The sequence below is a fragment of the Anolis carolinensis genome, chromosome 2 (genome assembly GCF_035594765.1).
Source record: "Anolis carolinensis isolate JA03-04 chromosome 2, rAnoCar3.1.pri, whole genome shotgun sequence".
In the NCBI taxonomy this organism is placed as follows: Eukaryota; Metazoa; Chordata; class Lepidosauria; order Squamata; family Dactyloidae; genus Anolis; species Anolis carolinensis.
Genome location: NC_085842.1, coordinates 68,533,044 through 68,605,132, shown reverse-complemented (window position 1 = coordinate 68,605,132; position 72,089 = coordinate 68,533,044). Strand labels below are relative to the sequence as shown.

Below are 72,089 nucleotides of genomic sequence, written 5' to 3'. Positions count from 1 at the left end.
AATAAGATGGGGGAGAGGACACGGAGAGAATACATAACAAAGCCAAAAAAGGCATTAAGAAATAATGTGATCTCATACTTCAGAAATACAGAGATGTCTCCAAACTGACAGTATTTTAAAGAGCAGCAGAGATGGACAAATGCTGTTTTGGATGCTCTGTATTTTTCATGATCTTCTCCATACTTTCTTGACAAATAATGGCATGGAAAGTAAACATCCTACACAAGGCTGGTGCAATAAATCTTCATCCAGAATTCAAAGTCTACCTGATTTAGATAAACTAACCGTTATATATATGTTGTTGTTGTTTTTGTTGTTGTTAGTGTTGTTGCGTGCCTTTGAGTCATTTCTAATTTGTGGCAATCCGAAAGTAAATCTATTAATGGGTTTTCTTTTATTTAGAACAAGATTGAATTTGCCTTCCTCTGAGGCTGAGAATAAGACTTACCCAAGGTTTCCATGGCCAAGCAGGGATTCAGATGTGGGTCTTCATAGTCCGATATTCAAGCCACTACACTATGTTGGTCACACCATCATCATCCTCTGTATGCATTCATACTAAATATAGATACAAATAAATATGCAATTATTACCAATTCAAAAATAAAGCTGTATATCTCCTTGTAAAATTATCATCTATGGATGCTGCTTATCAATATATCCCATTAGTCTCTCTTTCTTACCTATTTATAGATGTAGACACTAAGCAGTGAAGAAAACTGACCAAGAAAATAGGAGCAAGAAACACCATGCTGGAGAAGAGTTCTACACAGACTGCTAAAATACACATTAATAGAAGTGAGAGCAAATTAGGTCTGAACTATTGTACTTTCACCATAACAATGTGTCTCACTGAAAAAGACAATAATGCTCAGCAACGTGGAAGGAAGTGGGAAAAGACAAAACCCTTCATGACTTGAGCAGGGCAATTGAAGACTGGGGAGTTTGGAGGTCCCTCTTTCATAGGGACAAAATCAGCTTGATGGCAAAGTAGTGTTGCACTAAGAATAAATCCACCCACTCTCTTTCCTATATCTCTCATCATTCATTTGCTTTAACTGAATGTATCAGTAAAGCATGGGAAGAAAACATGAACTAATGGTAGCATGCATCTTGGCCTTCGTTTTTGGACATTTGAAGCTATCTTCTGGTAACCTAAAATAACCCAGTAGGGTGAGCACATGAGCCTGTAGACCAAATTGGGCTTCCCTGTGGGTTTTCCCCATTGCAGTGTGGTAACTATCGAGCTGCAATAGGGTGACTCCAAAAACCCCTTTAAAGCCTTAAAAATAAAGAAAACCTTACTGGGGCACCATTAGGCCTCTCTGGAGGTTCCTGGAATTTATTACTGATGCGCAAGGAGGCGGGTGTGTCCAGGAGTGATCGCCCCTGTTTCCTGGCATGTCATTGGTACATTCCAGAAAGCTCCAGAGAGGCCTAATGGCTGCCCAGTAAGGTGTTTTATTTTTAAGGCTTTGGGGGGATGGGCACCATCTCACATCTTTGGGCTCCAGGAGGTCAAAAGGTGTGAGATGGGTGTGGGGATTGACCCCTGGGAAGTCGCAAGAGTAACCAGGGGTCAGTGCCCACAGGACTCATACCCCATTAGAACCAGGCCTTTCAGGAAGGCTCGGATCTAATGGGCTATCTAATTAATTTGGGATAAAGTGGGGTTTTCCTGATTTGTCTTGAATTAATTCACTTTTGCAGGAGGTGTCATTTGGATGACTCCAGTGAAAGCACGGCAGCGCACACATTTTGGGCCCTGTCTGGATGAGCCCTCAGTTTTCATGTGGTTTCAGTCCAGCTTCTTGTGCAGTGTATCCTTAGTTCTCCCAACTGACACAATAGATATAAATGTCTATATAATGTAGAGAAATACAATAATACAGCTGCCTTTGCTCTGCTCACCTAACTTTCTCTGTCTTTTGTTAAAGATTTCAAGCAAAGTGGCAATTACATAAAAGGACTATAGGAAGCATTTAAATTGTGCACTTTCCTTTGAAAATGGAGAAATTGAGAGATGTTAGATTCCTCTGCTAATAATTGTTCCCAAGATTAGTATTTGTTAATCCCAGTTGGGCATTTTAGAATGTTGCATTAACAACAAAAGGACATGAAGAACATGCTTTTGGTGGCAAAAACAGATGGGATTTCCCTCCAGTGTTAATCTGCATTTCCACAACATTATGAAAATTTCACAAACCATTAGTTTGAAACAGGCAAGAAACAGACAAACAGGACCACTGCTTCTAGTTTTTAACCAAGGAGGCATATGAGAGTTGATCTAAACTGTGCTGAATTCTAGCTTCATCTGAAGGGCTTTTATTCATTACTACAAACTTGCAGGTATCTAACATACAAGCAAGAATGTTTTCTCTGTTAAACTGCTATTGCCATTTATGCTTCAAGTCACCTCATGCATATGTTCAACCTGAAGGCTGGGTCTCTTAAAATAGTATATTAACAACTGCATGCAAACTTCTGCACTAGCCCTGTATATGCAATCTGAGTATCATCTGATGGGAAACATATTGTTAAGATGTACATCAGGGGTTCTCCGTGCTTTCTGTACACCTCTGGCCTGGAAATAAAACACCCCCGCCATCCATCACAATGCAATAAAAATTATTGAGAGCACATTTGGATGATCAACCCTGTTCCTTTGGGAACTAGCCCATGACTACATGGTCCTTCTACACCTCATAACAGAGGATGTCAATGCAGATCTTAAAATCATTTTACAACATCCCAAACTATCTTTTAACATCTTTTGGAATCTTTTCTACACTGCTTCTATAGATGATGATCTTGAGTCTTAAAATTCCCTGGATACCAGGACCAGCAGTGGGAAGTTGCAGATGGTGCACACATTTCTAACTGAGGTTAAGCTGACACACATGAGAAAAAGTCAGAGACCCAGAGAATTAAAATGCAACAACTATCATAGACAGATGTCAAGAACTTTATCTTTTAAAGAGTGCAAGAATCTTTCAGCCTGCAATAACACATACACATATACATACACACACACACACATGCAAGACTCTCAGTTACCTGACACTCATGGGGATTGGTAGATGCTGGATAAATCTAGTTTCTGGTTGTTTGAGAGTTACAATTAAAAATAAGCCTGACTAATAGTATACCCCATACTATACCATACCATAAACTCTGTATTGACTTGATATTAATAGTGAAATATGGGAATTAAAAGGAAATTAAGACAAATAATGACAAACCTAACTCTTAAATTCATCACACACAAGTAAATAAGCATTTCTACACACTTAAGAAATTGCAACCAATGGCGCTCTTCACACGATGCAAGCTTCAAATGTGGGGTAGAAGTATATTGCCGTTTGTAAAGTGTGGGTTTTTTCCATGATTCCTAAGTTGATTGGCAAGCAACGTATTCCTCAATTTCTTGCGTAGAGGCATGTAAAACACCCAATTTAACATGTGATGGGAATCCCCACTTGCCCGTTAGTAAATAAAATGATGATGTCATCATGGAGGGAGGCATCAAGATGGGCATTCTTGTTTCCTTTCTGCTTCCATTACCATTTTGGGACTGAGGAGGTATAGCAAATATATGCAAAACATTCAGGAGAAAAATATATCTCCAAGATGGCACTGAGGTAGGATGAACCTCTATAGGGCTCCAGTGAAAAATTATCAATAGGAGTGAACGCATATTCTCTAGTATCACCCCCAAACATGGTTGCCCTATTCTGGCATCCCAGGGTCTCAAAAGATGCCTTGGGGGGTCAGTTGAGTACAGCTTGAATTGGGAATAGAGAGAAAGAGAGAGAAGTAGACTGAGGGCCACCACCACCATTGCTACTGGGGCCTGAGAGCACTCCCAGCTCAGAATTAATAAGACTTTCTAAAGACCTTGAAATTTTAAATCTTAAATACCCTACCTAGAGCCTACTTGGAGCCTGCTTTTCCACCACCTAGCCACCCTGCCACTAATGCTGCTGAGAACCTCTCCATGGATTCCAAGCTGTAGACGCCGAGCCAGCAGGCCTTGGGAGGCCCATTCTTGGCAGCCACTGCACCAGCTGCGGCTGGGGGCCTATCCAACAATCCACCACTCCGCCATGCGGACACCATGGTTCCAACTGCTGCAAATTAGATTACTGTAACATGCTCTACATGAGCTGCCCCAGAAGAGTATTTTGAAACTTCAGCTGGTTCAAAGGTCAGTAGCTAGACTCCTTATGGGAGCAGGATATATGGAAAGAACGACTCTGATCCTGAAACAGCTATACTGGCTTCCAGTTTGTTTCCGGGTGGAATTCAATGTTTTGACTTTAGCCTACAAAGCCCTAAATGGTTCAGGTCCAGCCTACTTGAGGGACTGCATCTCCTCCTACCAGCCCACACAAGCCCTGAGATCATCAAGAGAAGCGGTTCTCTTGGTCCCACCACTGTCACAAGTGAGATTGGTGGGAACAGGAGAGGGCCTTGTTGGTGGGGCCCCCATGGCTCTGGAACTCCCTCCTCAAAGAGAACTGATCGGCCCCCTCTATATTGGCTTTTCATGCATGGATCAAAACCTTTCTGTGGAAGCAGGCCTTTCCTTATAACCCATAATTGGAAATGACCAGGTTACTATGGGGAAGGCATATCAATGAAGACTATTTCGGACTGACAACATTTATACAGCCTAAATAAGTGGTGTTTTAGTATTTTTAATATAATTTTTTATGAGCCACCTTTGTGGCCTGAGGCCCACGGAATTTTTTATGGATCATGTTGTATTTATTAATTTATTTTATATCATTTATGTAATTGTGTTATTTGTTTTATTCATTTATTTTGTTTTTGTATCATGTAATTTCTGTCATTTTAACCATTGTTCACTGCTTTGAGTCCCACCCATGGGAAAAAGCAGAATAAAAATAAATAAATAATAATAAAAACCCTGCACTTGTCTCTGACCTCCCTCTTTCATGATTTCCCTCTCTTCATGATCTCCCTTCACATAAAAGTGCTTTTGAACTCTTACCTTATATATGTTGTTGTGAGTTTTTCAGGCTGTAAATTAAACTCCAGAGAAAGACAAACTTTTTTTTAAAGAAAATGGGGAGGGACAATGGGAGGAAACCATGTGATGGGAAATCAAACAGATAAATCCTAAAAAAAGCAGAGAAGAAGAAGGATGTGATGGGGGTAAGGAAATCATCCATTTAATTTCCAAACGGGGCTTAAGGGAAATCCAAATATCCCAAACACTTCACATATTCCATGTAATGAAGTCCTCAATGTAATACAGTTTTACTGCATTACAAAAACAGCTTTTATTGTTTCTTTGAATTTTTTGCCAGTTGCTTAAGAGTTCTGGTTTCTTGAATTCCTGTTAACTTAGGGCCCTTCCATCCTCTCTGTATCCCAGGTTTTCTGTTTATCCCAATTATCTAGCAATGCAGAGTCATATAATCCAGTTTAAAGCAGATAACCTGGGATCAGATCTTGGAATATAGGGTCTGTCTGGAGGGGTCCTGAGAGTCTACTGTGGTTTTTAAAAATGTCTACCACACATGCCCATATACCTTCTGAGAAGTGATATTGCAGATGGTCCACCAAAAAGACAAATAAATGAGTCCTATAGTAAATTAGGCCTGAACTTCTCACAAATCACTAGAAAGCAATATGACTAAACTGAGGCTATAATAGTTTGATCATATCATAATAAATTTTGGCTCACTGGAAAATATTATTATTGCCCCACCTTGTCTTCTTTCTGGGACCCATGGAGATTTGCAAAATTACAATAGATGCCATTTATAATGTTGTACTTCATGTTGCATTAGTAGTTGTAGCATCAAGAGCTGTGACTGGTCATTTTTATGCCTCCGCCCCCAAGAAATATGTTGTCTAGATATTTGACTATCAGGGATCCGGCTCACCAGATGGCCCTTAACCCCATTTAAAGTTTGCCCATCCCTGTTCTAAGAAATAATAATGTGCAACATCAATCTCATGGAATCATACACTTAGAAGAGACCGCAAAGGCAAACCAGTACAATCAAACCCTGTCAGGCAGGAAAACAAAATCAAAGCATTCCTGATCGATGGTCACCTGGCCTCTGATTAGAAACCACCAGACAAGGAGAGTCCACTGCATATTGCACTGTCAAATAGCACGAACCATCAGGAAGTTCTTCTGAATGTTTAGGTAGAATCCCTTTTCCTGTACTCTGAATCTATTGCTCCATGTCCTAGTCTTTGGAGCAACAGAAAACAAGCCAGCCACCACCCTCAATGTGACATCCTTTCAAATAGTTAAACATGACTGTCATGTACCCTTTCAACCTTCTCTTCTCCAAGCTAAACATACTAAACTCCCTAAGCTAATCTTCATAGGGCTTGGCTTTCAGACTTTTGACTATTTTGGTTGCCCTTCTCTGGACATTTTCTAACTTGTCAATATCCTTCCTGAACTGTGGTGCCTAAAACTGGACGAGGTATTCCAGGTGAGGTAAAAATGGTACATATGGAAGGTAGATGCTGGGAATGTCTCCATCCCATCATGATGTTAAATGCTTTCATCATTCTTCACTTTCCGATGTTTAGGGGGTGGGAAAACTGCCACCTCTTCAGCTTGCTAACAAGAGAAAGTTTTAGTGAAAATCCAGCCTACCTTTGCTGGTAAAATATGAAGGAGGGTTAGAGTAATTGCAAAACTTCTGACTGACGAAATTAACTAAACAAAATATCTTCTAAATTGATAAAATATTTGCCAACAATGTGTTCCCTTCTTTTCATGCTAGAAATTGTAGCAAAAAAGGTATCATTAATATCTTATCCAAAGTATTATTCCAACCTCCCAGAGAAATATGGGCTGCTAATTCAATTTTCTGAAATTACAAATTGCTCACATGTAGTAAGGAAAATAAAATTCAAAGCTGATTTAATTGTTTCACGTGGTCCTGAGAGTCTCAAAGATATCAAGATATGAGAAACACAGCAGGAACTAAGGTGGATTGCAAAGTCTGACAGACGTTCACTGAAAATGATTAATGGTAAAAATAATATGTATGTGTGGGTAAATTACCGCCTGGAATGACACTAAGACATGAAACTATTCAAAATATTTCTTTTGCTAATTAAATATTTTTATCCTGCAATATAAAACTCAACATAAAGATTTAAAAAAAAATCAACATTGGTTGGAATGCAAAGGGCTTTATTACTAAGAATTTCTTCACCCACAAAGAACTTGGAGGTTTCTTTTAGGGGATATAGTTCCTTCCTAGCATTAAAAATCCATCCCAAATTCACAAGGAATTTTCCAGTCACCCAAAATATGGCAGAAAATGCTCACACATAACTATGGTCATGCTTGGAAAGTAAATTTAGATTCTACAAGTGGACCGACCAAACCAAGAGCATACATACAAACTCATCAGATGAGTTTGTATGTATCCATGAGTTTGTATGTATGTAATGAGTTCATGCTGGCCTTGTATCTGAGATCATTGTAAATCAAGGATAAATCATGTGGTGCTGCATAACTGACTGTATGGTTATGGATTAAAACAGTCCATCGGTTTTTAAAGGGGAGGTCTATGTGCTTTCTCGCCCTAATTAATGATGTTTTATAATATCAGCTCCAATGACAGGATATGAAAGGTGGCAAGACTTTAAAATTTTAAAAACACTTAGTTTCATCCCTTTTCATTAGGGTCCTGTCCTGGGAAAAAGTCAAGATAAATAAATAAATGCCCGCTGACAGCTGACACATTTGGTGTGAATTGATTGTTTTCTATGCCAAAAATAGGTCTTCTTCACAGACAGTATTTCCACACTTATGTAAGATACTGTTTGGGTATTTATTAGATTTTTTTTATATCCCATCTATTTTGCCTAGGGCTCAAGGAAACATTTTAACCCTTCCCACTTTAATATCACAACAGCCCTGTGATGTAGTTTGGTCAGGAAATAATAACTAGCCCAAAGGAGCTTGATGACTCAAAGGAATGTCAACCAAGACTTCCAGTTCTAAACCAATACATCAAACATATCCAACTGTAACTTCAAGCAATCATTTTGCCATGTAAATGTGCTTGCATATTTGTGAGACCAGCTTCATTCAGAAGTTAAGAGACCTGTGAGCATTTTTTATGCCAGACCTTCAAAGAAAGTAATTTTTCATATTTCTAACATGAGAAAATACTCAATGAATCCATTCTAACCATGGGTGTCCCACAGGAAATCCCATCTGTTCACAGATGACACCCATGTATCCCAGTGATTTTTTCCATGACGCTTTTTCCTTGAAAGAACTTTTAAAGAGAAGCTGAAACATTTGCAAACTGTTTTCTGTTTAGCTTGAGAATGTTTTAGAATTGCCTTGGGCTCAGCAAAACACATTTTTGGACTGCTTTTAAAGAACAGTTGAAGCTTTGAACTTTTTGTTCTACAGGCAAATTTTAAATTAATATACACCAGTAATGATAGTTTGCAGGAAGCTGATGTACTTGGTTTGATAAATATACTACTTCCTAGCTAGGTCATAGTATAGGTATATTAGTATTAATAAAATGTAGACGTTTCAGATTACCCATTTAGCTGAAAGCAAGTCCCATGCATTACAGTACACCTTATTTTAAATATTGGGTTATATTGGCAAGACCACCTTGTGTTTCATAACAATTCCCCATTTGGATTGGGTGTCAATTTCATTTTTTTTCATGAATAAAGCTACTTAACTGTTAAACCATGAAGTTGCCAGTTCAAATCCTGCCTCTACTTGGAGCCTACTAATAATCTGTGAACTTTGATTCCCTGCATTATCTACAAAATATTAACCTTGAATTGGACTGAAAGATGAACCCTCAGTGTTATGCCAACACAGTAAGGTTTTCACAACTGCTTCAGCTTCTTTCACCCCTGGAAAATGGCTCTTGAATATTATCTGTACATATAAGATGCTGTGATCCAAGTCACATGCTTTGCATGGTTGTTAAGTGATTTCTGCTACCACAAAAACTACAAGTTCAGAGGCCCATCATGTCCAACATTCTAGAAGGCCAAATCAGATACAGAAAGGTAGAAGGCAAACCAGAGGTTAACTGACATTAAGAGAATGTCAGCAAAGAAAGCAATCAAAAGTACTGGCATAAGAAAATTGGTAACGCAGAGCATTTCTATTTCATTTAACCAGCTATTCAAGATAGCACCAGCTCCTGATTGGTCAGAAGACTGTCTAGCTAGGATCCGTATTCTGAATGACTCAGGACTGCATCAGTCATCGTTGCTGGTTGGTTCTTTGTGGTGGTGGGAAATTCATTAAACTGTCATTGGAGCATTTGAAGTGTCAGTCTTCTGAGAGGGGCATGATCCAAAAGGAATGTGGTATGACATTAGGTAATAAATCCATGATCAATGTAATGGGTTGACTCCGGTGAAAACAATAGGGTTAGTCCAAAGTACAGAATGGGAGATTGAAGAAGATTATTGTGTCAATGGGTGAGGCTGGCTCGGAGCATGGAAAGCGGATTGCCCTCACCGATTGTCGAGATCATATCAGGAGGAAAACAGGAAACCGACCCCAGAACTGTGACACAAATACACCATGTTCTCACCTCAAGTCTTCCAATTCATTGTGAGGGGATCATGGAAAAAATTTTCCTGGAGTATGGGCATGTTGAGCAACATTACAAAGATAATTCACACAAAAGGTACTTACATAAGGCAGAAGCATGTCCTCAGGGAGCCATGTCTTACAATTCGTATATTTTATATACTTTAATATATTTTATAAATTGGAGATCTGATTTCCTTATATCATCTTGGTTGTTGTTAGGATTATCATTGACCATAAAAGTACCATATAAATAAATATTCGCAGCATTATTATGAGATTGTACCTGGCTTCATGTTTTCTACACAATGAGCTACAAACATTTCCCTTCTTATTATTTAGGATACGAGAAACATTTTCTGGATAGAACCATACTCCTATTTCCTCAAGAGCTGCAATATAGAATGTAGATTTTCTGCTGTGGTACAACAACCTTTCAAGTACTGTCTTCATGGACATACTTCTGTTTCTCAAAAACATAAAAACAAAATGATAAAAGGCCCAAATTTAAGCAAGCAAAAAAATGAGCTTCGAACAAAGGGCTTAGCTAATAGAGGTGAAAGTGGACAACACTATAATAGGTCTGTATTTTGTAATTTTCTGGGATCTAGTAACTATTAGCTGGGGATTGTGATTCACTGAGAGATGCTCATCCAAGTGAAAAACAAGAGATTCCAGATGTTAGAGTATTGAAGGAACTAGCGGAAGTTATTTCAGAACCACTGGCAATCATCTTCGAGAGTTCTTGGAGAACAGGAGAAGTCCCAGCAGATTGGAGGAGGGCGAATGTGGTCCCTATCTTCAAGAAGGGAAAAAAGAACGACCCAAACAATTACCGTCCGGTCAGCCTCACATCAATACCAGGCAAGATTCTGGAAAAGATCATTAAGGAAGTGGTCTGCAAACACTTAGAAACAAATGCGGTCATTGCTAATAGTCAACACGGATTTACCAAAAACAAGTCATGCCAGACTAATCTGATCTCTTTTTTCGATAGAGTTACGAGTTGGGTCGATACAGGGAATGCCGTGGATGTAGCATATCTAGATTTCAGTAAGGCCTTCGACAAAGTCCCCCACGACCTTCTGGCAAACAAACTAGTAAAATGTGGGCTAGACAAAACTACGGTTAGGTGGATCTGTAATTGGCTAAGCGAACGAACCCAAAGGGTGCTCACCAATGCGTCGTCTTCATCATGGAAAGAAGTGACAAGTGGAGTGCCGCAGGGCTCCGTCCTGGGCCCGGTTCTGTTCAACATCTTTATTAACGACTTAGACGAAGGGTTAGAAGGCACGATCATCAAGTTTGCAGATGACACCAAACTCGGAGGGATAGCTAACACTCCAGAAGACAGGAGCAGAATTCAAAACGATCTTGACAGACTAGAGAGATGGGCCGAAACTAACAAAATGAAGTTCAACAGGGACAAATGCAAGATACTTCACTTCGGCAGAAAAAATGGAAATCAAAGATACAGAATGGGGGACGCCTGGCTTGACAGCAGTGTGTGCGAAAAAGATCTTGGAGTCCTCGTGGACAACAAGTTAAACATGAGCCTACAATGTGATGCGGCAGCTAAAAAAGCCAATGGGATTTTGGCCTGCATCAATAGGGGAATAACGTCTAGATCCAGGGAAGTCATGCTCCCCCTCTATTCTGCCTTGGTCAGACCACACCTGGAATACTGTGTCCAGTTTTGGGCACCGCAGATGAAGGGAGATGCTGACAAGCTGGAAAGCGTCCAGAGGAGGGCAACTAAAATGATTAAGGGTCTGGAGAACAAGCCCTATGAGGAGAGGCTTAAAGAGCTGGGCATGTTTAGCCTGCAGAAGAGAAGGCTGAGAGGAGACATGATAGCCATGTACAAATATGTGAGGGGAAGTCATAGGGAGGAGGGAGCAAGCTTATTTTCTGCTGCCCTGCAGACTAGGACACGGAACAATGGCTTCAAACTACAGGAAAGGAGATTCCACCTGAACATCAGGAAGAACTTCCTCACTGTGAGGGCTGTTCGGCAGTGGAACTCTCTCCCCCGGGCCGTGGTGGAGGCTCCTTCTTTGGAGGCTTTTAAGCAGAGGCTGGATGGCCATCTGTCGGGGGTGCTTTGAATGCGATTTCCTGCTTCTTAGCGGGGGGTTGGACTAGATGGCCCTTGAGGTCTCTTCCAACTCTACTATTCTATGATTCTATGATTCTATGTTGTTAGCCAATGAAACTAAATGAATGTCACAATAGCCACCAAGAGTCTGAGGAACATTATTTATTTTATTTATTTAAGAATCTTTTGATATATTTTTTCATTAAGAATAAATAAATCCCAGAGCAGTTTCATGTCCTAGAAAGTCCAGATGCCAAGATAAATGGAACACTGCTTTTTGCCAGTCTCTACAAAATGATCAAGAACTGCCCTGATTTTTTTTCTTCTCCTGACCATTCTTTGAGGTTAATTTACTACTCTCAATGACAAACTTTGCCTAAAGATGCATACACCTTTTGGAAAGTGAGGCAGATTATAATATATGGTTTCTATAAAGAAAGGGAAGCCAGAAATCAACCTCGCCCTGCTTCCAGGTGCTGATACAAACAGATTTTCCTGAATTCCTAACTAGCAAATAATTATGTTCTGTCAAGTGGATAACTACTAATAAACCACTCCCTCCCATTCATATTTGCTTTTTATTTATATCTGAAAACAGGCAAACTGTTTTTCTTGAATATACTGCTTTTGAAAACATTAACTGGAACATACCTGTGGATAAAAAGGATATTTGTCTACTACAGGTAACTTATATTACCTTCACCAAGATTCCATGCTGCCCTCGTCCCTTTTTCCTTTTCTTCTCTTTCGGTTTCTACACGTGAGGTCATATTTAAGCCAGGACCATGGATGAGGAAGGTCCTTGCCCAGTGAGCATTTATGCTAAAACCTGAATTTCTAGATCAGAAAACATACTCACAAGGTAAAGACAAGCCACAGAGGTTTATTTTCAATCTGGCCAGAAAGGATGTATGTATGACTGATGCGAAAATGTACAAGCAGAACATGCAATACAGAGAGATGAAGTTTTATACACATGGCAGTTATTCAAACTTCCCACTCCACCTGCTCCCCTTCCTGATTGGCCAGAAGAGATACCGGTCTGAATCCATGCCCTGATTGGCTGCTGCTCCAGTGATGTTGCCGCTTCCAGGCAGAGATTCCCTTGCGGAGGGGAGGAGATGATGAGGAATTGACCGGTGAAGGGCCAATCAGCCCTAAAGGGACAGCTCTCCTGCGAAAAGGTAAGCCCTGGAAAACCCATGTCCATATTGAGTCCTTGATTAGTTTAATTCTTTCAGTTTCTGGTGATGAGGAAATGTTTTGGGAAAATAAAAACGAGTGATCTTGGAACAAAAGGTGATGAATTTCTTAAATCAAGCATTGGATGTTAAATAAAGGATGTGAATGAGTATACATATTTTGAGTCTCTGTTTCCACAGCCAGCAATCTCTCAGTCTGATTGGACAAATATCGGCTGGTGCTATCGGATCAGGAGCAGAAACCACCTGCTGATCCATGTGTGTACAGAATGAGTCCTAAGTGTCACCTTTGTCCAGGCAGCCAGGGGAATGGGCCCAGGCCCATATGTCCAAGAAATTCCTCAGTGGGTTCAGCAAGGAGGCAAAGACCCCTGTGGCTTGCTTGGGCAAATATGATATATTTGATACATATAAGAGTAGGATAGAGAGTAAAGGATACAAGGTAGTTCAAAAGTTATAGGAAATATTTTATTTAAGGATTGGGGAATGATAGAGTCTTTGTATGGGATTCACTGCTGCAGATCCAGTCTGCACATGAGCTGATACATATCAGTGCATATCTGCAGGCTTTAAATAAAAAATAGTCTTTGGGGGAGAGTAGTGGTTGCTGGTCTGCCTGCTGTTATTGTTCTCCACCAGAATTGCAGAGGCTCAGTCAAATTAAAATCGTATCTTTATCCTGGTGTCCTTGGAAACAATAAATCATCGGGGTGGGGGGTTCTGTGTTCAACAACACTTGCATATGTTCTCATATTCTGAATTTTCTTACCTACCACTGTACTATTAGAATTTAGAAAAGAGCAAGTCAACAACACAAGAATAATTCCTGTTTTCATAAGTTTCAGGTAGTCAAATTAATTTGGATTAGAACAGGTTTAGGATTGCATTGGGAAGCAAAGTTACCAATGAAAACTTGGTACTAGTGGGAAAAGATGACAAAACATGCCACCTAATTCTGACATTTTCTCCTGACTTCTTCAGTTCTCCTTGTGTTATTGCATAGTATTTTCCAGCTTTCAAGGCTGACTTGAAGTAAGGAGAGGACTGTGATATGTAGGATGAGTTGCTGTGCAAGCCCAACCTTGCACAGGTGCACCATTGGGTGGGGTTTGAATAATACTGATTTATACAATTGGATTGAGTCCAAAGGCACAGTTAGTCTTACCGCAAATACAGTTCACTCAAGGTATTTCCACAAACACTGCTCACACACCCAAGACAGAAATTAATCTGTGCCACACGTTTCAGTTTATCATGGAGGATAGGTACAAACCATTAGGAAATTCCATATTGATTCCATATAAATGCCATAGAGACCAGGGATAATCAAGATACAGGGGGTCCCTGAGTTACAATCATCCGACTTACAAATGACTCATTGTTATAAATGGGGATGAGACAGGAGGAAGTGAGAAAAGTCTACCCCTAAGAAGGGAAATTCTTAGGCTGGGCTGTGGCGCAGGCTGGAAAGCAAGGCAGCTGCAACAAATCACTCTGACCAAGAGGTCATGAGTTCGAGGTCAGCCCGTGCCTGCGTCTTGTCTCTGTCTCTGTTCTATGTTATGGCACTGAATGTTTGCCTTTATGTGTGCAATGTGATCTGCCCTGAGTCCCCTTCGGGGTGAGAAGGGCGGAATATAAATGCTGTAAATAAATAAATAAATAAATAAATAAATAAATAAATAAATAAATAAATTCATGGAAGGGTTATCATGTGGAAAAGTTGTCTCAACTGAAGCACCAATCCTTGTTTACACAATAAGCCAAATTTCTCTTATCACAGGAACAGAAAGTGAAGTGAAAGCTTCTGAACAGGGGCACAGACAGCAAGCCAAATATCATGGGGGTGTTAACTCTTCTCTATGCTACTCAAAGCTAAAAGATATATATGGAGTTAAATTTTAAAATGTATCTGTTCTGACTTACAGACCTATCTCGTTCATAACTGGGGGACTGCCTGCATGTTATCTAAATAAATGAGAAACTTTTTTGGCTTTTGTTTATCATCTAATTTTGTATTATTTTCTGACTACAAACAGGTCATGGCTGTGGTAAGAAGCAAAGACACAAACCATCAGCACTCATCACCATTGACTACAATTAAATGATAATGAATAATGATGATGATGGTTTGTTCTTTTTCGTCCCATGCTTCTGGGTCTTTCCTAAATGAGAGATAGCTTCATGTTCCTCACTTTCAACAAAAGGGAAGGGGGAGTAAAACCAAAAAGGATTTGCTCAAGCGTCTTTCTTTCACCACATTTGAATTAGTCTTCAGACTAGATACAAACTACAGAAGGATAGAAGAAAACCTAGCCAATTGTAGCACTATGATAGGGCTTTAACTGCCATTCCAATATGTTACGAAATCCTTAGATTTATAGTTGAGTGAACCTCTCTGAGAATTATAAATACCCCTCCCTAAACTGCAGCTCCCAGGAGTCCATAGGATTCATTCATGAAAGCTAATGTGAAACCGTAGTGCTATAACAGTAATGTGAAGGGATATCAAATGCCAGGTAAATGCAACAAGGACACCCCATGCACAGTTTCATGCTAGTTAACTTCATATCAAAAGGTCCCAGGTTCAAACCCCAGGAGCAGCGGGAGTGGCCACTGTTAGCTCCAGCTTCTGCCAACCTAGCAGTTCGAAAACATGCCAATGTGAGTAGATCAAGAGATACCGCTCTGGCAGGAAGGTAACAACTCTCCATGTGCAGTCATGCCGGCCACATGACCTTGGAGGTGTCTACGGACAATGCCAGCTCTTCGACTTAGAAATGGAGATGAGCACCAACCCCCAGAGTCAGACATGACTGGACTTAATGTCAGGGGAAACCTTTACCTTTACCTTAACTTCATATCTAGTTAGGGCACTTAGACTGCAACCATCTACTCACAGTATGCCCCACTGAACATAATAAGAATTACTACTGAGTTTATGTATATATTATTCATGCTGTTGGTTTTCTATGTCAGTGGAGTGGAATATCTACACTAGATTTTAGTCCAGATTTTAAAGGGTATATCCAATGTGCTCAGTCTTTTCTTTAAAAAGTTTCAATACCCCATAGGCATTGAAGCACCAGATGCCACTAATAGCGCTGTACTCTTAATTATTCAAATAAATGTATGTCTGTATTTAAGAAATAAGATCAAAGATAAGTAGATACCTAGAGCCTATTGAGCCTTTCCTATGAGTTCAGAAAGAATATCACAAGATGTCCTTTATATAAGGCAGCCGTTTCAGCCAGGCAGTCCATTGCTATTTTAAAACGTCATGCCACATTGTCAACTAATGCAGGTGCTGTTTGCTGTGTGCCTTCAATAATCTCTGATTTATGACTGCCCAAAGATGAGCCTGTCACAAAGTTTTCTTGGCAATATTTATTTGAAGCCTCTGTTTAAAGTCACCAGGTGGCTTTATGTACTTGAGCATTTGAATCCTAGAGTGCATCTACATTCTTGAATTAAATGCAGTCTGACACCACCTTTACTACCATGACTACCATGACTGTGGAATCTTGAGATTTGTGGTTTGGTTTTATTAATAAAACCTTCATTTTCCAACATTTTACAGCATGTAACTTAAATCCCCTTTCCCTATTTTCCCAATGAATTTAGTTTCTTAATTTCCCACCGTTTTCTGGGGATGTCTTCAGTTGCTCTCAATCGTTGTGAAGTAAGAAACCTCCCTTGAACTTTCATGTTTTTATAACTTGTGGAATAAATATATTACAGGGAGAAAATCTTCTTGGACAGTAAGCAATTAAGCCTTTGAACTTCTGCCTTGTTAGTGGTCTGCTCTCATTTGCTCGAGGATTTATTCTATCCTACCAGTACACCTTATGCAAAGTTTGGATGGGGAAATCCCCAAGTATTATTTGTTTTTGTGGCAGTATGTTTGCAGAGGACATTTTGTTCTTTAAGTAAAACCTTCAAACAGAAAAATAGACTATTTTCAGTAAAGACAAAAGGACTCCCCCCAAAGCATTAAGGACCATTGCAAAAGATGGGATAGCTCCAAAACAGCCCAATATCTTTTTAGTGCTTCTGGAGATAAAAAGTTATATCCAATTAACATGCCATGGTCTTTAGTCAGATGCAGTCTTTAGTTTGGATTGAGGTGGAAATCTCAGTGTGAACAGCAACTAGATATGCAAGCATTGAAATCTGCTCATGTATCTCTTTAACTGAACTGGGACAATTATGTGAACCATAGCACTACGATTCCACTTCAGTCAACTTGGTTCCATCCTATGGAGTCCTGCAGTTTGTAGTTATGGGGCAGAGGACATTAAGAATTCTCAGCCTAAGAATCCTCTAGTGCCTCTGAGCAGACAATAAACCCATGGATGTTATCATGGCAGTTAAAGTGGAATCAGACATGGTATACTCAACATAGTAGGTTTAGGTAAAAGGTACCAAAAAGAACATTTTCCAAAACCTAATTTCAATGAGTTGCTCCCATTAAGCAATTCCCATCACTGGCCACATTTCTTTTCTTTTTTTTACAGTCAGGTTATGTAATTCTCCTTCACCAGCACTTCCCACCAATCAGTCATAATCATCATCATCATGCTGCTAATAATCCTCAGATATTTTGGGAAGAGGAAGGTGACTGATGAAAGTGATGAAGATTAAAATGATAACAACAACAACAACAACAACCATAAAAATAGATCGATAGAACAATATAGAGCAACAGGGCAGCCCTGAGCCATCATCCAATACTCCAGGATCTAAGTCCAAAACTTCAAAGCTCCAGTGTCCAAATCCAAAACTCAAAGCACACTGGCTCTTTCAACTCTTTAGGATAGGGTGAAAAAGTTGGGAATAAACTTGGGGATGTTTTCTAAAAGAGTTTCAACAGCTAGCTGCATCATGTGCTTTGAGAACATAGCCACTTCACCTACAGGGAGATATCTGCCAAGCATTTAATTTAAGTTAGGTTAGTTTCTATCCCATCATTTTTTTTCCATTATATGATTTCACTGAGTCCCAATATTGGGAAAAAGACAGAATATGAAAGAGTAGGAAGAGGAAGAGAAAATGTTATGAAATATGTTATTCAGTGGGTATACCCTACTTGAAACAAATAATTGGATTTAGGCATATGTGTGCAGGTCTTGCTATAACCAGTTATTACTTGCTTCTTGTTTTAATTTAAAAGGTTCTCCCCTGCTTTAGCTGAATGAATTTTCCCCCTTATCTAAGGAAAACATTTCTACCTAAGGCCAAAGTCCTGCAATTAATTTTACATGGAGCTGCTTCAAAAACAGTCCAGAAACTATAGCAGCTTCTGTTAAGACATTGGGGTTTTTTTTGGTTTTTTTTTAAACAGACTTTTGATAGGTGGGAGGTCTGCAACATTCATAAAAGAACAACTCCCTGCAGGACTCCAGGAGAAGCAGTTCTCCTTACTTTCATTAGACAAAATGTTGGTATAAGACTGATTCTCAGTTTCTAGCTGGCCCTGGTTGTTTCCTATCTGGAATTCCTCTGTTTTCTTAGTGGTGTTCTTTATTTAGTGTCCTGATTTTAGAGTTTTTAAAATACTGACGTTTCACCCACATCCACTCCTTCGGAAGCAGGGGGCATGGTCTCCTGGGAGGTGCATGGCCTCCGTGCCCTTAGGCCCTGGCCCCGCCCCCTCCGCAGCCTCAAAGCCTGGCTGCAAGGCAGAAAGGGAGAGCAGGTCAAAGCGGAAGGAGGGAGGGAAAAGAGGGAGAAGAGGGAGGGCACTTTTGGACGATGGTGCTGTGCGTGCACGTTGGTGCGGGGTTTCTATCGCCCGCGTGGTGCAGTGCACTATAATTAGCCCTCAACAGCGCCCCCTTCCACGTGCGCCCAAAGCAACGGCTTCAGCCGCTTCAACGTTGGACCGGCCCTGGGTGTAGCAAATCCCAGGCAGAAGTGATGGTAACAATTTGTAAAGCAGAGCTTTCCAAATATTTCATATTGATGACAAACCTTTTATCCATGCATCATTTTGTGACACAGTAATTCAGTTTTACTAGCAACTCCTTATAAGATATATGGATACAAGTTGTGAATAATTTTAGTGGTTAAAGTTTAGCTTACACATTGTAACTATTTTCTATTGATATGTATTGCATACCATGTTTTAGCTCATATATTTTAATTATGTTTTATTTGTATGTACCACATGCCACATACCATGATTTATGTGTGGTTTTTAATTATGTTTATTTGTTTATATCATGTTTTAGAGGAGCTGCGAGTATGTTGTAACTATTTTTATTGTTCATTTGTATATGCCTGGTATTTACGGTCTGTGGCTAACATAAATTATTTAATATATGCATGTATTACAAAATCTGAAATCCAAAACATTTCTGGTCCCAAGTATTTTGGAGAAGAAATATTCAACCTGCATATATTTTAGGTTGCATGCCTTTGTCAGGGCTGGCTGGTTCATTTTTTTCTTGTTGCTGTTCATTTACTTGTAAAATCACCATGTGCACTGGCGGTGCTACATAAATAAATGATAATAACAAGTGTTCCAAGTACTTGCCTATTATTATGGATATAGCACCAATGCTTAGAAAGGCATTACCAGTAAACTGACAAAGTAGCTTTCAACTGTGGAAATAAGCAATTTAATAGCCTCTTCCACTGTTGGAAGCAGTGAAACAGTACCTTTTACTGAACCAACTATCCTTTTAAAGATAGGCATTCTAGCTACTGCTAGTCATTCGTCATATATATTTTGTGCTGTAGTGGAATCAAAGGTGTTGCTTTTAAGACATTTTAGAGACAACTGCCTTTTTGTAACATGGCACTTTCAGAGTATGTTGAGTTTCTCCAGGGAATTTCCTATTGGCTTATGGCATTCTTATGCATTTCATAGGATTTTCTAAGGCAACAAATAGTCAGAGGTGATTTTGTCAGTTTCTTCCAGTGTATTATTGCCAACAAATGATGTAGGAACTGGCAAAACCACTTATGGTTATTCCTTACTTTAAAAAAAATCCTGTGCAATTCATGGGGTTGCCATAACTCCAATCCACTCCTGGAAAACAAAACGAAATAAGGTAACAGCACAAGCTATAACACTAAATGTCCATTCTTTTTTCAAAGACAATGATTTGAATCAAATCTTGTCCAATGAACAGTAATGGACTAGAAGAAACCCATTATATGTAATTTAGCAAATGGGATAAGTGCATGAAAGCAATCTTGTATGTGCCACAAGCAAAAGGGAACAGTGCACAATAGTCCTGGTATCAGATAACTACAGCTAGTCTCTATACCAGGGGTCCCCAAACATTTTAAACAGGAGGCCAGTTCATGGTCCCTCAGACCGTTGGAGGGCCGGACTATAGTTTTAAAAAACTATGAACAAATTCCTATGCACACTGCACATAACTTATTTTGAAGTAAAAAAAACAAAGCGGGAACTAATACAGCCTCAATGTTAATCATAATCATAATCATAATAAAAATAATATAGAGGGTTGGAAGAGACCCCTTGGGCCATTTAGTCCAACCCCCTTCTGCCTTTGTGCACCAAAAGCACTAGCAAAGCACTGAATAATAATTAATTATTAATCAAATAATAATTAAAATACAATTACAAACACAACCAAAGCTTTGGAAGGTGCGCACTGGGTGAGGGAGGAGGTGGGAAAGGTGCATACCTTCCCCTCTTCCCTTGTCCCATGTGTGCCTTACTTGGCGGCCATGGCAGGAAAGGTGCACATGGGGCAAGGGAGGAGGGAAAAGGCACATGTCTTTCCCTCCTTCTCCTTCACGCCACACGCGCCTTCCTCAACGGAGGAGGAAGCAGCTGCTGCCGCGGGGGGCGGATAAATGGCTTCAATGGGCTGCATGTGGCCCACGGGCCTAGTTTGGGGACCCCTGCTCTATACCCTAAAAAGTGCACCATCATCAAAAACAAATTAAAGGGCACTTCAAATAAAGTGCCCACTGGAGGATCTGAAAATCTACATTTGTCTGTTATTGCAGGATCTACATGAATCAAAGAAAAATCACTGGTAATTTTTTTCCAAAGGCTGGGAACCTTTAATTGGCTTTTTACAAAAAAAATGGAATAGCACTGCCCATAATCTTTGATCGTTAATAAACTTGCTAAAGTAGTCAAAATATATGAATGGCAATTGTAATCAGAAGACTTACTTGGTATAGTTTGTATGATAATTGTTATGAAAGTTAGAAATCAAACTAAATTTTTTACTATCTTTGTTCGGTCTTCAATGTTTTTTCTTGTTTATACTTGTCTGTATATCTTTTGATTTTTTTTATTGTGTTGGGTAATACTTAATAATTTCTTTATTTATGTAAAGATATATTACAGGTGTCTGATCTAGGTCAAGAGCATTACAGAACACATGCAAATCAAGGAGTTTTTAAAAAAATTCTCTAAATGTTCCACTCCTAATTCACACATACGCTGCAAAAAGTCCAAAGATAAGTGCAGTAATTGAATAAGAAACCTCCAGAAGATATATCAGATGCACAGTATAGTCCTTCTCATGCAATTAGCTTTTGATAGGTAATCACTCTTTGGCAAACCAAACATTCACCATACCTTCCACACACCTATCTTAGAGCTTAGCCATTTGCCATGTGATTTCAGGTAGAAATGTTTCCTACTCATTTTTCAAGTTTTCATGAAAGTATGAAATAATGTGCAAAAACTATTTAAAAACCCTTTAACACCATCAAAAAAAACTGCACTTGTAGAGAAATGCTTCAATAATTCTAAAAATACTGTTAGAATAAAAAGTTATCAAGAATTCTAAATAAAATGACGACCTGGACTACATTATACAATCATTTCCCTTCTGTAGGTAGCAATACTTCTAGTATATAAATGTGTTGATTTTACTATTATTTGAAAGAAGAACTTGAATACACTTCAGTGCTCCAGAAATGCTGACCTGCACAACCGAAGGTCAGTATTTTTAAAAACTAAAGAACACTGGTCAATAAACTAGTGAAGAAAAATGGAACCAGATGTCAGTAATCACACCACAGAAATTGCATTTACCCAGAAGTGCTATTTTAAAGCACACTACATGTTGATCTTCTGTTTCTGTGGCAGAATACATTCTTGGCACCCAAGAAGGATTTCAATACATTAGGCCAGCCTATTTTAAAAAGCAACTAATCTGCAAGTTTTGCTGACATGGCATAGATTGAGAAATCAAATATGGAGTTAAACAAGTTGCTCTTGGCGGATTTTATTATCTCTCCTCCCAACTACTTTTTGTGGTCCAGTCAAGTCCTCTTTGCTTCTAGGTATTCATTATGCTTTTCCCAAGAAAAATCTGTTAACCTTGTCATATACACTAGAAAACAAATCTGATTGGATGTTCCTTTGTGTGCAAGTCATTCTTGGGTGTATAGTTACAGGAGTGTAGTTACAGGAGGGTGAAGTGGGCATTGAAGTTTTCCTGTATTGCCAACATTTCTACCATTAAAATATAGGGTAGGCATCCACAGAACGAACACATGCACTGAAGTAAGAAAAGGAATGTAATGCAGCAAATACTAAAATTCTAGATGTGAACAGTTTTCACAGTCTCACTCTCTGCAAGGCTGGACATTTTGTGTGTGGCCGGGGGGGGGGGGGGGGGGATGAAGGAAAATTTCATGTGTGACAAATTCTATACAAGAAAATGCTTTATTTCTGCCTAGCCACCCCATGACACCCCCAAAATGGAGTTGGAAAACAAATTTAAGCAAACAAAATGCAAAGAATGAACCCAAAGAGGCAAAGGGCCTGTAGTATTTCATACAGCTAGGCAGGGATATCAGTAGAGAAAATCTCTATTGCTGACCTACTCAGTACATGACACACATGAACACTAACATGCGCACATGCATAGAACTGAAGAAAGAGTCAGGAACAATGAGTACCTTCTACTGCTGTTCCTGCTTTTGGGCAGGTGGCATCTTATCCATCTTTGGTAATGTTATTGATTGAACTATCAGTATCAATTCATTTGCAGCCACACAATAATAATTAATGTAACATACCAACAAATTTAATCCCACACATTGGGGCATCTTATGCATGTCTGACTTGTGAAAATCATGACAGTCAAATATTGTTTCATCTATATACTGTGTTCCTTCAATTCCCCAAGTTATGAACAAAATAGGTTCTGTAGGCTTCTTCTTAAGTTGAATATTTTTGTAAGTCGAAACAGGCATATTTTTAAAGTGTAACTCCAGCCAAAAACGTATATATATAAGCTTTTGATAGCATGGGGAAGGGTTAACATGCCTGTGGTGTTCGTTTTTCTGACTGTGCCCATTTCACTTCACTTTCTGTCCCTGTGATCATTGAATTTTGAGAAATTTGGCTTGTTATGGAAACAAGGATTGGTGAGAAAACTTCAGTGGAGACACCTTTTCCCCATAACTCTTTCAGGAGTGAATTTCCCTTCTGAGGGGCAGATTTTTCTCACTTCCAGTTGTTCTTAACTGTGAGTCATTTGAAAGTCAGATGTTTGTAACTCAGGGACTGCTTGTAAACATCTCTAAAAACAATCGTGGGTGCTTTTTATATATATAAATAAAGCATTTTTCTGATAATGGTACTGAAATTAGTGTGCATCTTACAATCAATGGTGTCTTAGAATCAAAGAAATACCATAATAAAGCTAAATGTATAGCCACATTCCAACCACATTATTCTCCCACTAGAAGGACAACTGTCAGTGAAACTGGGGGGGCCCATCTACACAGTACCTTTATCCAGGAGCCCCTGGTTCAAAATGGTGGGTGGCCAAATTACATCCCCTGAAAACACAGGAGAAATCACTACAAAGTGCTAAAAATTTGAGATTTTCAGTTGCGGGAATGGCCGGGTTCTGGCTGTAAAATGCAGATATTCGAATCTCTTTATGTCCTTACACTCAGGGAAATAAGGGATTTTTATGTTGATTTGTTCCCGGGTTATACATGTTGGTTCTTGATTATTTATTTATTTATTTATTTACAGCATTTATATTCCACCCTCCTCACCCCGAAGGGGACTCAGGGCGGATCACATTACACATATTAGGCAAACATTCAATGCCTTTTAACATAGGACAAAGACAAACAACATAGCTCCGAGCGGGCCTCGAACTTATGACCTCCTGGTCAGTGATTCATTGCAGTTAATTGCACTGGCTTGCTCTCCCATCTGTGCCACAGCCCCGGGCCGGATTAGTTGTATCCTAAAAACATGGTAACAGTTGACTAGAGAGTGAAAACTTTATCCTGGCAAGATAAACTTTGTCCTCCACATGTTTAATGAAGTTTGTGACGCAGAAAGGTTTTGCCATGTAATCAACTTTCCCCATGTTATTATGATAAAAGCAAATGAGGAACAGACATGTATAACTCAGGAACATCATCCTGTTGTTCCCAGGCACAAATACATGACCAACCCTGTCTGGACAGATGGCCATAATAATAATAATAATAATAATAATAATAATAATAATAATAATAATAATAATAATAATAATCTTCAAAGACCCTGGCAGAAACCAGTGAAGGTGGTCCCGATGGTGATGGGCACATTGGGTGCCGTGCCAAAAGACCTCAGCAGGCATTTGGAAACAATAGACATTGACAAAATCATGATCTGCCAACTGCAAAAGGCCACCCTACTGGGATCTTCACACATCATCTGAAAATACATCACACAGTCCTAGACACTTGGGAAGTGTTCGACTTGTGATTTTGTGATACGAAGTCCAGCATATCTATCTTGTTTGCTGTGTCATAATAAAATAATAATAATAATAATAATAGTAATAATAATAATAATAATAATAATAATAATAATAATAATAATATCATCATCATCATTATCACCACCATCATCCTTATTTATAACCTGCCTTATCTCCTCGAGGAATCTCAGGGCAGTTTCCAAGCAAAAGGTGGCAAACATTCAATGCCATAATGAAAACAAAAACCAAATCAAACCAATGAATGAAACATCAATATAAACTTATAATAGCTAACTAAAAGTAAGTAAATTAAAACAAAATAATTAATTCAAAACATAATAAAATCTCATCAAACACATTTACATCATAATAAAATCTGATCACTAAAGTGCATTAACAATTTAAAATGGTTTACCATCACCAACAGAGCCAGGGTGGATTTCCTGTGTCCAAACAAGGTCGTATATTAAGATAATTTAGTTCTCCTCCTCTCCATAGGCTAAAGCACAAAGATTGGTTTTGAAAAGTTATTTAAAGGAGAAGAGAGAGGAGGCTATTTTTATTTCTTGGGGAAGGAGTTCCAGAGGCAAGGGACGATCACAGAGAAGGCCCCCTCTCTCATTCCCACCAATTGCACTTGAGATAATAGTGGAACCGAGAGCAGGGCCTCCTCCACAGACTGCAGCATCCATGGTGGTTTATATGTGGAGATACAGTTAGTCAAATACTCTGGGCCTGAACCATTTAGGGCTTTATGGGTAATAACCAGCATTTTGTATTTAGCCCAGAAATGGACCAGCAGTCAGTGGAGCTGCCATAGAAGGGGAGTGGTTCTCTCCCTATACTGTGCTCCATTTAGTAACCTGGCTGCTGATCTCTCAACTAATTGAAGCTTCCAAACTATTTTCAAAGGCAGCCCCACGTAGAGACCATTAGTCCAGATGGGACCACCATGGCCAAGTCTGGCATCTCAAGGTACAGGCGCAGCTAGAGCACAAGTTTTAATTGTGCAAAGGCACTCCTGGCCACCACTGACACCTGAGGTTCTAGAGTCAACTATGAGTCCAGGATCACCCCCAAGCTGTGAGCCTGCATCTTCAGGGGGAGTGTAACCCCATACAGCACATGATGTAACCCTATACCCTTATGTGCCTTCTGACTGACCAGGAGTACCTCTGTCTTGTCTGAATTTAGTTTCAGTTTGTTAGCCCTCATCTAGTCCATTACTGATATCAGGCACCAATTTGGGACCAGGAAGGAATCCTTGGATTTGGGTGGAAAGGAGTAATAGAGTTGGATGTCATCGACATAAATTTGACACTGAACTCAATAACTCTGGATGATCTCTCCCTGCGGTTTCATGTTAAACATGTTAAACAACATGGGAGACAGAATTGAACCCTGAAGGACCCCACAAGCCACTGGCCAGGGAGTTGAACAAGAGTCCCCCAACACCAACATCTGGATATGATCCTCCAGGAAGGATACCATGGTCAATGGTATTGAAAACCACTGAGAGGTCCAGGAGAACTAACAGGGACATGCTCCCCCTGCCTAGCTCTCTTTGTAAATCATCCACCAAGGCAACCAATGCCATGTCAGTTCTGTAGCCAGGCCTGAAACTCGATTGAAATGGATCCAGATGACAGGTATCATCCAAGAAACTTTTGGAGTTGAGAGGCCACCACATTCTCTAGAACCTTGCCCAGGAAGGGGAGATTTTATACTGGCCGGTAGTTGTTAAGTTGGATAGGATCCAGTGCTGGTTTCTTTAATAGAGGTCTTACTACTGCCGCCTTGAAACTAATTGGCATTATGCCTTGGGTCAAAGAGGCATTCACCAGTACCTTCACCCACTTTGCCAGTCTCCTCCCCCCCCCCCCAGCTGATTTAATAAGCCAGGATGTACAAGGGTCCAGAGAACATTTCTCTCAAGAACTTGTCCATGTCCTCTGGCTGTAAACATTGAAAAGAATCCATTAAACAAGGACAAGCAGATGCCTCAGTTACATCCATGGAGACTGCATTAACACTGGCATCCAGGTCGGAAAGGATCTGAGTGACTTTATCTGCAAAGAACCTAGCAAACTCTTTACAATGAGCTGCCAATTGGCCAAAGATCCCTGGATGAACAGGGTTTAAAAGTTCTCTGACCACTCAAAACAGCTCTCTTGGGCAGTTATTTGCAGATGACATGTTGACAGCAAAAAAACTATTTTTCTGCTGCCTTCATTGCCACAGAATAGGCTTTTAAATGAGTTCTAGACTGTGCTCAGCCGGATTCACTGCGAGTTCTACCTCAACACTGCTCTACTCTCCATTTCACATGCTTTGTTGCCACCAGCTCCCTGGAATACCAAGGGGTTGATTTGGCTCTGCTTTGTGAAAGGAGACATTTGAAAGCGATTGTGTCAACTGCCCTAGCCACTTCCATGTTCCAGAGGTCTGCCAGAGCTTCGACAGAATCACCTACAGAAGAGGCAGGAAAATCCCCAAGCAACATCAGGAATCCATCAGGATCCATAAGCCTCTGAATGATAATAATAATGACGATGTTCTGTTCCTAGCTTGAAAATGTCGGTTCCTGTTTAACATTGTAGTCCTGGCTTTGAAAGTAGTGGTCCTACTCCACAAACTTTGTTTGTGTGCCAAAAACATCATTAAATGTGTGGAGGATGAAGTTTCTCTTGCCAAGATGAAGTCTAGTCAATTTTCACCTTCTTTTCAGGATAAAACCAATGAGGAACAGATATGTATGACCCAGGAACAAAACTTGTACGAATTACACACATATTAGCACCTATGGATTTAAAGATTTTTTTTAAAAAAAAAAAACCTGCAGAAACCATCTTATGGGTTTTGAAATCCATAACAGAGCAGCAAGTCTGGACGTCGCAGGCAGAAGTTATGGGTTTTTAACCCCTCATGGAAAACCCATGATTTGGTCTGGAAGCACCCTAGGAAAGAGGACTCATTCAATATCTGTGTGCTCTCAAATTCTGGCCAAATGGGCTGGCAAACCTGTCAAACCCATTGTAAAGTTGACTAATGTGCTCCAGGTAGGGGAAAAATCCATTACACTTATAGTGATCTACTAGTATGACTTCAGATATCAATCACGTATTAAAAATCAGGAGAGCTGGGAAAAAGCCAGAATCAAAATTTCCATTTATCACCTTTCCTCCTCATCTTTATTCCTTAACCATTTTTTCCTGTTTGTAATGCAATTTGAAACAAAGTGCAGGGCACAGAATTAACAAAACATAAGGCTTCCAAAAGACAGGATACTAAAGCAATCAACTGTTTGGTATGGGAAAGGAATTTGAATCTAGTTTCCTTACTCCCAACAGCCTTCAAGTCATTTCCAATTTATGACAACCTGATTAGTTCCAAGCCAGATATGTTCCAAGGTGACTTTCCACTGCCCTCTTCTGAAGCTGAGAGGCTGTGGCTTGCTCAGGTCACCCGGTTGGATTTCTATAGCTGATCAAGAATTCAAACTCTGGTCTCCCAGAGTCCTAAGGCCCATTTACACTGACCACATAAAGTAGGATGAAGCCAGCAAAGGAGGAATCATTTTCAGCATGGAACTGATTACACGGGGAGCCCAGAAATCAAGTTGAGGCCTGGACTGTGCTTATAAGCACAGTCACTCTTTATTAATCCCTTAATTAATTTTGCCAAGTAACCTGGTTTAAACTAAAGCACACTGAAGTTCCCCAATTGCTGCCCATGTCTGTGGGTGTATCATCTAAACACTGTGATATCAAGCTGCCTTCAAACCATATTAGGTGGTTAATGTAGATGTGCCCTTACTCCAACAATCCAGCCTCTACACCATACTGGCTCTCCAATGGATCCTTGGCTTTTCCAGGCTGATGTCTCAGAGAGGAGAACTTCACAATCAAAGATCCATACTGTCTCTTGGTTTCTCATCTAGCCAGAGCTGCACATGTATATAGCTCCTAGCTGGATCAAGGAAGGTTTGTCAAAGAGAGAGAGGTAGCTCATAATTTTAGCAAAATTTCACAGCAGCCTTTAGCAACAGAATTTAGAACTACATCCAATACTGATCACTTCTCCTAAGTTCCTATATCTATGAAATTCTAATATGCTCATCTAAAATGTAAAAAAAAAACATTGAATAGTATTTGTTATTTTTACTGCTCTTGAAAGAACTCCTCTTAAAAAAATTAAAATGACATCCCATTATATAACCAGCATTTTATTTTTATAGTCTATCTTCCATTATGGCATAAGTCTTTTTTAAAAAAACACCAGTGAAATATACAAATCACACAAGATGAAAATATGTACATTAAATGTACAGAACAAAGAGGACATGGTAGATTTACATAATATCTGAAGAACACAAGTGAAGTATTGTACATTAAATAACATTTTAATAACTAGGATCATTACACCCCTCTCTGCTGACAAACAGGAGTCCCATGTAGAGTAAGTGATTGAGCATATTTTAAAGGATTATGGTTTTTGTATAATAAAAACCAAAAGTAACATATTTAATGAACTAGAGCTTTATTTTTTTATTTTTTTTTCCAAATTTGACATTGATTTTTAAACATGAGGTGCCAGGGAAGTAAATATTTCCTTGCACAATAAATTAAGAGCCATCAACATTGGAAAAGGTGGAACTAATGAGACAGCTCATGACTTTGTCAAAAATTAAAATTTTGAGTAATGCTAAAATGGCATACATTCTCTTTTGCTTGTTTTTATTGGGCAAGATCCAATTACGACATGACTGGAAAAACAATGAAAGACCACATGAGTTTGTGATAACAGAAAGAAAATTATCTTTTTAAGTGAATCAAGGCCACCTGTGAAAGAAATCTGGATCTATTTGTTTATCTGCAATAATGCCCCCACAGAAGAAGAGATTCTAGAAGAAATGGTTAACTAATCCATTAAGTTTTCCATACCTGCAGCCTAAGAACAGCAGAGCATGTTCAGAAAATGTTTTCACTGAATTGAGTTGGAAGAGCTTCCTTTGAATTTAATCATTTGTGACTGGCTTACTCTTCAATGCAAATGTGTAATGAAACCCCACAAAAAGAAGCTAGGACCCAACCTAAATAAAACCCAAAGGTGATGTTAGCACATTTGTGCTATGTGCTTAGTCTAAACAAAGAAATTGTTCCCAGCAGTAACTTGGATGGCTATTATTTTTTTTTAGTAATCCTGTATTTTTTTCTAAAAGGTTTGAGATACCAGAAACCAGAAGGCCAGTTTCCCCATATATATGTAAACTGCTCGAATACAGTCTGAGCAAGTTTGCGCATAGCTGTAATATATTCTAAATTATTGTGCATTAAAACAAAGAACAAAAGAAACACAAGATGATAAAGTGGATACTGCGCCATACTTGATTTTGAACTGTAGTAGTCAATTATTAAAATATCAAGCTACTGCATCATACTGCACCAACATTTTCCCAAATTCCACAGTGTTGCTCCATTTCCACTTCTGAAAGGGACCTGACCACCCACAACACTTTAAAAACAAAGAATTAGTTTAATTCAGATTATTCTTTCTTTTCTTTTTAGAAAAGAATTTGGCAGATTGCAGGCACATTAAAAGTAGCACACGTGCTTTAGGAAGTTCCATGTGTTCTTCAATATTCCTTCAAAGTAAGGCAGCAACATTATGCATATTTTATGAAATGGTTGTGTTCCAAATTCTGTTTGAATCTATGCCATGTAATCAGATATTCTTCCTCCTGGATCTGCTAAACTATTTGAAGAATTGGTCTTACCCCAGCCAGTTAACAATTTTTCCACTTTCCTCTTAGACACAAAAAATGCATTATTTCAGTGGGGCTTATGAGAAAAGTGCATCTTCCCTTGCTAAAATTCTTGAAAGGTTATCTTCTTTGTTGGTGTCATCCCCACAATGCAGATTCACAGGTTCTCTCAGGCATAAATGAAAAATGCGACTAGAGATTAATAATATACCTTCAGATGTAGCCAAGCAACACAGCTCTGGGAATCATGTGCTTTCACCCATGCTGTCACAAGCTGCCATGCAACTGATGTTCAGGAAGTTATATTCTAAACCTTCTAGACTGGGATGAACAAACTTCTGCCCCTGGGATCTTGCTAGGGGTTGATGGATGCCAAAAAGGCCCCATATCTCTTGGAAATTGACCTAAATCACTTCTGGTTCTGAAGAATGGTACCGTATATACTCATATATAAGGCAACCTCATGTATAAATTGAGGGCTGATCTGGGGGCAAAAATTATGGATTTTAATATGACCTGTGGAGAGGTCAAGGGGCCATTTTGTAGAGGGAAAAGTACCAATGCCACCTCAGGGCCCTTCCATATAGCCATACAATCTTGAATAGTAAGGCAGATAATCCACAATATCTGCTTTGAACTGGATTATCTGAGTCCACACTACCATATAATCCAGTTCAATGTAGATTTTATACAGCTGTGTAGAAGGGGCCTCAGAGACTGCTGACATTTCCCTGTCCAGGCATTCAAAAAGGCCACAAGCAGTACCATGATGGAGAGAGTAGAAGGGGTTGATGCTTCTATTAAGTTTTCCTGGGCTGGACTAAGCCTTTGTCTTTTGTCACTCTACGCAAAGAAGGGGATAGTTCTTTTTTTAAAAAATGAAAGCGAAACTTATAAATGAGTATACAGTGTATGCTTTTGATATTAGAACAGTGCAATGAGGGTCTAGTTGGATAGGTATCTGCCACTCCCAAAGACTTTCTCAAGGGAAACAAGTATGGTCCAGGAAGTCTGGAGGTGTCAAGAGCTGCAAAAACAGCACATGGCCCCAGGACCACAGTTTGCACAGCCCTAAAACATTTATCTAAAATAATGGTGTGCCTGGTTGGTTCTTTTTGATCAAAAGGGCTAGGAAAAAAATTATCACACATCTGTCACCAAGTCCACATGGTTCATGTTCCAATCTAAAGCATGGCACAGATATCTCATCTATTGCATATGCAGTATGTCACAGAATCATCGGGTTGGAAGAAACCACAAGCGCCATCCAGCCCAACCACCTCATGAGACTAAATAGAAATGGGGTGAATCTCCCCTCAAGCTGCTTTGTCTTTTCATTTTAAAGTCTTATTTCCAATTGTGTAAAATAAATATTATCTCAGGTTTTTCCCCATTATAGAAAATATATATATATATATAACTATGCACAGTCTGAGTTGGATGCAGCAAGGATTCTCATCACTTCTCTTTGCACATTTTAATATATATATATAAACAGGTAAAGCAACCCATTGGGCTCTATAAATAAGAGTGGAGATCATCTCAGGGTAATCCCATCCCCTTCCCCTGCTGGTAGATCAGAAAAACCACTGCCACCCATTCCCATCTATTTGCAGACGAACTGATCCACAATCTCTGTGCACTTCTTGCATTTTACATAGCAGCACCAATGGAACTTGCAGTGACAGCGCTCTGTCTGCACGGTCTTGAATTGGTCATAGCCTCGGCCGCAGCACATGAGTTCACAGCCATCCATGCCTTCCGAAGTCTTGTTGCACAGCCGTCCCTGAGTGCCCAGGGAGCCAGTGCTCTCATTGCGCACACAATAGTCAGGGCTAGGATCAATGTACACCAAGTCATGGATAGTTGGTGCATTGAAGCGGCTATTGACTAGCACCAACTTGCCCCTTTGATGGATTTTCATAGCTGCTGCACTATCATATTTCTCCTTCAAAGCATCTCCAACCTTGCGAAAGTCAGCCAGTTGTAGCCAACAGGTCTTTAGACTGCAAGATCCAGATACGCCATGACATTTGCAGGCCACATCCGCCAAGCTGTACACAGTCTGCAGGAATCAGAAAGGGGGAGAAGTTGAGTACAACTCTTGCAAACATTACTGACACATACAAGAGTACAAATTTTAGCATGGTTCACTCCCAACAAAAGAATGATTTCAACTGACAACATCTTCCTTCCAAGCTCATTATTGTCACTCTGGCAAGGCATATCTATGCTCTGAAGTGTCTTATTGACAGACTGCAAAACTGTGAGGGATACTTTGTATTCCTTCATTGTTCTTGGAAAGTGCTCTCAACTAGGCACAATGGGGAATCTAGATAGGTCAATTTGTTGCCCTGGGATTTCTTGATGCAGGGTGAGGGCATAGATACTTTAATTAATAAATGAAAAATGTGTCCTTGTTTGCATTTTTTGTTTGTTTGTATTTTGTTTACTGGGCTAATTTAATCATTCTTCCAATATAAATAACCCATATCTATAAAAGATAGGACAAGTTAGTCTGGGTGATATCTCCCTGTCCAAAGGAAAAAACATATTTTTAACATATCCATAACTGAACATGCATGAGCTGTTACATATGAGGATAATATTGAAATGCTGGCTAAAATTGGCTAGAAAGAAAACAAATAAGCGCAACTGTCAAGTCAAAACTGAAGCAGAGTCATATTTACCGTTTATTGTTCTTAGAATATTTCTACCACACTAATGCCGCTATAAATCACTACATGGAATACCATTTGTATACAGTGGCTCAGCGCTATGCTATTGACAGATTATCATTATTATCATTTATTATATAGCACCATTGTTGTACATTGTGTTTTCATTATTTTGGTTGGCTGGCATTTGTATGATTAAAGTGTTTAAGCTAGGTTGCACTCCCCTGTTTGGAGGAACTGCTGACTATAATTAAGTGTACCCCATTTGCAGATTTAACTTTTGTGGATTTGATTGTTTGTGGATTTAGGACTTCATCTCACAGTACCTCTCCAAGGATTTCTATACACTTAAAACATGAAGGCCCACGGAGCCCATCAGACAATCGTTCCATGGGCTCCCCATTTGAGTTTGTTTCTTAACTGTGCAAGGATTTTAAAGACATTTAAGAATTGACTCCAGAGAGACAGGTTAAAATGGTGAAATTTAGGTGTGATAGGAATTGTCTTCTTTTTCCATGTTCTTTCTGTTTCGTAACGTTTTCTGTGGGCAGTCATTAAATGCATCAAAAGACAGTTATTGCCATTACTCTAAGGACTGCAGGCAGAGCAGTAAATAATTATATTCATTTTTTTAATTAATGAGTGTTCACAATGCCAAAATGCTACTTTGTTGTATAGGAATTAAGAAGTTATCTTTTAAAAAAAACACGAGGGGAGAGAAACTGGAAGCAGCTTCCACTCTCCCATGTGATGGCAAAGGAAGTGGATGATTTCTGAAGATACAGGAGAAGGAAAACATGTGTGAAGGGAGTAAGTAAGTTCTCCAGATCCTTTGGAGATGAAGCAACATGAAAAGCCATGCTAAGATGATTTCCCCTACCCCAACCATGGGATGAATTCTTTAGTATCTAAGGATCTCCAAGTCCTCCAGCACAATTCTCTGGTCATCACCTGCAGGTCCTGCTGGAGGACCTATAGATTCCTACACTTCTCTAGGCATTTGTAGATTCTCCAGAGTGAGTCTTATCATCTGCTTCTAGCAGAATTAGAGGGTGAATTTCTGATTGATCAAATGGTAACCTACAATCTGAAACCAGTTTTAAGTTCGCAGGCCTTCATGGCTGATTAATGTTTCAAGTGCTATCGCAAAACAGCAATAAGAAAAATACCCTGTTCTGACATTTTGCATGTATACATCAGACTATTATCAAAAGTGCTTCCATACTTTGAGTGTTACCAATCAAAAGACATTGATCAAAGACATCTTGTCCTCCACCCCTTTTCTTTTAAAAGACAGAAAAAAAGGATGGAAGATGTGATGAGAAAAGGTGATATCTGTATTCCCATAACACCCAGTAAAATGAGGCAGGTCAATTTCATAATAAAGGTCTCATCTGGAAGTGTCTCTAGTCCATGTTCACACACAAACCTGCACTGTTCAAACAAATGGCCAGCCCTTATGAGTAGGAAAACTCTCAGTAATTACAGAAACTCCTAGACATGTAAGATCTCAAAGTACTGTGCTGTGAATCATTTTGAGTCTCAGTTCTATGAAGTATGGTATGTCTCATACCATTCTGATTCTCTTCTGATTCATAATATATATGCCTAGTGTGCTATATCCAAGCCTACTTTAGTCCCTTTTGAGTGGTTGCCTCTTATAAAGTGAGTTTCTTTTCCACTATCGGCAGTGCCAGATTTAGGACAAATGAGGCCCTGTGCTAGTTAAGTTATGACCACCCACCCACCCTTACTTGGGCTCTGAAGGAGGTAAGCTCAGTAGGGCACACTTATATAGACTATAAACTCTATCATTATGTCTGGAATTGCTCTGAAACAGAACATCTTCAAATTTATAAGTGCACCACATAAGCGAAATCCATAGCAAAAAAAATCTGGCAGGAAGATGGGCCTCCCTGGCCAATGGGGCCCAATGCTTAAGCACACCTAAGCACAATGGTAAATCTGGGACTGCCTATCAGCCATGTTGGCAAAATATCTCCTTTCCTTTTGGAGGGAAATGAAAACGTATTAATTGTATAGTGCTTTTTCTGTGTTGCTTACCCCTTATATGATAACCTTAAACACACACCAGTTAACTATCTGATCTTTTTTCCCCTTTGTTTTTGTAACTGCCGACTGTAGCTTTAAACCACACTGTCATTTTAACTTATAACGGACTAAAAAAAAACCCCACTCAAGTTCCAACTTTAACAACCCCACTATGGCTGGTTCTATACTGGCCATATAATACAGTTTTGTCAGTGTAGAACCAGCCTGAATCAGAGTCCTTCCAGACATAGCAGAAACCTGGGAGGAAGTGGGTTAAAATAACCCTCTTCTTCCTGGGTTTCTGTCCACACCCCCACCTCAAACCCTGGGGTTTCCCTTGAGAGGTGGCTAGATGCCATCCCTCCTCCCACCCCACCTCCTGGCTCACCATTTTTTGTGCACCATGGGTACTGTGCAGAGGAGCCTGTGCTGCTGGCAGGCCCCTCTAGTAAGTTTTTTTGGGGGAAACAGGGGGACTGGAGAGAAGGGGTTGGGCTCCCTCCCACTCCTTTGGGCTCCAGGAGCCTGAAGAATCGGGATGGCTGTGAGAATTGACCCCTGGGACTGTGGAAGCAGTCCCAGGAGTCAATCCGCACTGGCCCACCACCTGAAAAGATCTGGATCTTAGCTTAAGGTCTGGATCTTTCCAGGTGTCAAATTAATGCAGAGCAAACAGGGAAACCCCAGTTTTCTCTGCATCAGTTCACTTTTCCCTGAGGCATCATTTGGATGCCTCAGATAAAAACAGGACAGGTCCCGTGTTTTGGGCCTGTCTAGTAGGCCCTTGGTGATATTTATGGTAAGTGTTTACTCATCACTCATCAATTGATTGAATGAGTTCTAATCTAGTTAGAACTAGAAATTAGATTTTTACTTTTTATTCAAAGTTGCTATCAATACTGGCAGGCTGCAAATCATTGCAATACCCAAAGGTTTCAACTAAAACCTTTATTTTATTTTAATTGTTTGGATATGTACCACATGTCGCCATCACCATTTTCCACTTCCCTTTCTGTAAAAGCCGCAGTTAACTTTTGCATCTAATGCCAGCTTCAACCTCTCTTTTGTAATAGCTATCATTGGCTCTGTAGTCTGAACTGAACAAATTATATTACTGCAAATCACAGCTATTTCCAAAGGGCCAATCAATTTTCTAATGATGATGGAACTAAAGCTCACTCCACTGTTACCTTTCAGCATTGGAAGGCAGCACTTAACTGAGACACAACTATTATCCTTCAAATGGAGAATTGCTGAGGATATGGCTGCCCTGTAAACAGAGCTATTGTAGTATTTGGGGATATCATTTGTTCAGCTACCGTGCATGTCAACACTGATAGCTCATCGCTCTTCCCACCTCCTGCCCTGCCTTCCCAGCTCAGAATGGTTAACAGTTGGCCATTTCCAACTTCCTCTCTCCCCATGCTATGGTGAGTGGCCAGTTTTGTTCAGCAACTGGGGCAGAAGCCCACATTCAAGCTATCACCCAGTTTCTTAAAAGTTTATGGCCCACCTAGCTTGTAGGATTAGGCAAACAAGGATTTAAAGGGAAATTTGAAAGAGGAGCTGGTGGGGAGGGCAGACAACAGAACAGGAACAGAAGATACACTAGAAACAGCTGAACACACATGAAATCCTCTGACTCCCAGCCTTAGAAAAATTGCTGTTGTGGTTGCATGCCTTCAAGCCATTCCAATCTATGGAGATCTTAAAGCAAGCCTATATCGGAGTTATCTTGCCATCCTCTGAGGCTGAAAAACGTGCCAACTAATAGGTCTATACAAAATGGCCTTATCTACAGTTTTCAAAAGTCAGTGTAATCAATAACACTTAACCAGTCGGTTGACTGGCTTGCCAATAGTAGACTTACATCAGATTTTTCCTCTTGTTTTCTCTCCTTCTCCATCCCACTCAAAATGCATGCTGCTCCTAATGCAGATTTTCCACTGTCCATTCAGCCAGCTCCCTCCCACACCAGTCTCCATGTACGGCTGAGTGACTCCATCCTAAAAAGAAACCCCCCCCCCAAACACCTCTAGGTGGGGGACAGCCTGACACCGCAATATCCTCTTTGTAAAGCCTTGGCAATGAGACCTTGATAATTTACCCTATATAAATAGATATGAGTCAGTGTTGACACAGCCCCAAAAATCCTGGGGTCTGACACATTAGGTGGATGCTGAATGCCACTTCCACCCAGCATCAATATGTGTATGTGAAAAAGTTTGTGTGCCTGTGTGTTCCTGTCTGTGTGAAAGAGAGTGTGTCTGAGGGAGGGGGGAAAGTTCAAGCTCTGCCAAATACTATTGTAGAAAGGCAGCTCAAAGGGGGTAACAGTGGGAAACCACTCAAAGCCAATGTCAGCAACCGTGAAAAGTCATTTTTCTTCTGTTTAGCAACAAATTGGCCTTCACAATACTTTCATATGCCTTCTTCTCACATTTAAATGCTATTAATTTTCAATTATTCTTCATTTTAATTCACGTCAAAACACAAATGCAAATTCTCCAGCCGACTACTCCTGGCACCATCAATTCTAGGAAAATAATGACTTTGGCTGCTTCCATTTCAGGGCAATAAAACCAACTTTACACTCGTTGGTTTAAAAGATTCTGAAGATTTAAAAAGCCATAAAAACCAACTTCTATCACAGAATAGCATTTTTTTTCTAATAATGGGGGGTTCACAACCTTGCAAGGAAGAGTGAGAATCGTCCCCTACAAAAGAACATTTTGCTCCAGCAAACACAGCAATTCTTTCATCCTTTCCAAAGAAAACTGGATCGGTTGGAAATATAAACTTATAAAATTCGATTCTGCAGAAAATTCACTGTAATGTGCAGAAATTTATTAGAACAACTGGGGGTGAGGGGTGGGAAGTATACCTTCAGCCCCATGTGGAGGAAGATATCAAGCAATGGTCAATCAAATATTGCCATTCAGCTGGTGAGCTCTTGCTCTTTATCACTTCAAAATGAACATTTTCCCTTCTTCTCTATCTAAAGTAGTAGTTCTCAACCTGTGGGTCCACAGATGTTTTCGCGTACAACTCCCAGGAATCCTAACAGCTGGTAAACTGGCTGTGATTTCTAGGAGTTGTAAGCCAAACCACCTGAGCACCCACAGGTTAAGAACCACTGAAAAGAGAAGCATTGTAGTGTTCTTGTTCTCTTTCAAACCCACTCACTCACTTTCACATGCTATTTCTGAGATCACATACTAGGCCTTAGAAGAAAACTAATTTGGGATCAAATTACAAAAGAAAACCATGCACAGGTTTGAGGAAAACAATGGCACTTAGGGACAATACAGCACAGGAATGGGTTGGCAGAAATGGTGGTAGGAAAATAAAAAATAGTGGTGGGAACATAAAACTTTATGGTGATACTTACTCTCCTTCCGGCTTCATTGTTGTGAAGGTTCATTAAGATCCTAGCACTCTCGTATGACCCTTTCTGGTATATTCTCTCTCGCTCACGGGCATCCACAAACTCCTTGGCAAAGCGGTAGCCATAATCAATGTTGTCCCCACAGCCGCCCCACAGCCAGTCCCTGGGGAGATCTTTTGGCCTGGCAGCCCGGCTGCAGCCACAGGAAGACAGCTCCCCCTCTCTGCAGGCTCGGCTCATGGCATTAACAACCCCAGCAGCACTGACTGCATAGGTGAAAGCGGTCTCCCGGCTGCCTGTGAGGAAAGAAAATGAAGAGAGAGGGGGGCTCAGTGTAAAGACCAGGCATGTACATTTATTATTCCTTATAGACAAAGATATGCTGCCTTTTAAAAAATGAGATTTTCCCCAGGGTGATTAATACATATTTGAAAAGCAAACTGTAGGATGTGGACTTCAGAACAACATTGCACCACATTTGTTGGTATTAGATAAAGTTAAAATTGAAGGAAATGACACAAAACTCCTTCTGTCTGGTATGCCAATTTTGAAAGGAGCTACTTAAAAAGAAATTCACCATCTTGACATCTTGTGTAAGTAAATTAATCTCATAAGAGTGGCTTTTAGGAGAGATGCTTCTGACCTGAATATCAGCTCTATACATTGAAGGAGGAAAAATAGCTAAAACCTTCTCTAGAAATGTACTTTACATACACTTAATATACTTTGAAGATTTGACATAGATACTTAAGAGAAACTTTTATGCTATAAGCTGTGCAACTGTTCAAGTTGATCACTTAAGGAATATCCTAAAGGGAAACTCAGTTCTTTGTGCATTATCTAGATCCAATTTGCCCCCAACTAATTCAGTTCCACTGCTTTGAAGCTTAACAAAATCCACAAGCCCTAGTTCCCTCAAGATGTTAGCCAAATCATTCTGTTCTTGTAGTCATCTATAGCAGTAGCAAGAGAAGTTGTCCCCAGACAACAAGACATCTTAGCAGTACTATAGCCTATATCATCACACAGCAGGTATTCCAAATCAGAGTGGGGAAACCCTATGGACTGAACTTAGTATTTGTTTTAATTGTCTAAACCAAGGGTCTTTTAAAGTTTTATAAAATTTCTAAAAGATGGATCTTAAAAAACAATTCTGCATGTTTTACTCTGTTGAAAATGAGCTCTTTATCCAAGACCCCAATTTCATAGTGGCCATGGGTAATCCTGGATATGATTTCCACTAATAAATCTTCCATAAGATTTTTACACATCACACCATTTATTTCCAGATATATACAGTAGACTCTCAGTTAAATGGAGGTCAAACAACTGAAAATCTCAAGCAACCAGCAAAAAAGTCAAATAAATAATACTTTGAATTTTTAAAAAGCTATTTTTATAATACAGTAAAATAGTAAAACAGTGTTACATTAAGTTAAGTATGTATTTATTTCATTTTAATTACTGTATTTCAATTTTAAGTTAATACAGAATTTATAGTATGATATAGTATAGGGTATAGTATTAATTGGGCCTATTTTAATAGTAACTCTGAAGCAACCAGAAGCTACACTTATCCAGTATGTATCAATCCTAATGGATTCTAATTAACTGAGAGTCTACAGTATTCATAGGGTTGTGCAGTCAGCTTTTCCTGTGACCATACTTATCCCAAAACAATTATGGTCCTATCACAAAAGTTTAACACTGCACAACAAACACTCTGTAATTCTTATTCAGATATAATTCGCAGTGAATTCATAACTCTGTCCCTCTAATCCATTTTTCCACACACATCTCTATCATATATGCCTTACTGTCATTTAGGAAAATGACACATTTATATTCTTCTCCAAAGTATATTTTCAAATATTCCTTTCAAGTGTAGATGGGAGCAAAAGCACACTTGTTGCACCCCCCCCCCCCCCCAAAAAAATAAACAGATAAAATACATTTATTTGTAGAGGAGGTGAAAACAGGTTGTTCAGCCTGAAACACATTTTGCAGGCTGTGGTGAAAGACTTAAAACGTTTAAGGAAAGTCTTGTCATGCCTGACATTGCTAGAAGTCTCACTGCCAGCAAAGGTTTGTTTAGCATATTGCCTCCCTGTTCAAGACAAAAATAGGGTTCTTCTGTAATGATTTTACATATCAGCCTGAATACCAAAATCATTCAATTGTGTTGAAATATGACACAAATTGTCTCCATAACCAGCCTATTTGGAGGGCACCCTGTCATTCTGTATTACCAACATCATTCATTTCCACTCTGAGTTATTCTGAAGAGGAAAATAAAAGGGTTTTCTAGCACTACGCAAAAATGAAGTGTAGCAATAAGATCAGCTCTTTAGATGCCATTGATTTACAGGGGATTTCAGTGATACTTATGATACATTGTTATATTTACTTTTCCAACTTGAAACAGAAATCCCATGACTACTGTGAGAGCAGTAGAATTTTTCCCATTCCCAGCAAGTTCAGTGATGTGCACAGATATATTTTTAAATAGTCATTGGTCATTTAATGAGCCATTGGAATGTAATTTGCTGTATTACTTCCACTTTTGGGGGGAGCATACTTCTTTAACATTGTGCAATGAACTTTCCAGAGTTTTTCCAAAGCAAGGAAGGTGCGTGCTTAACAGTTTTAGCCAGCAATATTGTGTAACACTGGATTCGTTTTCAAAGAACCTGATGCCAACATTTACATTGGATACAGATTATCATTTGTTACCCTGGGAAAAATGATTTGCCATTTCAACCATGAAAAGGACCATTTAGAACTATTCAAATTAACTTCATTTTCCTGCTAACTTAATTTGAGGCCAACAATGGTCAGGAATGTTCTATTCAGTGTGCTACATCAAACATGTATAATCTTATCATTCTTCCATGTCAAACGAACAAACTATTGCTAGGGCAAGGGTATCATGAATCCCTCCAGATATTGTTGGACTTAACTCCCATCAGTCCTAGTCCACACCGCCAATGGTGAGGAATGCTGGGAGCTGTAGTCCAACAATATCTGAGGAGCTGCACTTTTGCTCATCTTTTTTCTCTAGTGACAAAGTCCAGCTGCCTCTGTTTCTGTAATAACTGCATTGCCAGTGGATTTATAGCACTACAACCCCAGGCAGTGTTTAAGCAAAGAACTGGCATCTAGTGCCAAGATCTGGCTCCTCATTCAAGAGAAATAGCAGCCAAGTGCCTGGATTATTCAGAGCAGCTGGGACCAACCATGAAATGACAGCACATACTTGTTCTCAATGAATACGCTTTTCAGGATTCTTAAGAGCTGGATATTCACATTATTCTTACTGCTATTTTCAGTTAATTCAAATGACCACTTATGCAGCTCAAATTAAATCAAGTAGGTCCAGGGGTGTTGTGGGAGAGGGAGAAATACATACAGGGGAGTTTTGTGAGAAGGTTTGAAATCAATGGGGACCCCTTTAATATGTATAGTTCTAAATTGTGCATAAAAAGATCATGACAACCTAGACATCAGAGAACCTTTTGCTCAATTTGCCTATTTTTATTTTGTTTTCAGAATGGGCTGGTGATAACCTACCCAGTTATTCAAAGCAATCCAGTTCTATAGCATCTATAATGCAAGCCTGTGAGAAAATGCTGATGTCTTCAAAAAAAAAAGCAAGTGTTTCCATTTAGTGCATTTTTAAGTCATGGAAAATGTTTAATCTGAGATTTCTGTAAAGCTTATTTTTACATAAAATTAACTTTCAGGGTAAATGCGGCTTAACAACATCCCTCCAAGCAACTCAGAAGCCTTCTAATTCACAAATGAAGTTACCTTTAATCTAATTTAAAAAGCCAGTCCAATCCTTTCCTATCCTGTTTCAAAAGAGGGGTTTAAAATTAGATTTAGGTCTCAACATTTTGTAATGCTACTATGTTTAAAGTATGCATTCTATGGCAGGGGGAAAGAGGTACAGATGTAGATGTGCAGATGCCATAATTATAATGGGAGGGTGAACAATCCATCAATCATCCCACCGACAATGCCTTTGAGCCCAATCCTATACACAGGAAATGTCAGGAATCAGCCCTTTTAAAATTTAACCAGGGGCAGTTATTTGTGCTGATGTGAGCTCTCCAGCAAATGGGAAGCTCGAAAGGAAACTGACAGAAGATCTAGTCTCAGCACATAGGGACTGGTTGGTTGCTGCAGGGGGGATGTTTAATTAACAACAATTATTTGAATACATGCAACACCTATGTGTATTCGCACTGAGAGTATACTGTCTGCAGATGCCAATATATTTTGCTTCTAAATTTAAACACCCTTTTGCACGCATTAGTTTTTAGTCTTCTTTCTGCAGAGATGTAAGCTACCAGTGAATATATTTCCTAGACAGTAGCTTGAACTGACTTAGTTCTGGCTTAATATACCAGAATGTTATGAAAGAAGAATGGACTACATGGAAAAATAATGGTGGGGAGGGGGGTGAACCTGAAGAAAAAAACTCAATTATTGTATTATGCAGTTTTAGAATTACAGATATAAAGCTATTCTTGTAATGGCCAAACATCACAATTTATTTCTACTTTCAGTTCCAATTTAGGTACTAATTTATTTGAAGTCACATTGGAACAACATAGGAATGCTATTCTTCTGTTTGCACATTACCAGCAGTTTCACATGTGCTGTCTTGACCAAAAAAAAAAAAACCCTGGGTAAGAGAATTACAATTTCCCCCTTCTTGACAGGCTTCAAAGCCTATAAAAACCTGGCATGTTTTCATGGCACACAACATGATATAAGTACCACACAGATACACTCCAGGGCACTTTCCTACCTATCTGCATGACTCTGCCAAAAACAGAGTTATTATCCACAGTGCTACAATTCCATCTTCGATGGCGAAACTGATACTGGCATTCCTTTATCCCCGTCTTGGCTCCCTCGCCAATGTACTGCATATGGTCCTGGTATAAGTGGCAGAGTTTCTTTTGTCCTTGAGAGAGGCCTGTCAATTGGCTGCACAGCGGCTGGGCCCCAATGATGTACACCTCAGGCATCTGAACTGGGTTCATTGGATTCATGTGGTTCATACCCAGAGACCTACAGAAAGAGAGAAGGGTTAGCAAGGGGCAGGATCAAAAAAATCAGCAATCAGGTGCACAGGCAGCCTAGATTCAGTCCGAAAACAAATTCCAGCAATGTACTGGGAAAGACTGGGCAAAATGTGACAGGCAGAAAATTGTCCATGCTGTTTAAGGGTCGAAAAGCTAACACAGACCACATGCTTCAAGTTATGTTCAAAAGAGACATCATGTGTCTGTGCTTTCAAGTCACCTGTTGACTTATCTCAAAATACTCAGAGGTGGTTTACACAGTTCTTTTCCCTGAAATATAGCCCACAGCATCTGGTAGTCATTGGTGGTCTGCCATCCAAGTATTAACCAGGGCTGAACTTGCTTAGCTTCCAAGATCAGATGGGATCGGCTGTCTTTAGGATATTTAAACCAAGTCATGCAACTATCTAAATTTGACGTTTGCTGATTTCTTAAAAGACTGCCTCATATTTCATAGTCTCCCAGCAGATATTTTAAGAGCATAGTACAAGGACCTTGAGATGTTTCCCCAATTTTTAAAACTGAGAGACAAGCGAAAGGCCCTTTCTTGTGTGATATAATGCACAGTTCTTAAAAGACAATCGAAGAATTACCCAACCATTTTAAGTTCCAGTTTGAGGGAAAGGCATATAAATGATGGTGATAATGATGCTGGTTTGGTGTCAATAAAGAGCAGATGATGAAAACTATAAACTTCACAGCCTAAATGCATGCAGAAGTGAATTTACCTAGTGGGCTATAAAAACCTCAACATAGGTGGTAGCTGTTTTCACTTTAAAATCTTAAAGCAGAACCTAACACTTTTATGTACACAGAAGTAAATCCTATTCTGTTTCAAGGGGCTTCCACCCAAATAAATGGGTTTTAGGATTATGCAGCCTCACGGACTGAATTATTGTAAAATGAAAACCTTTAAGGCTGTGTCTTAGAGGTGTTCCTGCAAGCTGCTTTTGTGTACACCTGTTTACAACAAGAGTTGGACACATTCCTCAGCATGAGCTCACACTTTTTTCCCTCCCAACATAACTTATTTATCCCAAAACGGGTATTTAAACGACTGCAGAAATAAATGTACAATAGTCACCCATATCCGTTTTATTCCCCCTGCCCCGCCCCAACTAAAGAAAAAGTGGCTCCAGTGTAGATTTGCTGAGGGAGGAGCTTGAGAAATCTCCCCAGGAGCAATAAAGGCTTTGTTGTTGTATAGTTTCCGAGATGTATAGCCATGTTCCAGAAGTATTCTCTCCTGACGTTTCGCCCACATCTATGGCAGGCATCCTCAGAGGTATATACCTCACAACCTCTGAGGATGCCTGCCATAGATGTGGGAGAAACGTCAGGAGAGAATACTTCTGGAACATAGCCATACAGCCCGGAAAACATGCAACAACCCTGTGATCCCGGCCATGAAAGCCTTCGACAACACAATAAGGGTTTTGCTCATTCTCTGTGGTGGATGAGCAGGAGGGAAGGGGGTATTTTAAACAAGAACAACGGAGAAGTATGCTTACCACCAGGAGCTGGCTTCTATCACCACTTGGATCAGGGAAGAAAAGATGGCCAGAGCCAAGAAGAGGGCCTTGGGCGGCATGGCTCCCGTCCGCCAAGCTCCGCTGTGGACCCGCGCTGCCACGGACCTCTGGAAGGGAGGCAAGGAGAGAGGTCGGCGGTGGCTGGGGCGCTTCAACCAAGGCCTCCTTGGGCGGCCCTCCTTCCTCCCCGAGTTCATCCGCTCCCACGGAGAAAGCCGGCACTCCCCTCCCCAAAGGCTGCCAGGAGAAAAGCGGGGGAGGGCCAGCCTGGGCCTCCCTCTTCCTCTCCTCCTCCCCCGATGGCGCCCAGGACCTTCGCCGCCCCCTCAACAGACGGAGGGGCGAGCAACAAGTGGCGCTGCGGGGGCGGCGAAGGGAGTGGAGCACGTCAATGGCTCCTTTGCTCCCTTATCATCCCCGCCCTGTCCCTCCCGTCCTCCTTCCCTCCCTGGAAACGGAGTCCCCTCCACCCGCCCCACCGCTGGAAAGGGCCCCTATTTTCTTCCCCACCTATTTCCTTCCCTGGGGGCCCAAATGCGGGGAGGAGGAGGAAAGAAAGAGACGGTCTTGGCCTCCAGCCGTCGGAGAACCTCTGCTGTGTGTGTGTGTGGGGGGGGGGGGGGGAGACGGAATGGCGCGCCCACGCACTCCCAGCCCCCTTCTTTCTCCCGTCTGGGGGGGGGGGGTCAGACCTTTGGGGGGCCGCCCACCAGGATGGAGGGTAGGGCCAGGGAGGCGACGAGCATGAGGGAGAAGGGCAGTAATACTCCGGCACCAATCCGGAACTAAGTGGGCTTCCCCACGGGTTCCAGTTCCCGTCCACTACGGAGTCAAATAGAGAAAAGTCGGGGAAAGAGGCTGGATAGCGGGACCCCGGCAGCTTCCTTTCCCGCGATCGGGCATGGGTGGCAAAAGGGGCTTTGAATGAATGCAGTTAACAACTGCTGGACAGGGTTGCTGTGAATTTTCCGAGCTGTGTGGCCATGTTCCAGAAGCATTCTCTTCTGACGTTTCGCCCACATCTATGGCAGGCATCCTCAGAGGTTGTGAGATATATTGGAAGCTAGGTCAGTGAAGTTTATATATCTGTGGAAGGTCCAGATGGGAGAAAGAAAGACTTGTCTGTTGGAGACAAATGTGAAAGTTGCAATTGATCACCTTGATTAGCATTGAATGGCCTTGGCAGCTTCAAAGCCTGGCTGCTTCCTGCTTGGGAGGATCCTTTGTTGGGAGGTGTTAGCTGGCCCTGATTGTTTCATGTCTGGAATTCCCATGCTTTCTGAATGCTGTTTTTTATTTACTGTCCTGATTTTTTTAAAGTACTGGTAGCCAGATTTTGTTCATTTTCATGGTTTCCTCCTTTCTGTTGAAATTGTCCACATGCTTGTGGATTTCAATTGCTTCTCAGTGTAGTCTGACCTGGTGGTTGTTAGAGTGGTCCAGCACTTCTGTTCTCCAATCATATGGTGTGTCCACTGACCTAGTTTCCAATAGACCTCACAACCTCTGAGGATGCCTGTCATAGACGTGGGCGACACGTCAGGAGAGAATGTTTCCTGAACATGGCCATACAGCCCCGAAAACTCACAGCAACCCAGTGATTTCAACCATGAAAGCCTTGACTGTTGAACTAACTGCATGGATTCTTTGTAAGTACAGTTTGAGGAAGGCGACAAGCTTTGTGAAGCTGCAACTCCCATGACCCCATAGCACCCAACCAGAACAGATACAGCAGAGTCAAATGCATGGACAGAGGCACCCAAAGGGAAGGAGGGAGGGAGGGAAAGTCCCTCGCGGGTGGCCTTCTCGCTGTCTGCAGGGAAGGCCAGCCATCCCGGGCCTCCAATGAAACTCCAACAAGACCGCCGACGGTCTAACATGATCCTTTCCCGCCGCCTCTTGTCCGACTAATGCGATTCAGTTTGGGGAGGGGGGGGGACTAGAAAAAGTCTTGCCGGCGATGTGTAATCCCGTTTAGTCTACCTCGTCGAAAGGGCTCAAATATGCCCAGTGTGCTCTTTAACTCGGCGCATAAACAAAACCAAAGTGTGGCTTCAAGCCCTCCTGCAAAACGGCATTCTCAATCCGGGACCTCCCGCCGGTTTCAGTGGGGCTTTCTCTAGAGGAAACGCCCAGAAGCGGGTCGGTCCTATCCTATGGTCTCCACGGGGCTCGGAAAGGCAAGGACGGCTCCCCCAGGACGCAAACAAAGGCAACCCGCCGCCCTCCTTGCGCGCCAAACGCGGGCGCATTCTTCTTCCAGGGCTCCGATTCCGCCCCATTGCAACCCAATTCGTTGCCCCAGGGAACGGCCTCCTTCCCGTCGAAGTCTGGTGTAATGGTGTCATTCTACAGTGTAGACCAGGCGTGGGCAAACGTGGGTCCTTCTAGGTGTTTTGGACTTCAACTCCCACCATTCCTGGCCTCGGGCCCTTTCCTTTTCCCCCTCAGCCGCTTAAGCGGCTGAGGGGGAAAAGGAAGGGGCCCGAGGCCAGGAATGGTGGGAGTTGAAGTCCAAAACACCTGGAGGGCCCACGTTTGCCCATGCCTGGTGTAGACTCCCCCCGGAATGGGCATCCATAGAAGCGGCAGCTTTCCTTTCAGCGGGACACTGACTTAATCCAAGCAGTCCTGGGTTCTTTTGGACGGTTGGCGCGGAGTTCCCTCTCCAAACTTTGTCTTTCCCGTCCACCACCACTACCACCACCACCCAGCCCGGGATCAGGCCCCCCCTCTTCCCCCCCCCCCCAAAAAAATCCGATGTGTCCGTGACACAAGGCTGCAGGAATTCGGGGGAACCGGCCCGAGGGCTTTGCGCGCCAACGGACGGCGCCCGGTTTATTTCCCCAGCAGTCTGAAGCGCCGGGGAGGAATGCGGAGAGTTCATGGCCCATAAAGCCGTCCACGCTCCAGTACATCGGGAAGAAGAAACAGGAGGGAGGGAGGCAGGGAGGAAGCGAGACGGGAGCACGACAAGGAGCTCGCGGGGAGAGGAAGGAGCGCCTACACTAGCCGCTTAATGCAGTTCCAAACGGGTGTGGGAGAAAAAGTGGTTTTGCTGTGCAGATGCCTACATAAGAAATCCTGGAACCAATTTTGAGGCGCGGGTGGCGATTCCATAAAGACGCACGTGGAGGGTTTTCTTTCCCGCGCTTTTGTGGTGTTTTGTGGTGCGGCTAGCATCGAACTGCATCAAGTGGTCAGTGAAGATGCGACCTCCACCTGGAGGGTCACGCAGACCTCCTTCTGTGATTGCTGTGAGTTTTCCAACACGTTCCAGGAGCATTATTTCCTGACATTTTGCCTGCATCTATAGCAGGCATCCTCAGAGGCTGTGAGGTCTGTTGGAAACTAGTCAGTTGGGGTTTATATATGTGGAGTGTTCAGGGCGGGAAAAAGAATTCTTGTCTGAGGCATGTGTGAATGTTACAATTAGCCACCTTGATTAGCATTGAATAGCCTTTCAGCTTCAAGGTCTGCCTGCTTACTGCCTGGGGGAATCCTTTGTTGGGAGGCGTTAGCCGGCCCTGACTGTTTCCTGTCTGGAATTCTCCTGTTTTCAGCGTGTTGTTCTTTATTTACTGTCCTGATTTTAGAGTTTTTAAAATACTGGTAGCCAGATTTTGTTTTTTCACGGTTTCCTCCTTTTTGTTGAAATTGTCCACATGCTTGTCAGGAAACAATGCTTCTGGAACATGGCCAGACAGCCCAGAAAACTCACTGCAGCCCAATGATTCCGGCCATGAAAGCCTTCGACAACACTCCTGGGAGTTATACTTGGAAGCAATCAAGGAAGCATGTGGACCATACCACGGTCCTCACCTTTGACTCCTACATCCATGCGGCAGGCAAGAGTTGGCTATTAGAAGGCAGCGCCCCTCTACCCAAAGAAGCTTGGTCCAACAACTGAGGGGCCGGAATGAAGCCCGAGCTTATGGAGGGCCGGGATTTAAATCCCCAGTGGCCATAGAAACCTGAGCTTGGACAAGTCCCACTCAGAGACAGGTAAAGGGGCGAGACAGCCCTGCCATGGGACCTCCATGCAGACTTTGAAGGCACACAACAAGTTAAGGATGACAACAGCTCTTCTGAGACCTTTTCTGAGCAAAGCGAGCACATTCCAATATCCCCAGGACCAGGCTGTGTGCATCTGCACCAGGCGTGGGCAAACTTGGGCCCTTCTAGGTGTTTTGGACTTCAACTTTAATCACCATGGCTCAATGCTATGGAGCTACGGGAGTTGTATCTTGGTGAGGCACCAGCACTCTTTGGCAGAGAAGGCTAAAGACCTTGTAAAGCTAGATTCGCGGATCTCATGGCACTGAGCCACAGCAGTTAAATTGGAGTCAAACTACATTCATCCTAGATGTAGAATGAATGCAGTTCGGCCCCAATTTAACTGCCCTGGCTCCAAGCTATGGGGATGCTCCCTCCACTCCAGAGCACAGAACCGAATCACCAGTCTAGTGTTGGGATTCAACCCCATACTGCCCAGGTCTCAAGTCCTCAATGAGGAACAGTTTAGTTATCTTAGAACAAGCTAAGGGTTTCCCTTGCCCCATGTATAACAGTTGGGAATGTGTCTATTTCTTCACCCCTCTCATTCCGATTAGTTGTGTAAAATGGATACTTTTCCACTGCAAGCTTTACTTCTGACTTCTGTTTCTTACATCTTAGTATGGAGAGTATGAGCTGTGTGCTTTGAGACATCTCTCTCTTCGTGTTTATCAGAGATGTAGTGATGGATGATTTTTCCCTCTCTGGAAACCTTAGAAGAGATAGATGTTAGAGTAGCTCAGATAGATGTTAGAGTAGCTCAGATAGATGTTAGAGTAGCTTAGTTCTTGATTACTAAGAAATACAGTTATTCTTTATTATTGTAAATAAACTCTTTTGTGGTGTTTAAGATTGGACTCTGTATCTTTGTCTGCCTAAGCTCTGAATTATTTACAGCCACATCACACGCTTGGCTGGCTAATGAGTTGAATACTCAACTTTTTTTGTATCCTGTTTGATTTTGGGATGCTCTGCTATGTTTTAGTTTTCCCTAACATTTAGGAAAACCCGGAGGTAAAAACTGGATTTGAACTGCTTTCCAAACAAAGAGACTTTATTAGTTGTGTGCATAAAGCAAATCGCCTTTGAGAAAGTACAGACGGGGAAGAATCGCAGGTATGGAAAGACTTTCTTAAGAGCTTTGTTATTTTGTTTTGAAACATTAAATCAAATCCCTACCCTCTTGGCTAGGAACATCGCAGCGCTCTTAAGGGGGAAGCCATTCCGCGCCTTCGCCAATAGGGGGCAGCCTCGGCTGCGAAACGAAAGCCTTCCTAGCCACGGATTTCCCCGCTTTTTGGAGGTGGGAACGACTCGGTCCACATTAACATCCATTCTCTGATTAGGATTGTTCGGTTCATCCTAACCTGGGGCTTCAGAGACGAAACCCAAAACATCCCACGTCGATTTCGATGCTTTTAATAGATCTAAAACAGCGTCCCGGGACTTGTGGGCGCCTTGGAGTCCAATCGAGGGGACGGAGAACCACCTCAAAGCGCGCCAAGGAGCCGAGAAGCGGAGCTGGGCTTCTTTACAGGAGTCGCCAACTCCCGAAGGCCCCCTCCTCCGGAGGAAAGAAAGAAAGAAAGAAAGAAAGAAAGAAAGAAAGAAAGAAAGAAAGAAAGAAAGAAAGAAAGGGCGCTTTTGTGCGAGCTCGCCTGCGCCCTTGGCGAAATAATAACGCCGGGATCATTAAGGCGAAGGAAACGAGATAAGACGGGGGTCGGGGAAGCCTGTGGGGCATCTGGTTTTATGGCGGCTGTTTGCACACTGGCTTTACCTTGAATTGAGGAGGAGGCGGGCAAAGAGCGGGAGACCCCCCCCCCACTCTGTGGGGCTGTAAAAGGGCCAAAATAGGGGAGAAGGAAAGGTTGGAGCCCCCCAAAAGCCCTCCAGCCATTTCTTCGCAGCCCAGCTCACCTTATGTTTGTGTAGGTGTTTTGTGAGACGAAAATACTCTTTAAAAAGGAGAGGATGGGAAAAGAAAGGACGCGTCGCTCCGAGGGTTTTATGGCCTTCGCTTATTAAACAAGAAGAGCTCCTCGAAGGCCTGGAGGCAGGAGGAAGCGGGTCGCTTTCCTCTCCAAATTAGACCAACTCGAAGTGTTTTCTTTCCCTCCCGCCTTCGACAGACAGACACACACACCTCCCCAAACGAAAAAAAAAAGTTTTGGTTCCTGGGTGAAGCTGAACTTTCTCTGACCCCGCGACTGTAAGTAATTTAGCAGACAATTGACAATTAAAAACAAACACAAACGGGCAACTCGGGGAACCTTGGGGGGGGGGTGGAGGCATCAGAAGAAACAGCCATCGGGATCCAAAGAGAGGGAGCGAGAGAGGGAAAGTTCCCCGCTTCCCTCCTTTTTTAAAAGGAGGGTGACAATATGCAGCAATCGAGAGCAACATTTGAGTTAGGGGAATGGAAGAGGAGGAGGAGAAACCCGTCCAGGTTTTGCGCTTTGGCGCTGGGCCAACTTCTCTTAAAGGGACAGGCCTTTCTCCGTGGCTGCCCGGGCGAAGAAAAGGGGCGAAAAGAGAAGAGAGAGAAGAAAGTCCAGGATCGCCCTCTTCACACCGGGCACGGTCAGGACAGGGCTTCCTCGCTATTCCAACTATCCAAGGAAAGCCATCTCCTCCAATAACTTTTCACGAGGGAAACTTGGGGTGGGTGCGTGAGGAGAGAATCGGCAAACCCCTTCGGGAGGCGAGAAGTTGCTCAGGAAAGTATCCTCAAGGGAGAGACGGCATTGCCCTGGGATTGAAAGCGAGCGAGCGAGGAGGAAAGAAAAGCTGGGCTCTCGCCTTCCCTCCCTTCCCTCCCGGGCTCGGTTTCACCTTAAGCTAAATATTTTGAGAAACCCGAGCCCCTTTGTGGAGCCCCCTCTTCTTCTTCTCCTTCTCGGCTGAGCGAGTTTTCAAACCTCTCCCCCAACCAGGACCCTCTTCGGGGGAAATCCCGCCTGGCCCTTTCTCTGTGGGTCAACCAGGACCCTCTTTGGAGGGAGCCCCCCCTCCCGAAACTTCCCAAAGCACTCACCTCCATTGTTGACGAGGGAAGGGGTCCAAAGGGGGGCGAAGACGACGACTGGGGAAAGGGAGAAGGAGGCAGTCAGGAAGCGGGGCGCCGGAGCTGCCGAGGAGTAGCAATACGAATAGTAATCCAAGCCAAGGGAGCCCCGATCCTGCGAGGGGAAAGGGCGGCGATGATCCGGGCCCGGAGAAGGTCCATCAGCCACAGGCGACGGGGCAAAGCGTGGGCTCGCTCTGGCCCTCCTTCTCCTCAGCAATCTCTCTCTCTCTCGGGCTTCAGGTGACCTCGTTGGTAGCAGCTCTTTCCATCGCCGAGCGAGCGACTCCGGGTGATTCAAAGCGCCAGGGCGCAGCAGCAGCGGCGCAGCCTGACCCAATCCATGGCCCAAACGGTGCCACTTCCCCTCCCTTCCTCTTCCTCTCGCCCTCCACTACATTCTTTTCCTTCCCTTCTTTTCCGCTTTCTTCTCCTCCTCCTTCTCCGCTGCTGGGACTGGCGCGCTCCTGCCTCCGCCGCTCCCTCGAAGTGTAAGAAAAGTTGCGGAGGCGACGGCGCTCTGAAGGGAGGGAGAGAGGAAGGGGAGGGGGACAGAGAAGGAGAGAGAGCCCTCGGGGAGGCACGCATGCGCAATACCTCCACCTACAGCCAGCTTTTTAAGGGAGCCTCTCAAACGGCGCGCCGCTTTGTTGGTGCCCGGCGCTCACCGGGAAGGGTGCGTCTACTGCAGGCATGGGAAAACATGGGCCTTCCAGGTGTTTTGGACTTCAACTCGCACCATTCCTGGCCTCGGGCCCCTTCCTTTCCCCCCTCAGCCGCTTAAGCGGCTGAGGGGGGAAAGGAAGGGGCCCGAGGCCAGGAATGGTGGGAGTTGAAGTCCAAAACACCTGGAGGGCCCAAGTTTGCCCATGCATGGTCTACTATGTGACACTATTGACTGCTAAAGCTCAATGCTATGGAACTACAGGCGTTTTACAAGGTCTTTAACCTTCTCTGCCACAGAGTGCCTGTGCCTCAACAAACTACAACTCCTATAATGTCAGCATGGAGCCATGGCAGCTCAAGCGGTGGAATCGCATTGATTTGGTAGTGTAAAATGCATCCCTAGCCTACCTAACAGTGTCTGTGGGTCCCCAGAAGTTTTGGCCTTCAACTCCCAGAAATCCTAACAGCTGGTAAACTGGCTGGGATTTCTGGGAGTTGTAGGCCAAAACACCTGGGGACCCACAGATTGGGAACCACTGAATGAGAGGGACTATCTTGGGCTGGGTACGAATCACCCGCTCCATGAGTTCTAGCGTCCAGGTTCACGTCTAGGGCCGAAGCGGATCCGAACTCCTCCCGAAGTGACTCCCCCCAGCTGCGGCTTAGTGACCCCCTCCATTAGGGATTCATCTCCTTGCCAGAACGTTTCCATCATACTTTATTTTATTTCTCTCAGTGGTAGATGTATTTATCTCTATCGACCTCTCCATCTGCGGAAAGTATCCTGACAATTCGCTTGCCCTCTTTTTTTAAGTGGCTTCACAAACAAGCCAAGCCTGAACTTAGAAACAGCCCCCCCCAAAAAAAAACAACAACAACAACCCACCAACATATTTTTTAAAACAACTCGGGATTGTGTCAATTCCTTTCCTTTCTCTTTAAAACGGTGATGAACACGAATTGTCAGGGGTTGTGTGGACGGTCGGATTCTCCCAGTGTGTTTATTCAGATCTTGGCCCCACATTGCTCAGGGAAGCTTCCATTTAATATGGGCGTCTAGGCGTGCGCCTACACTGCCGAATGCATGCAGTTTGACACCGCTTTAACTGCCATGGCTCACCGTTATGGAATCGCGAGAGATTGTTTTCCAATGTCTTCTCTTTCTTCTCTTCTCTGGGAAAGAGTGCTGCTGCCTCACATCTCGCAGGATCTCATATCACTGAGCCATGGCGGTTAAAGCGGTGTCAATGTGCGTTTGTTCTACAGTACAGACGTACTCTAGGATTAGAGTACGTCTTAGCTTTCGATGAAATACCATATGAAGAAAAGACGGTGAGCCGCAATGCCATATCGCAACCCCATGTGGCAGTTTTCGCTGAGCTGATAAACCATCTTAGGTTGAATGTATTGTCGAAGGCTTTCATGGCCGGAATCACTGGGTTGCTGTGAGTCTTTCGGGAGGTATGGCCATGTTTCAGAAGCTTTCTCTTCTGACGTTTCGCCCACAGATGTGGGCGAAACGTCAGGAGAGAAAGCTTCTGGAACTTGGCCATACAGCCCGAAAGACTCACAGCAACCCATGTTCGGTTGGCTCCCTATAAAAGGAAGAGAAGGAAAGGAGCCAGGGTTAAAGACCATTTTAATTTTATTATTTTTGAGTTTGCATGGGTTCTAGCCCACTTCCTCGGATGCTTCGATGGACTGCGCTATTGCATACTATCGAGTGTTTCGGTCCAGTTCCGTGCTTAGAGAGAAAAGGAGACGTACCGCGATGGTCACCAGCCTCCAAGGAACTGAGTTGCAGGAGAAATAAACTCTGAGCTTAATCCTGCGTGGCGCACGCAAGCGAATGAAATAGGAATGGATGTTCACGTGATTGGTTGAAACTTCCGAAGCATTAACGTGCACACGAATGGGAAAGGGCAGCAAAAAGGTGGGTTAACCAGACGTGAAGTCAGTAGCACTCTCTTCTCAGCTGGTATGCACGACATGCATCTACACCAGGTATGGGCAAACCTGGACCCTCCAGGTGTTTTGGACTGCAACTTCCACAATTTCTAACAGCCGGCAGGCTGTTAGGAATTGTGGGAGTTGTAGTCCAAAACACCTGAGAATGGACGTCGCCTGTTTTTTTTTTTATTATTGTCGAAGGATTTCATGGCTGGAATCACTGGGTGGCGGTGAGTTTTCCGGGCTGTATGGCCATGTTCCAGAAGCATTTTCTCCTGACGTTCGCCCACATCTATGGCAGGCATCCTCAGAAGTTGTGGGGTATGTTGGAAACTAGGCAAGTGGGGTTTATATAACTGTGGAAAGTCTAGGATAGGAGAAAGAACTCTTGCCTGCCCGAGGCACGTGTGACTGTTGCAATTGGGCATCTTAATTACATAGCAAATAGCCTGGCAGAATCCTTTTTTGGGAGGATCTGGCTACCAGTATTTTTTTAAAAAAAAAAACCCTCTAAAATCAGTGAAGTAAATAAAAAATAACACTCAGAAGACAGGAGAATTCTAGACAAAAAACAATCAGGGCCAGCTAACACACCTAACAAAGCATTTCCCCAGGCAGGAAGCAGCCAGGTTTTGAAGCTGCCAGGCTACTCAATGCTAATCAAGCTGGCCAAATGCAACGTTCTCACCTGTCTCAGGCAGATAAGAGTTATTTCTCCCACCCTGAACATTCCAGGTATATAAACCCCACTTGCCTAGTTCCCAACACCTCACAACCTCTGAGGATGCCTGCCATAGATGTGGGCGAAACGTCAGGAGAAAATGCTTCTGGAATATGGTCATACAGCCCGGAAAATTCACAGCAAGCCAATCCCTTGATTTGTTTTATTATTATTGTAAATCCACCTCTGGAACATGGCCATACAGCCTGGAAAACTCACAGCAAGCCAGTCCCTTGATTTGATTTATTATTATTATTGTAAATCCACCTCCTTCTGAGAATGAATTAAATGAGTTTGATTGTAGTTTCAAGGCCCTTGGGAGACGCTGGGACCCTAGAAGCGAAAGATGACATAAAGAGTGAATCTACACTGTAGCATTAATGCTGTTTGACACCAAATTAAGTACGATAGCTCAATGCTATGGACTCATGGGAAATATAGTCTTACAAGTTCTTGAGGCTTCTCTGCCCAAAGGTGTTGGTATCTCACCAAACTACAGCTCCCACGATTCCATAGCACTGAGCCAGGGCAGTTAAAGTAGTGCCAAACTGTGTTGTCGAAGGCTTTCATGGCCGGAATCACTGGGTTGTTATGCATTTTCCGGGCTGTATAGCCACATGGCCATACAGCCCGGAAAATGCACAACAACCAAGTGCCAAACTGCATTCATTCTACAATATAGCTGCACGCCTAGTCCTTAAACCAAGAAATGTAATCAATTACTGAAATCCGTTCAAAGTATTATTACAAGCTGGAGTATAATGCTGTATAAAGAATTGTTTTTTGGAAGAGTGACACGGTTCTTGTAGTTGCCCATGTACCCTCAAGTCAGCTTCGATTTATGGCGATCCCCTATTAGGGTCTTCTAGCCAAGATTTGCTCAAATGCATTGCCTTCCTCTGAGTCTGAAAGAGGAGGCTCACCCCAGTGGGTTTCCAGGGATGAGTAGGGATTCAAACCATCTTTCCCACAGACTTAGTGCAACACTCAAACCACTACTAATGTTAATCCATCTGGACGGTGCAGAAAGTTTGTGGGATAATCTGTATATATGTAATACTGCATATTGCTTCAAAAACTTGTCTGATATGCTCTGTGCAGTTTGGTTGGACAAAAAAGATATATGTTTTGAAGGCTTTCATGGCCGGAATCAATGGGTTCCTGTGTGGCCATGTTCCAGAAGCATTCTTTCCTGACGTTTTGCCTGCATCTATGGCAGGCATCCTCAGAGGTTGTGAGGTATATTGGAAACTAAGCAAGGGAGGTTTATATATCTGTGGAAAGTCCAGGGTGGGAGAAAGAACTCTTGTTTGTTGGAGGCAAATGTGAATGTTACAGTTAATCACATTTATTAGCACTGAAAAACCTTGCAGCTTCAAGGCCTGGCTGATTCCTGCCTGGGGGAATCCTTTGTTGGGAGGTGTTAGCTGGCCCTGATTGTTTCATGTCTGGAATTTCCTGTTTTCAAAGTGTTGTTCTTTATTTATTGTCCTGATTAGTTTTTTAAATACTAGTAGCCAGATTTTGTTCATTTTCATGGTTTCCTCCTTTCTATTGAAATTGTCCACACATGCTTGTGGATTTCAATTGCTTCTCTGTGTAGTCTGACATCGTAGTTATTAGAGTAGTCCAGAATTTCTGTGTTCTCAAATAAATCAGGGCCAGCTAACACCTCCCATCAAAGGATTCCCCCACGCAGGAATCAGTCAGGCTTGGAAGCTGCAAGGCCTTTCAATGCTAATTAAGGTGACTGCAGCATTCACACTTGCCTCCAACAGACAAGAGTTCTTTCTCCCACCCTGGACCTTACAGAAACATAAACCTCACTGACCTAGTTGCCGATATACCTCAGAACCTCTGAGGATGCCTGCCATAGATGTGGGAGAAACGCCAGGAGAGAATGCGTCTGGAACATGGCCATACAGTCCGGAAAACTCACAGCAACCCATTACTGCATATTGCTTCGAAAGCTTGGCTGATATGCTCTGTACAGTTTGGTTGGACAATAACGCGATTTTGTGGGTTTTGAGTTTAGCATTATCTATATTGTTCATCATCACCATCAAACAAGAACGACGGTGGTTTTTATAAGACTGCCCTCCTACACACTTGTCTGGATAGAAGGACGCAGCCATAAATAAACTCCTGAAATCTAGGTGAAGGTTAAGCATACACTCCTGCCAACCTAGCAGTTCGAAAACATGCCAATGTGAGTAGATCAATAGGTACCGCTCCGGCGGGAAGGTAACGGCGCTCCATGCAGTCATGCCGGCCACATGACCTTGGAAGTGTCTACGGACAACGCCGGCTCTTCGGCTTAGAAATGGAGATGAGCACCAACCCCCAGAGTCGATCACGACTGGACTTAACGTCAGGGGAAACCTTTACCCTTTATCTCTCCCTCCATAAAAGAAAAAGAGCCCCTTTCTGACTCTGTCTGGGTGTCTCCAATCGCCTGTAGGCTTATGGCGACTCCCTGGAATTATTTCATAGCGTTTTCTTCGGCAAGGAGTACTCAGAGGTAGCTTTCTCAAATTCTTCCTGGTATTGGCTGGCGGTCTCCCATCTAAATACTAACTATGACTGACTCTGCTTAGTTTCCAATCAGGCGGAGCTGGCACCTTTAGGGAAAGAGGAGGAGGAAGAGGACGAAAACCCCTGGCAGGAGGCGAGCCCGTCTTGGCCGTGTGCGTTTCCGTTGTCAACTTGGCAGGTTGTTGACAAGCCACGGTCGGTTAAACCAGGCAGGATCCGAGAGAAAAGGCGTCTGCGGGCTTTTGTCCTCCTTGGCCTTTGAGAGAGAGGCCTCCTCCGTCGGGAGAGCCCCTCCCTCCTCCTCTCTTTCAAGCTCTCCACCTTCTCCCTCTTCAAGGCTCAAACGTGGAAGAAAGGGGACGAAAGAGAACAAGCTCTCTCTCCAGAGCCAGCCAGGGGAGCGAGGGGCGGAGCAACCTGCAGTCTGGAGCCCCTGCCTCTTTCCACAGTGCATTTATTCCCACCAAAGACTAAGGCTGGATCCACATTGCCATATAATCCTTTAAAGATGAAGGTGTTTAAGTCAGGGGGTCCTGTGGTCTTATATGCTTGAATTATTTTTTAATATTAATAATGTTTAATGTTTCTTAATATTTGTATATTGACCTTCTATTGTACTAATTTTAATTGTGATCCACTTTGGTCTCCTATAAAGAGAGAAGGCAGGATATAAATAAACATAATAATATATCTATCTATACACATAAATTTATATGTGTATGTGTATGTGGCAGGGGTTTCCATTACACAGACAGCCTCCCACCTCCAAAATCAGCTTTAACCCACAGTGCTGAAGAGCCACCAAGCCCTCCCTCCCAGGACATTGCAGGTCATACTGAGCCACATCATTGACTGAGTTTCTTTCTTTGACTGGGTTTCTTTCTCTATTCATTGGTGTGGCATTTGTATGACTCCGCCCACTGCCTCTCCCTTAACCTTTTCCTATTCTTTTCTATGGCACACAGCAAACAAAGGAATTGATCAGCAACTGAACATATTAGAGAGGTTTGGGGAGAATTCACCATGATTTCTAGGAGCTGAAGGGACTCGGGTGTATAGTTCATCTGCAATCTAAGAGCACTCTGAACCCCACCAATGATGGACCTGGAACTAATTTGGCACACAGACCGAACACAGTCAACTTTGCATACTGGCAAAGTTTGGGGGTGATTGACATTGGTATCAGGGAGTTATAGTTCACCCGCATCCTGAGAACACTGAACCCAGCCGATGATGGATCTGGACCAAATTTGGCACACAGACCCAACATGGCCAACTGTGAATACTGGGGGAGTTTGAGGAGGATTGACCCAAGATTTTTGGAAATTGTAGTTTACCCACATCCTTATGCATTTTCTAATGGGAGCGTTCATAAAAAAACAAAAGCAAAGACTGAGGTTTTTTCCCCTAAGAAATAGCTTAACATATGATTAAACTGATATTATTTAACATCCAAAAACAAACAATGCCCTTTTCAAATAACCCGGGCATCGCCCAGGTAACCAAGCTAATAATAATATAATCTAGTTTCAGAATGTAGATTAACTACATTGAACTGGATTAATGAGTTACACTACCATATAATCCAATTCAATTATGTTAATCTCCATCATGAAACTGGATTATATGGCAATATAGATCCATCCTAAAGTGCTTTTGATTCCTCCAAAGGTATTGCTCAAAGAACTGGGATACAATCAGGTTGAGTGCTAAGGAAGTTTGAAATTTCCTGTCCAAGGGCCCTTCCACACATCCCTATATGACAGAATATCAAGGGAGGAAATTCCACAATATCTGCTTTGAACTGGAATATATGGCAGTGTGGACTCATAACCCAGTTCAAGGCAAATATTGTGGGATTTCCTACCTTGATATTCTGGGATATAGTGCTGTGTGGAAGGGCCCCAAGAGAGTGACCTCATTCAGTGCAGAACTGAGGCAGTTTGCCACCACTTTAACTATAATCAGGAGAGTTGTAGTTTTTACATCTTTCACCTTCTTTGCCCAACAGTGCTGGTGCCTCATCAGACTATAACTCCCAGGTTGTCTGAAGGTACCACAGGACCTTTCCTCATTTTCACTGTTCCTCAGTTACCTGCTTGGAAACATATATGCATAGCATTATATTGCAAGGACAGCTGTAAATACAAATTTAGCATTTGCACAGCGTTCTGCAAAAAAAGGGTTTCACTTTTGAAGGTGGAGATCTGTTTATATCTGTGGTACCTTAAGACTTCGGCCTCTTCCACACAGCTGAATTACATCCCACATTTTCTGCTTTGAACTGGAATATATGGTAGTGTGGATTCAGATAACCCAGTTCAAAGCAGATATTGTGGGATTTTCTGCCTTGATATTCTGAGTTATATGACTGTGTGGAAGGATCCTTAGAAATGTATTCAAGTGTGACTTTTCTGGGCTTGAGGTTCATGTTATTGGATTTAATGCAGTGGGACTTCCTTCTGATGAGCAGGCTTAGGGTCGTTTTGTCACTCGGTAAGTGATATAGTGGAACAATTTGTGTGAGAGAAGAGGACACAAGCTTAGGGAGATTAACTGTTAGGCCCATTGATGTTGGTCAGTCACCTTAGAATAGGTACTATAGGAATGTAGATATTGGGGAGGAAATGAGGACAATAAGAATTCTGTCTTCCCAAAGACATTTTTCTTCAGTTACCAAATGTCTAGCATTGCAGTAATTGAAAACTTCAGATTAGCATATAGAAATAAAAGTTTAGATACCCAAAGCAAAGGAAAAGTATACAACAAATAGAAGTGTTCCTGATGTGAATTATTTTCAATATTTCAATTCCTTGCAATGCTAGAAATTCAAAGACTGATGGAAAATTATTTTGGGGGGAGCAGAATTCTCATTTGAAGAGTAATGTCCTCCTTTTGCCCATCCCCAGTAGCTAAACTTCTGAAGTGTGGACACTCATAGCTATCTAATAAAACCCAGCGCCTTGACTGGGACAATCTTACTCAGTGATGAATTAGACTCTGAACATGTCCCAAGACATGACTTTATGACTGCACAAAAGACCAGCCCAAGGCATTTTGCTCTCCAACGAGAAAGATAAAATGGTAATCTCCCACCTCTAAAAGCTGTCCAGACAGGCAGGAGAATCTTGCTCCAAGGCTTGTTGTGACCTTTCCTATATGCAACAGCAGGAGGATAGTTTAGAGAATTATTAAAAGGATAGGCTGTGTGGCATAGATAGCTCAGTCTTTCATTCCCCTGCCATTCTTCTCAGTACTCCAGCATCTGTGTCTTGAGGAAGCTAGCTCAATTTACCTAATAGTAGAGCTGGCTCTGATATTTACAATGAGCTTTGGCATACTTAGAGAAATATACACCATTCTTCTCTGTAGGATGAACTAAATACAAGGTAAAGATTAGCCCCCCACTGTTAGAAATAGCAACCTCCTAAGCCTTTCACTGTTTATTTCTTAATGTATATATTTGGTATTCTATGTGTATATTGACTTGCCAGTTTGATTGTACCTCTTTGGTGTGGGAGGGATTATAGACATGTGATTGCACAGTGTTCACTCGCTACTTCACGGTTCACTTTTCGCTCCCTCGCTGTTTTGCGGGTTTTCAATTAATATTAATGTACACATTTATTGTGATATTTTCACTGTTTCACAGGTTTTTGCGTGTGCAAAGGGTTTTGGAAGGGGGGGAGGGAGAAATAAAGGGAGGGGGAGGAGAGGGTAGGGAAGGGTTGGGAAAAAAGGGTTATTTAGCTTCCATTCTTTTTCTCTGCTGGTGTACTGTATATTGTAATGGTTAAAATAAAGTACAGACTGCATTGTAGTAAGTGATCTGTGGTTTGCTCTCCTCCACACATAGAATAAATATAATCTCCCTACTTCGCGGATGTTCACTTATTGCAGGTGGTCCTGGAATATAACCCTCATGATAAGTGAGGGAACACTGTACTTAGGATGCTCAGACTCAGGACTCCATTTTGTAGCAAGTACATTCTACACCTCAGTGGAGGTGGATGCCTGTCTGTTTCACACCTCAGTGGAGGTGGGTATATGTTGCTGTTTAGACTTCAGTAGAGAAGTATGTGAGAGCTGGACCATAAGGAAGGCTGAGCAAAGGAAGATAGATGCTTTTGAACTGTGGTGTTGGAGGAAAATCCTGTGGCATGTCTTTGTCCTTGGTTCTTCAGTTTAACATCTAAGTTACCTGTGTGCCATTACATGAATGCTTATGAATATCATTTGTTCAAAGGGTTGACTTCTAACAAAGTCATGCTTTTCTTGACTAGTGATTTTCAAAAGGTGGTCTCCACATGTTTCTGGAGATTTACATTTACCAAACAGATATGACATCATTTTTCCTTTTCAATAAGGTTATGATTGCCATTTATTTCCAAAGGTATATATTTCCAGAGACTGGGTGCAATTATTTCCAGTACCCACATTTCTGCCTCTCTTTTGCGTAACATTTGTGGTTATCTAAAGTCCTGGTTCACACAAGCAAATTATGTCAATTGACTGGACCATTTTGGACCATAAGCCGAAATCACTATGCTGTGTTTCTGTAGAACTAGCATGAGGCCAGTTTGTAAATTTATAGTGATGTTCTTAGGACTGGGATTTTGTTGGTTAGTCCCAGCTAAATTTGACCCATTCAATCACAATTGCTGAATGTAGGCAAATCTAATTAATTGAATGATTCTAATCTAGTTAGGACTAACAATAGGATTTAGGCCTAGATGTTTATTTTTTCAAAACTCCATTTAAGTTTTTTTTCTAAGTTCTGAAATCTGCCATTCTGAGCATAGATCAGAACTGTTTTGAGTTCACACATTCATCCCTCTCTAAGCAGGGGTATTGCATGGCTGGATGTTTTTGCATGAAGAAAAGGGGAATTCCCTGTTGCTACAACCCTTCTATTTTTTCTAAGTAAACAGCACTTTCTTTGTTCTTTTTGATAGTTTTTTTTATACTTTCGTTCTGTTTCACCCATGGAGATTTCTGCCACTTCCCACCTTCACTCTGAAATGGAACCACCCTTGAACAGAGCTCATCTGCTTTGTGTGTGTGTTGAATGCAAGGGAGTAAAAGAAGGAGGCCTAATTCACACTCTGCTTTGTTTTCCCTCCCTGCCATGTTAAACAATCCCCGGCTAAGAATGTAAGAGCAGACCTGCTAGATCAGACCAAGGCCAGCATTCTGTTTCTACAATGATTAGTCCAAGGGACAGGGCAAAATCCTGTCATGAAATGTACCGTCAACCCCCAAATTTGTAGCATTGTAAGAATTTAAAACTTTAGCTGAGCATCCAGAAATAGATTTGAAGCATCCAAAGGCAAGTGGGCAGGCAAAGTGGTTTCAGTGACTCTATCCTAGTGTCATTTGAGCCATTAAGATTATCTATTTGCTGAATAAGAACATAGCAAATAGAAGAGCTCTATATACATGAAATGTTGTCACTGTCTCATTGTCTGCAATGCTAGAATTTTGTGGATAGAAAGACATTTTATTTGAGGGAGCAGAACTCTTATGTTGGGGAAAATGTCCTTAATGTCCTCTTCCTTATAGCTTTACTCCAGGACTATTTAGTTGCCATGCCTTCCTCTGAGGCTGAAAGAGTGTGATCTCCCCAAGGTCATTCTGTGAGTTTCCATGGCCAAGCAAGGATTCAAAATCCTAGTGTCCAAGTCCAACATTCTTCTGGTCACTTTCTGCCAAGGAAACTCTATAATAGATTTGCTTTAGGGCAGCCATAAGTCAGAAAAGACTTGAAGCCATACAACAAAAGCAAGGAGAATTTATGAGGGGTAGATTCTTATGTTAAGGACTCAGCACACTCATTTTGCCATCTACCCTATATCCATGTGGCCTTAAAATCACATGTGGTGGCTTTCCCAGTTCCTTCCTCTGATATGCAAGGCTGACCCAGCTTAGCTTCCGATATATCAGACAGGATTTTTATATCAGACACTGCCTTTTAGAGCAGTGGTTCTCAACCTGGGGTCCTCAGATGTTTTTGGCCTATAACTCCCAAAAATCCCAGCCAGTTTACCAGCTGTTAGGATTTCTGGGAGTTGAAGGCCAAAAACATGTGGAAACCCCAGGTTGAGAACCACTGTTTTAGAGTATCTAAGCCCTCTTAACTAGTTGGAAAAAGCAACGTCCCAAGCTTTTCACTATTTGTTAATGTATATATTTGCTAACCTGTATTCTCTGTTTATGTTGATTTGCCAGTTTGACCATAACTCTTTGGTGTGGGAGGGGTTATAGACATGTGATTGTACTGCTCATGTTCAGGCTCAGAACTCCATTTTGAATTCTGTCTGCTTTACACCTCAGTGAACGTGGATGCATGTTGCTGTTTGGACTTCAGTAGAGAAGTATGACTTATGGACTTCAGTGAGTACAACTATACCTAAAGACTAGGGACTATTGATTAAGAATAATACCCTGTGCACTTGACACAGAGAGAACTACATTCTATCTATAACTGAACTTTAATAAGAAATGTGCCAATATGGTGAATTATTACAAGATATTTGTGAGTAAACAAGATACGTTATTTTTCAAAGAAGACTTTGTCTTTTTTATCTTTGAATGCATATTTTAAACTAAGAGGTTTTAAGGGAGTGTATATCTTTTGGGGCAATTACAATTTCAATTTCAACTTCAAAGAAACAACCATCCTCTGCTAACCCAATGTATTTTTGTAGTGGTAAGTAAGTAAGTAAGTAACTTTATTTTTCTACCCCGCCACCATCTCCCTGCAGGGACTCGGGGCGGCTAACACAGGCCAACGGCCCAAAAACAGTAAATAAGTGCAACAATTAAAACATATTACAATGAATAAAACACAGTAAAATCAACATTATGCAAACAATACATTACATTAAGCATAAAAGCCCTTCAAAACATAAAGTAGGCAAAAGTAAAATAAAATTAAATGAACCACCAAGTTGGTAGATGGGGATAGTATGGAGTGGCCAAATTGAACTAAAGTGCCAGAGTAAAGTCATAAAGTTGTTGTCCTTGGCAGTTCAAAGACATGGTTCTTCAGTTTAACAGCTGAGTTACTTGTGTGCCATTACATGAATGCTTATGTATATCACTTGTTCAAAGGGTTTACCTCTAACAAGGTCATGCTTTTCTTGACTAGTGGTTTTCAAAAGGTGGTCTCCACATATTCATGGAGATTCACATTTGCCAGATGGATATGGCATCATTTTTCCTTTTCAATAAGGTTAGAATGGTCATTTCCAAAGGGATATGTGTCCAGAGACTGGATGCAGTTACAGTAGAGTCTCACTTATCCAATGTAAACGGGCCGGCTGAACGTTGGATAAGCGAATATGTTGGATAATAAGGAGAGATTAAGAAAAGCCTATTAAACATCAAATTAGGTTTTGATTTTACAAATTAAGCACCAAAGCATCATGTTATACAACAAAATTGACAGAAAAAGTAGTTCAATACGCAGTAATGCTATGTAGTAATTACTGTATTTACAAATTTAGCATCAAAATATCATGATATATTGAAAACATTGACTACAAAAATGCGTTGGATAATCCAGAACGTTGGATAAGCGAGTGTTGGATAAGTGAGACTCTACTGTATTTCCAATATAACTAGAGCTCCAGTAGATTCTCACATGCCTTTGCTGTTCTGCAAGCCACCTACGTCGCAAGTAATGTATCTTTCTGTTGATACTTGCGAAGATATTGAGCTATGGACTGCCATGGCTCACGGCCTGTAGCCTTCTCTGCCAAAGGGCTGGTACCTCGCCAACCCGAGGATTCTCTAGTCTGGAGCCATGGCAGTTGCAGTGACGTGGAACTGCCTTCATTCTCCGGTGTAGATGCACCCCAGGCGCGCCCTTCTCCTCGCGCGGTCTTTTCCCAGGAGAAGGGGCCTCCCCTCGTGGGCTTCCTCTGGGTCCTGGGCGGAGAGCGGGAGACCAAAGGAGGCCCAGCCACGCAGCCTCCCCGGTCGGGGCTCCTGGGACCATCGAAGCCTCCCCCGGGGCCCCGCCCTCGCTCCCTCCCTGCTTATCTCCCTCCCGGAGCGGCAGCTTATCGGACCTTTTGCCTCCGCCGACTTGCTCTCATTTCGCCAGGCCTCCCGAGGAAGAAGGCCTCCCAAATGTCTAGGGAGCCTCTCCACCATAGAATGAATGCAGGTTGGTTGCCATCACTGGCACTGCTATGGAATCCTAGGAGTTGCCGTTGGAGGAGGCGCCAGCGCTCTTTGCCAGAGAAGGAAGGCTCAAGGCCTTCCATGCTTCCATAACACTGAACAATGTCAGTCCAAATAGTGTCAAAGCTGCATTCATTCTACAGCAGAGATGCAGCTCTGGTCTGTGCAAAGACGCAAGGAGAAACGGGGAGAGGGGGTGGGGAGCGGATCTCCAGACAGCCAAAGCCAATGCCCGCCGCCCGACACCGCCTTTGGGTCTTCTCTCTATCGCGCTTTCGTCCCGCGGCAACAGCAGAAGGCGAGGTGGAAAGGGAGCACAGAAAAGGCACCACAGTTTGGGAGCGGGGTCCCGGCTGCTTGGAGGAAAAAAGGAGAATTGCATCCCCACGTCTCACCTTAGAAAATGAGAAACAGAGAGAATCCACTTGATAGCACAGGTTGAGTATTCCTTCTCTGGAATTCCAAAATCTTCCAAAATTATCCACACAGGTGGCTGAGACAGTGAAGCCTTTGCTTTTCAAAGGTTCAGTGTACACAAACATTGTATGGTTGAAGGCTTTCATGGCTGGAATCACAGGCTGTATGGCCATATTCCAGAAGCTTTGTCTCCAGACGTTTCGCCCACATCTATGGCAGACATTCTCAGAGATTATGAGGTATGCCTGCCACAGATGTGGGCGAAATGTCAGGAGAGAAAGCTTCTGGAACATGGCTGTACAGCCCCAAAGACTCACAGCAACCCAACATTGTTTCATACACACAATTATTTAAATAAGGTTACCTTCAAACAATGTTTTAATGTGTTATAGAAATAATAATAATAATAATAATAATAATAATAATAATAATAATATACTTTATTTATATTCCACTCTATCTCCCCAAAGTGACTCAGAGCGGATTACAGGTACATATATAGCAAACATTCAATGCCCTTATACAATTGACAAAGACAGACAGTACATAAACAGAGGTAAGGCTTCCCTCTTTTCATCTCCGGCATCCAGCTGATTTCGACTCAGTCATGGGTAGGTGCTGTTTCATTTTTCCACACCAAGAAGCCTGTTGTCCATGGACACCTTCCTAATCGGATTTTGCCGGCATGTTTTTCAGGGAGCCTTTTACCTCCCTGCTAAAGCAGTACCTATTTATATACTCACAATGTTGTTTTTGAACTGCGAGGTAAGCAGAAGCTGAGGCTGACGGCGGGAGCTGAGGCTTTTAACTGCCAACCTTCCTTCCGATCAGCAAGATCTTCTATAGCTGGCAGTTTAACCCATATGTAAATGAATTATATGTCCCATTTGAAAGATTATGTCTATTCAAGTATTCAAGAACCCTGCTAGTCCCAAGTATTTTGGATATAAGATGCTTCATCAGATACAGACTTAAATAGACATGCATCTATGAAAGCTTATTTATTAGTTATTTATTTAAAACATTTATATTCTGCCCTTCTCACCCCAAAGGGTGGAGCGCAACATATATATGGCAAGCATTCAATGCCAGAGCATTACGGTACCAATTTCTTTTTCTCGGTTGCTCAAAATGCCCCAAGACCCTTTGGCATAGTGATATTTCACTTTCATGCAGTTCCCCTTTAGAAATCAGGTTTAGACATCCAAAGAGAAGGAATCCAAGCAAAGTGACTGTGGTGATGTGAACCTAGCAAATAGAAGAGTTCTTTGTTGTTTTTATGCACCTATAAAGTCAGTCTCAGTTTATGTTCACCTTCTCCTTGTGCTTTCATGACAAAATTTATTCAGAGGAAGTTGGTTTTCCTTTGAGGCTGAGAGAGTGCACCCAAGGTTACCCAGTGGCTTTCCATGGTGGAGCAAAGATTTGAACATTTGCCTCCCAGGCTCTTTATCCAATGCTTCATCCATTATGCCACACTAGTTCGTTGAATACATCTAGGTATGATGAATTTTCAGCATCTTACTCTGCAATGTTAGAAAGTTGCCCTGAAGAAAAATGAGGAGCAACTTGAAGACCTGGGTAGGTTAGCTTGCAGAAGAAAAAGTTGAGAGAAGACATGATAGCCATGTATAAATATGTGAAAGGATGTCATAAGGAAGAGGGAGCAGGCTTGTTTTCTGCTGTCCTGGAGACTAGGGCCCCATCTACACTGTCATATAAAATTCATACTATCTGCTTTGAACTGGATTATTTGGTACTGTAAACTCATATAATCCAGTTCAAAGCAGATAATGTGGATTATCTGATATGATAATCTGGATTATATATTAGGAATATATTCATAACCTGTTAGGATTATGATACTAATATGGTTAGATATTGGTGCAGAGTAGCAAAAAAACGCAGAAGACTAGGGGTTTATGTGAGCAGAGGTGAGAAAAAGCCAAAAATAGCCAGCCTCCCTTTCCCTTTAAAGAGTCATGCACATAAAATAAGCATCAGAGACATCAAAAGTAAAATAGTAAAAATATGTTTACTCACAATCTTGTATGATGGTGGTCATACAGGTAAAAACATCTTAGTTCCGAAAGAAATACAGTTCAGGATACTACATATCTCTTAACAAAGAGTAACATCAGCATGGCATGGCTGGATCAAGAAAAAGAGGAAGAGCAGAGAGAGCCAAAGAAGCAGGAAGAGGCATATGTACATCACTTCCTGTAAGTCCCTAGAAAGGATACTCCCCCTTTTCACTTCACATGCACAACCCTTAAATGGTGCCATCAACTTTGGAATGCAGCTTGGCTTCAGGTTACTAAGCAACAAACAAAACTAACTACATAAACCATCCCACATTGAAAATGCATGCATGATTGCTTAGATAACCCAACATTATATGGCAGTGTAGAAGGGGCCTTGGACTCAGAGGAGTGGGTTCAAGTTACAGGAAAGGAGACTCCACCTGAACATTAGTTAGAACTTCCTGATTCTAAGAGCTGTTTCACAGTGGAACCTTCTGCCTCGGAGTGTGGTGGAGGCTCCTTGCTTGGCGGCTTTGAAACAGAGGCTGGATGGCCATCTGTTGGGGGTGCTTTGATTGGATGGGATGGCCTATGTGATCTCTTCCAACTCTATAATTCTATGATCCTATGATTTTAAATTGCTGGGTAGAATTCCTGTATGGGGAGGAGCTCTCCTTTAACCCCTTCTATATTTTGCCAGGGTTGTTCTGTTCAGGCCAAAATAAGAAGAACTGTGAGGCTCAGTTCCATCAAAACAGAGACCTTCCCTGAAATTTTGGCACCCAGAGGGAAGTAAACTCCAAATGGTTCTCTTGCTTCAGATAGTTAAAACAAATGCAGGGAGGATTCTTCAAGCCGGCCATTTGCTGTCTTTCAGTGGCACACAAACTCTGCTTAATAGAAGGGGGGTTTAAAGGCCCAGTTCATACATGCCAAGTCTTGTGATGGTTTCATTATTAAGAAATGACTGCCATGTGTGGATAAGAACCAAAAACCAAATGGTAACACTTTCCCATCATGGTAAAATCTGTGAAGAATCAACCAGTGACGGATCCATGCAACACTGCCTGGTGGAAACTATACTACTTACATGATTCCCCCCCCCTTTAAAGGTTCATATAAATGCCTAAATGCCCTAAAGACACCAGATCCTGTCTCATCTTGAAAGTTTAGTATGGTCCCTCATTAGTCATTGAATGCGAGATCACTAGGAAACCCCTGGTGCTGGCACTGCAGGCTATTTTTCCGAGAAAGGAACTGAGTACCCTCTAAGAAGGCCCAATGAAATTTGGTGGTTGCCATAAATCAACAGGCAAAATGAGGGTAGATGTATGTACATAATCGTTAGAATGCCATATCTTTCCATAAGTGCACAGGAGTTATGCTGAATTCATCTGTATTGATATCAGGCTACGGAATGAACCACTTCCATGCCTCTCAATATCCACATTGCTCTCTTTTGCAGTACTAGGTAGAGGAAAAAGAAGACAGAGGACTTGATCCTGTTGGATTGAGGAACTACCATGCCATAAGTCGAGAAGGGGGGATACAAAATAGCGATAGACCAGTGGGAATGAGGGGCCAGCCATGAAAGCTGTTTCTGTCAGGGAGAACGTTGCCTTGTTGGCTCCTCCTAGTGATGAAGATACAGAAGCTATTTCTACCATAGTTACCATTATGCATGTCTCAAAAAAGTGGAATGTTATTCCTCCAGCTAGAATAAGAGAGCATCACACCTGGTAGAAGTCACCAAAATCAATTGAAAGTTTTGGCCTCTCAGTTTTTAGTACAAGCAGGTTCAATGTTAGACTTGATATCATTACTAGTACATTAGCAAGTGGTAGGTGCATATTTGGCCTTTTTTTTTTTTGGTTCTCTCCACATCAATGCTGTTACAGTTTGGGTGAATCTATCTATACCATTATGATTGAAATAATCCAGTTTTTAAGAAATCTGACGTGGTCTTCCTTTTGCCTTGGCTGCAAGAAGCTAAGGAACAAAGCTCCATAGGGCCAGATTGTACACAAAAGGCAGGAGCTCAAAGAAGGGAGGGGGGAGAGAGAAAGGGGAGGGAGAGCAGAGCCTAGGGGCAGCGTATTTTGTTGTAGAAAATCTGCTACCCATAAACTGCACCCCATATGTCCTGCCTGAGGTGAGACTTTTAGTCTCAGGCCAGCCTTGCAATGTGGGGGACCTGTGGTCAATTACAGTTTGTGCTTTGGTCTATTCAGGACTAAATTGCAAACCATTCAGTTCAGAAAAAAAGACCCCAGTGTACTATGAGAGTGCCAGTGGAAGTTTCTTTTTACTTTTATACCTTATTATATGGCAGAGATAGATGCTCCTAAAGAATAATTGGCCCCATGACCACAAAACATGTATTATTATAAAGTATGTATTCATCAGGGGTGGAGAGGAGGGAGAGAAAGGTTTATCCAGGGTTGTCTGGTTGCCCTGTAGGAATTCTATATCGAATTCTACATCGGAGATGTGATATATGGGAAAGAAACCAATACATCATTAGACCAAATTGGGATTCATTCAGCAGAAACTAGCATAAAGAAGGCGGTTTGCAGCTCTCTCATCTAAATAAGGTTTTAAAATGTAGTCTCTCTCTCTCCTTTCTCTCTCATTCTTTTCAAGGAAAAGCAATGCAGGTTTTATGCCTAGTAAATAATATTTTATTGCCTCTGGTTTACTGTGGCATTTCTTCCCTTTAGGAGTCTGCAAACTGCATGGGTTAAAGGTCATTTCTCGAATCACTGGTATTAGCAAAGAATAGCAAAAAAACTGTAAAAGGGAGGGAGGAATGGAGTTGTAAAACAAGCCTGCCCTGCCTGGAATAAACCAATAAAGGGTCCTTCAAGCTGTTTGCTTGGATGTTTCTCAGGGTGTAATTGACCAATGTTGTGGGGCAAAGGAAAACACCTCTGAGGGGGGAGGCCATCCCCGAGGGAAAGAGGGAAGGAAGAGAAGCCACACAGGCCTGGGATCTGAGAAATCAAAGCCAGCACAAGGGGTCAGGGGAGGAATCCACATCCTTTGTGTGTGTGTGTGGGGGGGGGGGGTCTGCAAAATTTGCTTAGTTTCCTGGAACACCCCCTTAAAAAAAATAACAACAACATGTGATGTTTTAGGGCCCGTGTTCAATTTTTTGCCAAGGGCAGAAGGGTGTGCTTTGAAAGGCGGTATTGCCAGACCCCCAGTGCCTGCGCAGCCACTCTGCCTTCAAGCCAACCTGGGGAGGCAAAAGGTGGTGAGGCTGCTTGGGTTTCCTTGGTTTTGTTTCCTGCTATTTTCATGGAAAGGATGAGGAATGGGAGAATTGGAGA

The 72,089-nt window shown here is 42.0% G+C and overlaps 1 protein-coding gene across 1 annotated transcript; it reads right to left on the bottom strand.

Moving 5' to 3' along the window:
• Positions 1-28,830: 28,830 nt before the first annotated feature.
• wnt5a (Wnt family member 5A) lies at positions 28,831-52,773 on the bottom strand. Its single transcript, XM_003217750.4, has 5 exons — positions 52,225-52,773; positions 45,111-45,238; positions 43,320-43,585; positions 38,507-38,799; positions 28,831-32,450 (listed from the first exon to the last, which is right to left on the bottom strand). Exons 1-5 carry the CDS (start codon positions 52,228-52,230, stop codon positions 31,992-31,994), a joined length of 1,152 nt encoding a protein of 383 aa, XP_003217798.3. The 5' UTR covers positions 52,231-52,773; the 3' UTR covers positions 28,831-31,991.
• Positions 52,774-72,089: the final 19,316 nt, after the last annotated feature.

Coding starts and splice junctions, on each gene's coding strand:
- wnt5a (XM_003217750.4), bottom strand. Junction 43,586..45,110: donor ATAGAAGCCAGCTCCTGGTG/GTAAGCATACTT, acceptor CTCTTTCTGTAG/GTCTCTGGGTATGAACCACA. Junction 32,451..38,506: donor ACAATGAAGCCGGAAGGAGA/GTAAGTATCACC, acceptor TGATTCCTGCAG/ACTGTGTACAGCTTGGCGGA.